The sequence below is a fragment of the Balaenoptera musculus genome, chromosome 6 (assembly GCF_009873245.2).
Source record: "Balaenoptera musculus isolate JJ_BM4_2016_0621 chromosome 6, mBalMus1.pri.v3, whole genome shotgun sequence".
NCBI lineage: Eukaryota > Metazoa > Chordata > Mammalia > Artiodactyla > Balaenopteridae > Balaenoptera > Balaenoptera musculus.
This window is the reverse complement of record NC_045790.1, coordinates 14,908,499-14,961,443: the sequence shown is the minus strand read 5'-3', so window position 1 is coordinate 14,961,443 and position 52,945 is coordinate 14,908,499. Positions and strand designations below refer to the sequence as shown.

Sequence of the window (52,945 nt, the reverse complement as noted above, 5' to 3'; positions counted from 1 at the left end):
GTGAGAGTGAGGGGTGAGTCTGCCCTGCTAGACCTCAGCTCTCCAGGCCTCAGGCCACCCTCTGCTCTGGCGAGCGGGCAGTGGAGACGCCCAGAGGTGGGGCCCGGGAGGCACAGGTGTGTCCTCCAGGGAGCACCTCTGGTTTCCCACTAACAGTGGACTTAGGTCTCTCTCACTTTGTACAGTTCACATGACATTTCTGGACTTACACTGATAAAATGACTCCTTTTAGCTTGTGATTCTGTTGCAAAGGATACATTGCTTCTTCAGACGGGCAGTTCAGGTCCTGAGAGAGCAAAAAGAGAGAGAGAGAGCGAGAGAGAGCGAGAGAGAGCGAGAGAGAGAGAGAGAGAGATGAGGGTTAGAGCATCCACCAGGTGGCGACATCTCTTTCCACAGCGGGACAGCAGGTGGACTTCAGCTCCTGCTGGGGCGGGGGGGGGGGGGGTATGCCCCAGACCTGCCAGTGGGGCCCCTGATCGAGCTCTCAGGGGAAGCTATCGAGATAGGATGACCGAGGCTGCGCCTGGAAACTTATATCCAAGAAAAATGATGAGTCTGATACTTGACTGGTGAATATTATATGGAGAGAGAGGGTGATAAGAAAGAAGTCTAGACTGCCACGCAGGGTTCTGGTCTGAGTTACCAGGTAGTGCTCAGAGGAAGGAGGTCTGGGGGAGGATGCTATGGGGCATCTAAGTAGCAGCTGCTAGGACGCGGAAATGATGGTAACTCTCGAGCGGAAGATACTGTTCTCCATAGTGGCTGCACCAACTTACATTCCCACCAACAGTGTAGGAGGGTCCCCTTTTCTCCACACCCTCTCCAGCATTTATTATTTGTAGACTTTTTGATGATGGCCATTCTGACAGGTGTGAGGTGATACTTCATTGTAGTTTTGATTTGCATTTGTCTAATAATTAGCGATATTGAGCATCTTTTCATGTGCCTCTTGGCCATCTGTATGTCTTCTTTGGAAAAATGTCTATTTAGGTCTTCTGCCCGTTATTGATTTTTTTAACTTTTTATTTTATATTGGAGTATTGTTGCTTAAAATGATGTGTTAGTTTCAGGTGCATAGCAAAGTGATTCAGTTATACATATGTATGTATCTATTCTTTTTCAAATTCTTTTCCCATTTAGGTTGTTACAGAATATTGAGCAGAGTTCCCTGTGCTATACAGTAGGTCCCTGTTGGTTATCCATTTTAAATATAGCAGTGTGTGCATGTCAATCCCAAACTCCCTAACTATCCCTCCCCTCCACCCTTCCCCCTGGTAACCATTGTTTGATTGGGTTGTTTGTGTTTTTTTTGATATTGAGCCACATGAGCTGTTTGTAAATTTGGGGGATTAATCAGTCTCATCGTTTGCAAATATTTTCTCCCATTCTGTGGGTTGTCTTCTAGTTTTGTTTATGGTTTCCTTTGCTGTGCAAAAGTTTTTGAGTTTAATTAGGTACCATTTGTTTATTTTTGTTTTAATTTCCATTACTCTAGGAGATGGATCGAAAAAGATATTGCTGCAATTTATGTCAAAGAGTGTTCTGCCTATGTTTTCCTCTAAGAGTTTTTATAGTATCCGGTTTTACATTTAGGTCTTTAATCCATCTTGATTTTATTTTTGTGTATGGTGTTAAAGAATGTTCTAATTTCATTTTTTTAACATGTAGCTGTCCAGTTTTCCCAGCACCATTTATTGGAGAGACAGTCTTTCCTCCATTGTATAGTCTTGCCTCACAAGGAGACCAGTTTTATCTGCTGTCCTCCTTTCGTAGCCCATCTGTGTCCCCCATCACATCCATTTCAATGTATAATAGTCGAAACATGCACACCCTCGTAAGACATATAGTGTTGTGGGCCTCCCATTTCCGTAAATGGCGTTATGCTACCAATCTCGTATCTTTCTTCAGTATTCAGCACTGTCTTTAAGATCCATCCACCCTGCTGTACTTACCTCGAGTTGTTTCTAACGCTGCACAGTGCTCACAGCACACACCTGCCACCTTGTACTTAAATAACACTGCTGAGAGCGTCCTCCTGGAGTTCCCTCATGGACCCAGGTAGAAATGTCTCTGGGGAACGCTGGGTCTTGGACGTGTGCACAGCTAACTTTAAAGTGCTGCCACCTTGCTTCCCAGAGCGCCTGAAGTAGTTTCCACCACTACCAGCAATACTGAAGCGACTGTCCCCACGTCACTGCCGACACTTGAAGTTTGTCAATTCCAGGGGCGCAAGGTAGCAGCTCTTTATTTCCATTTGCACATCTCTGGCTCCTTCAGTTTCTTCCTTCTTGTTAGTCATTCAGGCTCACCCTTCTGTAGATCACCCATAAACCATTTTTCTTTTTTTTTTTTTGGCTGTACCACTTGGCTTGCGGGATCTTAGTTCCCTGACCAGGGATTGATTGAACCTGGGGCCCCGGCAGTGAAAGAGCTGAGTCCTAACCACTGGGCCGCCAGGGAACTCCCCCCATAGCCCATTTTTCTTTTGGATTTCCTTTTTCTTGCTGATTTACAAGAAACCTTGCATAACATATATTAATCCCTTTTCAATTTTAGTCACTGCAAATACCGTCTTGGTTTGCCACCTGTTAGCTTTGACTGTGATGGCTGTTAACAGAAATTGTTACTTTTGATGCAGCTAAATCCATCCTTCCCCTCTCCTTGCATTTGGTGCTTTTGGGGCTGGGGTTTAAAAGGTGACTAACTTTAGGACAATTTAGAAGGAAATTCTGAAGCTATGCTTAGAATAAAATCATATACAGAGATTATTTCCTCCAAGCTGGGCTTGGAGAAAATCCCCATCTTGTTTTGCCTCTACACATCAATACCTAATTTGGGGGGTTCTTTTTCCTTTTTTTCCCCCAGACTAAATGGTTAAGAAGTACAGAAACCACTTGAAGTAAATTTGGTTCTCCTAAGTTTTTCTACATAAAGCTTTAAAATGCTTCACTCCCTTAACAAACTTTACGGTGAGAGGGAAGAGAGAGAGAGGCCTGGGATTCCACCTCACCCTTCACACCACACTGCACGTGGTTTTAAATCTGCACAAAGCTCTGCCATGTGGAAAGAAGAAAGAAGATTGAGAATAAAAGATTTGTAAAATATGTGTTTCCCAAACCCTCGGGACCTAAAGAGTTAGTGACTTGACAAAGCAACTAGCTTTTTTTTTATTACACTACAGATATTTATGAAACACTGGGCGCTATGTGGTGTTTTCTTTGTTGGATTAGTTATAAATGTCGTGATCCATGTTCAAAGGGATTCAGGGATGGAACAGACAGACCGATGGACAACAGGGCCACAGAAGGTTGAAGAGGATTTTAAAATTTAATTTGAACGTTATGGAGAACGGTCAGGAGCTTCCAGAAAATTCTGTTTCGCTGCCATGACCCAAATAAAGAACTTTACAAGGCTGGGTGGAGCCCATTGAACGTTGAAGTGACTCAATCTTTTTGAATCTAAAATCTAGGTAATAAATCAAGCTTGTGCCAGGTGGAGAAGATGGACTTTTAGGAGGAGAAAGTGCTTGAGTCTGGTTCCTGGAGTTTAAGTCATGTGCAATCACAGGCAAGAAGAGGATGATTAATCCTTCCAAAATGGCCCACTTCAAACTCTGATTGTCAGGAAAAGGGTGGAAGGTGGTATCAAAATTATCAATTATAAACCTGGGAAGACAGCGAGAAGATCCAGCCTGGGACTTTTACAGAAATAATACAGTGAAAGAGTACGTCCCACACTGGGAATTAGGAATGCACTCTGTCTTCTGGTGACCTGGCCACAGAGCAACTTTTCCCCCTTCTCCTTTTTTCAGGAGAAAAAAAAAAAAATCTCCTTTTCCCTCCCTCGAGTTGAGTTTCTGTGTTTATACAAGAAGCCCGTCTTCTGTGCTCATCACCACCACGTTCTGTGAGAAGCTTTCAGCAGTTTTCTCAGGGTGGAAATCTTAAGGCCGGCCTTTCTTGTTTGGGCTTCTTGTTTGGGTCTCTGACACACAACGGGGCTGTTGACAGAACTGGTTAAGTGGCCGTGAAGTCTGGAGCCCAGATGCAATCCACCTGCCAAACAGGATCAAGGGTGATGGCGGAGATGGAAGGCCAAGCAAGCTCTTCGGCCTCAATGGAAGTGTTAACAGAAAGCAGGAGGGGGAGCTAAGCTTGCTGAGGACAAAGGAAAACGCAACAGATCAATCAACTCTCCTTTGTTAAGAGGCAGCAGATCACAGGCTGAGGCCATCAGGCTCCCAGACGAGACGGGGCTGGGAGGACCCTTCGGGGTGTAGCGTTTCCTCGGGTGGGACGCGCAGCTCCAGGCAAATCCCCAACCTGCACGTTGGGCTTTGTAAAGGGTGCTCCTGTGTCTTTGATGACTTTCCATGAGAAGTCAGTCTGTCTCGGCCAGAGACGACGTTCACTTCCCTGCTCCCAGGCCAGTGAGAGCACCGCAAACCCCTCTGTGCAAACTATTAGCATTTCGGGATCTCAGGAAAAAAAAAAAAAAAAAAGATCCACTTGTGCATTCCAGACTCATGGCGCAAATGGAAACAGATGAAAAACAAACCAAAACCCAGAACTGCTGCCTTGCGGATCTGTTAACAGGGGCAACCACTGAAAGCAGGTACTTAACTTCTTCTCTAAGAAATGGAATAAAATGTAGACATCTTTAGATGCCTTTGGTATATTTTAATGTATTTACCCTTAGACACAGAGGCCTATATATTTATTGCATTGCCTCAAAAATTATTTAAGCAGGTTTTCTTTTAACATTATTATTCTTTCCTTCCCGTGGTCACAGGCTGGGGCTCCGCGCTCCTGCGCTCACCACACACCCACATTCCCATTTGGTTCTGCCTCCCCCGAACCTCCCCTGCTTTTATTTTTGTTGTTCTTAACAGCCAGTCCCCTTCGCTTTCCATCTGTCTCTATCATCTATTTTCAGGTTATGGCTCAGGCCCTTCCTCCTGCAGGAAAAGCTCTATTTATATATTCTCAAATAGCTGAAGAAGAGGGGCAGCGTCTAACAGTTGCTAGCAACACAAACAACGGGATTCACGTTTCTCTAGAAATAAGCCAACGGCTTTAAGCTTAGATCTAATTGCAAAACTGGCAGCAATGATTTTACTATTTATAAGACAAAATACATAAGGTTGGATAATTTCTTTTCTTTTCCTTGTACGTATATATATAGTTAACGGGTACTTTAAAATGATAACCTTATAAACAATAGTCTCAGAATGCCCTTTATTGTTGATGAAGGGGTTGCTATTACACCATGGTATATATTTCTCCTTGTGAGATACTTGGTTTCCCTGCTGCAGGACGCCTGGACCCCTCCTTCCGCCCCACACACAGCAGAGTTTCACTACACACACGCCAGATACAGCAAAGGCATGGAGTGCGCAGACTCAGACAATTTATTTGACTGAATGTAGATTCAAGTTCAACTAAGCATTCTAACAGGTAACACGATTCAAACATCAGAGAAAAATCTCTTTAAATCCCAAGAAAGCGAGCTCACACAGAGTCTGTGGGCCACCGAATGAATTTTTTATTCTCGACACTCATCCGTGTGGAGTGTGGCAATGTGAGGTTGCCAAATATAGAAAGTGATAGACACCACAACCATCTCCCGAAGACAATTATTCTTTGAATGGAAAACATCATTTAAATAAAAAACATTTAAAGATGCTCCCTTAGTTTGTATAATTCCTAAACGCAAAATATAATCTCAGTAACAGAACAAAGAATTCTCCTTGGTCACATCATTCATTACGCAAGGGGAAAATCAATAAAAATCATAAAAAACAAAACCCTGAAATAGAAATAAATAACTAAATAATTTACTCCTAGGTAGTTTTGCTGCATTGCACGTTACCACACAAAATTCTAAAGCTGATTTTTATTAAAAGCTTGGAAAACACATTTGCCTGTTGGAGTTTCTTGCTAAGTGGTGCATGCTTCTCAGAAGGAAAAGTATCCTATGTAGGCCTGAGTTTCAAATTTAAACACTGGTTAATCTAGAGCTTGCCTTCCTGGGTGCACAGCTGTGATAATGGGAGAGCAAGCGTCTCCCCAGCCCCTGAGGTGGGGAGTGCTGCAGAAAGCCGGCAGTTTAGGGTGAAAATGGGCAGAAACCACCGGTACAGATCAGTCTGTTTGTACTTTTAAATGGATTGTAAAATCTTCGAGAACGTCCTCTGGAGGTTCAGAAAGGAGCAGCACAGATCTGACGATGGAACAGAAGCGTTTACTGGAGGAGTCTTGCCACCAAGAATTAACACAGAACACTGTTCTTTGCGAGGCTTTTAGCAAGTTCCCACCAGTCCAATTTCTCTTGCTTTCTGTTGCTAAAAGTGTTCAGAGTTTACCACCTTCTTGGCCAGCCCTTAATTGATATTCTTTGGTTCCTGAGCTAAGCCCCTCTGGTGCTTGCCTCTCACCCCAGCCTGCGCCTGCATCGCTGAGAGAAAGTTCCTGGCCGTCTTCTCGGCCCTGGTGCAGGGCGGGGAGAAGCTACTGAGCCCTCCTCAGGACTGCAGACATCTCAGCACAACACTGGGAGCCCTCCTGAACAGCATGTTTTAAACTTGGGCGGGGGGAAGGAGAAGTATGTTACCTGGTTTATTAGAAAATCGATCTTGGAAAGAATCTAGAGGAAAAGATAAGCGAAATTCTGGTGCATAAACAGCTATTTTGAGATTGAAGTTTGGTCACTTCTCTTGCCCCTCTTTTCATGCTCACGGGCGGTAACTACCTTCCTGAATGAAGAGGACGGGGCTGTATATCTGTTCTTGAACGGGACTCTCCATGCAGGGTCAGCAGATGTCTTCTGTAAAGGGACACCTAGTAAATATTTGAGGCTCTACAGGCCACATGCAGTCTCTGTTGTGTATCCGTCACTTTTTTTTCTTTAATGGCCCTTTAAAAATTGAAAAACCATTCTTAGCTTGAGTGTCTCCTAGATTTTCCCTGTGGGCAAGTTTGCCAGGCCTGCTCCGGGAGTTCTTTGGCAGGGGACATGGCACCGAACTGTGCAAAGTACAAGGCCACTGGGCCTTGGAACCCTAATTTGGGGACTTCTTTTGGAGAGTGAGTTAGGTCCTTGCAGATGGATGCTCCGGCTTGGATCCTCCATGCTGGTCTGTACTGTGCTCCCCAAATGGTACAGAGCTGGACCAGGTTAGCATTCTTTATTTAAAAAGTGGCTATTTATCGTAGGAGGTCTTAATTTAGGCCTATTTAGATCTGTGCCTATGCTAGCTTATCCTTGCCTTGATTTGAAAGGCCAAATCACATATTCTAGGCATTGGAAAATTTTCATTCTGCAGGTTAGGGCCTTACTACTCCAAATGGCTGGCGGTAGAAAAGCTAACATGTAAACTTACTTCTTCTTCACCACTAATGCCACCCACAGTCCACAGGGCAAACCTCCTTTAAGAAGTCAAGGAGAAGCACGCCAGCTCACTATGCCCCTGGGGTACCCATGACACAGCTCGTGTGTGGCTGCGTCTTGAAAAGGAACAGTGTTTACCAGGGACCAAGCATTTAAATAGCTGGAGACCAGCATTTCAGAAGCTGGATTTTTCGAGAGACATCTGTCTCCATCTTCTCTGAAACAAGTCTCTCTACACATCAGATGCTATACCACCATACAGCTCCTCTTTCTTTATATTTGAGAGGCAAACTTTCTACCAATAATTTTTCCGTTGTTAGAATATTCACTTTGAAGAGCAGAATCACAGGATTTGCATTTCTTTCATAAATTTGTAATTTTAAGTCATCAATATACTGTATGCCACGTTTTTAAGTAATAGACGAAATGAAAATCTAAAAATTTTTTCTAAATTAAATAAGGGCTTCAGAACCTGAATTCTTTCTCTCATCACTGATTTTTTAAAAAAGTAGCTGATGATTCTCGAAATATACGTTTGTTACCAACTAGACAAATTTAGCTGTTCTGGAGTTAAGAAACAGCTTGTGTGTGCGCACACACACACACACAAAGAACATCGCCTAAAAAACTATGTATGAGAATTCCCAAAGCTTCTAAACTAAACGAATAGGTGAAAAACCACTAATCTCATACATGCCAATCCAGCTGTCCTTTTTAGGTTTTTGTGTAAAATGTCAAACTTGTTTTCTTCAAAATGTGAGTTGATTTCCTGTGTTCAGTTCTTCCCTTCATTTGGATTTACAGTGGCCCTGCCAGCACCGCCTCAACCGCGACCGTCAAGCTAGGTCTCTGAAATACGAGGGCAGGGGGATACCAGCTTGAAGATGGAAGAAACCGGAGCACGATTAAACAAGCACAAACGAACTACTGAGAAATAAGGATGTGCCTGTTGACAAGCACCAGCTCCAGTTCTAACAACACCGAAACCAGTGAACTATGAATTTTCCAACTCAAAAACGTAGTGTTCTAAGGCCGCTGAAAGATGGCATGAAGAAAGTAACGACCTGTGGTCAGAAGAAGTAACGGTAACGGGGAATGATTTTTCTAAATGAAATGAAACAGTGCATTCTGAAGTGTGTGCTTTTAAAAGTGAAAGCCCTGCACTCCCTCCCTCTCTCCCATCAGTGGTTTTCATACACACACACGCACACGCACTCTCACCCTCACACACACACAGCACTCTGGTCATCATTTCACATTTTTCATGTCTCTTCACTGTCAATTTTAAAAACTGTTACCTCCTGGTGCCTATACCTCTCTATTTTGGATATAAACAGTTTTGATTTTCTAAACCTGCAAAGAAAACAAACAGCAACAGCCCTGAACAATAAATAAAACTAAACATCTCCCTCTTTAGGTTAGCGCTTTCAAGACAGAGAGAAAAAGGGGATGATCAGTCCAGTTGGTATGTGTTCTGGTTCTGTGAAAGCGTCACCCCTCGGTCCCACCTCCCCTGACAGAGAACAGCCTGCCGTTTCCCTCCAATATTAAAGTGCATCTGTTTAAAATCAAATATACCTTAGAGAACAACCAAAAATCTTAGTAATTTTTGGCAGATATCCTATGCAGCAAAAATGAAGTGATGTTCCCTTTTCCCTATTCCGCAACTTAAAGCTGGACACAGAACGGCTAAATGCAATGCTTCTAGGACAGCAGAGTTTACAAACAGTGGATTTTGGTTTTGTTTCAAGGAACAAAAAGGGAAAGGAAAAACAAAACAAATGAGAATGAAGAGGAGAAACCCTGAGGCAAAAATGGCTTTTCCTTTAGAGTCTTTCTGGGGCTCGAACTCCGGTTCATAAAGTACCAGCGATCTTCTGGGACGGAAGGCCATCCTCCAGCCAGACGGCGGTGGCCGAGCCACTGCGCGGGGCCCGCCGGTGGATGCGCCGCAGCCGCAGCAGGTAGAGGAGGATGGCGAGCAGGACCACCAGGAAGCAGCCCGAGAACAGGTAGTGGTTGTACACAAAGGAGAAGCCCCGCCAGTGCGCGTGGCTGGCCCGGAAGGTCTCCTGCTGGATGTCTCTGCCCACACGGGAACAAGAGCAAACGTGAGAACTAGGCAGGCGGGAAGTGTGATGTAATGATGCGCAGGGTCGGGTGGGAGGGACTCAGCTCTGCAGACAGAAGCTGTAACCTCAGTCTCCCAGACTCAGTTTCCCCTCCTCTAAAATGTAGGATAATGTGGCCCAGCAGAGGGTGGTTGTAAGTATGAACATGATAACGTGTGAAAGGGTATTCTTAAGTCTGTAGCTGTTACCAGCATTATAATTTGGGTAACAAAAATCAGAGAAAGTGAGCACTGTGAGTGTTTCACTAATACACAGAAGCTAATGTGGAATCAAAGCACATGTTCATCATCAGTAACACCCACTACTCACAAGTTTTGCAGTTAACCCAGCTAAATGTGCTGCTGGGAGATGCTTAATTAAATGAAGGGAAAAAACAAAAACAAAAACAGCTAATACCTCATTTGTTAGTGAACCAGGGTTCTTATGGGGGGGTCAGCTGACAGCTAAGTCTGTGAACTTGAGTGGGAAAAAAGGCGCATCCTTATGTTACCAATCTCTGGTTGTAATGCAGTATTTTCACTGAACATGAATGCAGACAAAAAAACTATTGCTACTATAGTATCAGCAGAACTAGTGACTCTGCTCCTAGTGAAACTCACAGATCTTTTACATCACATTGTGGTGTTTTGCAGATGCCTCAAAATATCATCAACAGGCATCATTACACTGAACTTACAGGAAGTACGAATTCTGCTGCCAGGTCTTGCTATTTAAGGTGCTAATAAAGAAGAACGTTTATCACTATATCACAAATTTGTCTTCTGTAATATTTTGATAAATGTACTGCAATACAATGGTTTCCTCTATAACCTATGTGTTTATATTATGCATTAAAAACAAGATTTTGAGAAGGGGTCCAAGGCCATAAGGGTTAAGGGCCCTGGAATGGACCCTTCTGTGCAGGGGCTAGGGAACAGGCAGCTGAGAATAAGCACTTCTGTGACGCCTCTGCTGGGATGGTGGGCTGGGAAGGGAGGAGGCTCTGGTGGGGAGACCAAGTCAGACCTCCCCGACTCTCCCATTCCGCCCACGGCCAGCGCTAACAGCGCCCCAAACACCCACCCCCACCGCCCACCATGCCTCGGATGCAGGGAAGCATCTTCTGTTGGATTCTCGTTACCAAATGCCCAGCCATACCTTAAGGGTAAAAAGCGGGTCCTGTAGAGGATTGCTCCAAGGGTCCACTGAACCTCCTTGTCGTAAACTTGCAAAGCTGTCTTTAAATTTTTGTAGTTGACGGGAAATGAGAAGCCCCTGTGGAACACCTCAAACATCCAGGCGGATTTGAAGCACTGATACCTACAAATAGCACAAACGTGTGAGTGGGACTGAGTCACTGGGTGGGTCCAAATGCACGTTCGCGGAGTCGGCCTTGCCCTCTGTGAACAATGGGGGTGCACAGGCTTCATGAGGCCTGCGCTCCAAGGGCGAAACCATCCGTACGCATCTCCAGCTGATGTGCTTGCTTTACGCCCTCTGTCCCACACCATTCACCTGTTAAAATCAATTTGCTCATGAAGCTTGGCCTCCGTGTCATTTAATACGTGGCTGCGGGAGATTTTTCCCCTCAGGCCTTCCATCACTTACTCAATTCAGTTCTGAATAAATACTGAGCAAGTTCCACCTTCTCCGGACCTCAGTTTCTTTATTATAAAATGACAAGATAGGCGGGTCCTTTTCAGCTCTGATAATCTATGATTCTAAATATTTATCAGAGGGTTGCTTTTTGCAAAGCACTGGGCTAAGCAAGTAATAAGACATCATAATAAATAATGAGATAGTCAATGTGCTTAAATGACTTATAATGAAAGAGGATTTTTAAAAAGCTACAAACAACTATAAAGACAGAATATGATAAACGCCGCAAGAGGGACATAATGAGTGCTCTGGAGACTCGCAGAGAGGGATGGAGCCTAGCTAAGTGGACAGAGAAAGACTCGGAAGGGACAGCATCTGACCTCTGATGTCTGGGCAGGACATCAACGAGGAGAGGATGCACAGCGGAATTCCAGGTGGAAGGAAGAGCAAAACTGAGCCCAAAACTGCAAGATACGTTTGAGCACGAGTATTTGCCGTCCATCTGAAAGGAGCCTGGAGGAGATGAGGAGGAGTAGGGACTGATGAGGACGAAAAGGTAGACTGGGGCCATGGTATGGCCAAGACTGGACCCACACTTTCTTCAACACACCCTGGGCTCAGCTGTCTACGACTTACTTGAGCCTGTGGAGGTCGGCGTGAGAAGCATACAGTCCTCGGTCAAAGCGTTCCCGCAAGATCGACCACTTTGTTGCGCAATAATCCTGAAAGAAATTTCACCCCAAATAAATCACTAGGAAAGGTTTATTAAATTTTTTTCATTTTAAAAGTTTTTACCAAATTCATGTTCATAACAAACATATCCTTCCAATTAGGAGACACAAGCTTGCGTCTGTGTCCCATGAGGACGAGACACACAAACACTCTGTGAATGCTTACTGATGAGCTGAGACAATGCTTGTTCTTTGTCTTAAAATTCAGCCAAAGTTATCGTTAAAGAGAATCTCACTGCCCACAACCGACCTCTTCAAAGCTGCTAAGTTTCTCCCCGCCCGTGACTGCATGTGACAGGCACAGACTTTTGGAAAAGTGAAGCGGTCCTTCAGCCAGTTCAGACTGAAAACCTATGTCTGTGGCTATATGGTGCAAGGTTCTGGGAACACAAAGATGATTACGAAAGGCTTTGTCTTTAAGAGAAGGGAAAGAGGTGCCACCTTTTCCTGAAGTTATTTGTAATGTTTATATTAACAGCTAACACTTACTGAACCCTGTGTTGGCACCTTTTCTAAATGTAATGCTTCAAACAACTCCTTGACATAGCTGCTATTCCAACCTCTATTTAAAGGATGAAGAAATTGAGGCTCACAGAGGCAGTGAAACTCACAACAGGGGATACAGAGCATGGCACTCAGCCTGGGGTGAGAGGGTGGGGATGCATGTCAGGCAGAGGAAACACGACGGACGAAGACAAGATGGGAGGGAGTACAGATGGGAGGGAAACGAATAGATGCCTGATACGATTAGAGTATCAAGTGCTAGGTGGGGAGATGAGGCTACAGGGTGGGAAGGACACACTAAGGTGTTTGAAATTCATCCTGGAAGCAAGAGAAAGCCACTGAAGACTTGCAGTAGGAGAGCAGGTGGCTGCACTTGGGTTTCAGACAGGACACCTGGGAGTGGTGCGGAGGATGAACTCCAGAAGGGGGGCCAGACGCAGGAGGACCACTGGGAGGCTCCTGCATAGTGCAGGCGACAGGGAGAGGCCAGCACTGTGGCAGAGAGGGTAGGACAGAAAGTAGGGAGGGCAGGGCTCTGGGAAAATTCATGACATACAATAACATGCTTGATGACTGCTATTATGGGGTGTACAGCGAGGGATGGATGAGTGACAGGGAGAAGTCTGTAACTCCTGGGTTTGGGGGAGGTTTAGTGATGCCATGACCGAGACAACATAGCAGAACAGAACGGGGAGAAAGCGCAGTTGTCTGGAGTCGTGAAATCTAGCAGGCGCTGGGCAGGCAGATGCAGAGCTTCCTCCTGAGAGGCAGCAGCAAACCACGAACACGGATGAGACCATCCAAGAACCTGAAGGTGAGAGGACCAAGGGAGGAAGTCCAGGATCACCAAGGCTGAGAGCCTAGGAGAGTGTCAGGAAGGCAGGGAGAACAAGAGAAAAGGGGTCCTGAAAACAAAGGGTCGGAAGCTGCGAGGAACTGTCAGATCAGAATTACACTCTTACACATAAAAGACTGTCATCTGGGAGGCACTGATGGCCAGTGCAGTCTCACAGGGGACTTTCTGCTTCTGCTGTGACTATTCCTCTGGCCCAACCAAGGGAGCAGGGCTGCCCAGGTGCCGCAAACAGCCTTCGCCCTCCCCCTTGCCCTGCTCTGGACTTGGGCCCGTCGCCATCTACCCTGGCTTCCTGGGTGGTTACCTTCGCAGCTCTCGTAAACGCGGCAGCGCTGTAGTCTCCCCCCATCCGTAGCACATCCTCAGTGCAGTAGTAGAATTCGGAAAAGCCGTAGAATTCACTGTTCTGGAAGTGAATCGGGGGCTGGTAGACCCCATTGAGGGAGGTCTGCGTCTCGTTCGTTTTGTTCATGAAAGGCTGGATGGTCTCTCGGCACAGGTCAAAGTCTCCCGTCCCCCGCAGGTACAGTGTCTGTCCATTCTGCTGGATTTCATCTTTAATGTCCAGGGGTAGGCAGGGGTCCAGGTACGGAGTATCAGGAGTCAGCCCAGTCTGTTTCCCCAGGAGCCTACAGGACAAAGAGAAACTTCGTCATGAGACCAACAGAAAACCGTGTGAAGAAGAAAGTGGCTGCAAGTCAGTGTTTCTCAAACTCTGCCCTATGGAACACAAAAGGGTTCCGGAAAAATTAAGTTGGGAAAACACGGACTCAAGCCCCTCCTGGAGATTCATGATACACACATGCGTACAGCAGACGGCTGAGCGGGGTCCAGTGAAACTATGACTTGGTCAGGTTACTGGCGCTTTCCGCGCCCTGTGACACAGCCCGGTGCCCACGGCTGCTGAGGGTCCACGGTTAATAAGCTCCTGCCGGTCTCCTTCTCACTGCAGCCCAGCGCCACCCACTGTGCTGTCCCCAGCCCCGTTTCTGCCACCAGTGCTGGTGATTTTTATTATATACAGATGAAATGCGACTGTGAAAAGAAGTCACTGGTCCAGTTAAAGCTAAGGTTAGATGGCTTAGAAAAATATGATAAAGGCAGATCGCCAGAAAACCAGTGTCAAATTAGGTGTTAGCAAGAGTAAAAGAAAAAAAAGTTGGGAAAAATTAATAAAAATCTAGACGAAATTGGTATCAAATTGCTTCATAGATGTCTTTAAGGCCTTGGTATCCTTTAAAGAAAGCCAAAATGACATCAAGGTGAGTGGGTACAGTGCCTGCCAGAGAAATAGCCTAAGAAATAGCGTAAGAAAAGCCTTTAGTCCAGAGCAAGAGATTCGCAAATGAATACATAAGTTAAAACAAAAGGCTTGGGGTTGATTCTATTTTTATGATTCTCTGTTTTAACTGAATTTTTAAGTTAACCAACTATTGATCCCAACTGCAGCAAATAACAGTTTCTATTGTACTACAGGCTCTGAGAAGTCCTGTAGAAATCTTAACTTGTTCACTGAAATGCCCTATGCTTACTACCTGCCGATGAAATGTCCAGATCTGTCATCCTACTATGTGTCCTCACCATTAAGCAACTGAGAAGTAGAAAAGAGCATACAACAGCTGGAGTTATGTTACTGTTTGATACCAGGAAATCCCATGGGCCTAAAAGGTGTTTAACTATTAGGAAGGCGCCTGAATTTGATATTCAGTCACTGACATTAAGTCAAGTTTTTACCTGCCACTCAACTGACAAGTTGTTTATTCCTAAGATCAGGGCAACTCAAAATGCACTGAAAATGTTTAAGTAATTAAAAAAAATCAATCATCATTACTAATGGCAAAGGGATAAATATGCATTTCAAGGCTCAATTCATGACATATGTAAAAAGTGATGACTAACATTTATAATTATTATAAAAGTCCAAGATAAGTCAAATGTATACTTCATGTTACAGTTTTTAGTTGCTCTACATCTAAATTAAAAAGTACCACTGCAATGTCCATTATATAACCTTCTTGACATTAAAACCAATTAGTAAAAATCAGGGTTGCAGAAGAAGTTGTTTCTCCAAACTTCTAATTCAAACATCACTTATAAAATATTTCTATTTTAAGACTATTACTAAAAATAATTATACTAAAGTGTGCTATATAACATACTATTTTTAAAAAGAAACGGGGACTAGTTAATCTCTCTTAACTAACGCTACTGAGTTAACGTCTGGAGCAGACAAAGAACAAGTTTTTATTGCTTCTCCTATTCACACGTGTGAGTTTCTGGAAAATGAGGTATTGAATGGCTCTGACTTGGCCTTTCTTAAAGTTCAGGCCTCCACAGGTTTATTAAGATTAAATTGTAGCCATTATTTTATAATAACTATAAATGGAATATAACCTTTAAAAACTGTGAATCACTATGTTGTACACCTGCAAGTTATATAATATTGTACATCAACTATACCTCAACAACAAAAAAGATTAAAATGGATCAAGGAAATACACTATCATTTATTTCTATGAATCAGGATTTTTCTCCTCAAAATTGTTTCGTCAAAACAAAACAAAGGGGCTTCCCTGGTGGCGCAGTGGTTGGGAGCCCGCCTGCCAATGCAGGGGACGCGGGTTCAAGCCCTGGTCCGGGAGGATCCCACGTGCTGCAGAGCAACTGGGCCCGTGTGCCACAACTGCTGAGCCTGCGCTCTGGAGCCCGCGAGCCACAACTACGGAGCCCGCGCGCCTAGAGCCCGTGCTCTGAAGCAAGAGAAGTCACCGCAATGAGAAGACCATGCACCGCAATGAAGAGTAGCCCCCGCTCACTGCAACTAGAGAAAGCCCACGTGCAGCAACAAAGACCCAGCGCAGTCAAAAACAAAACAAAATAAAACAAAGCACAGTAATTAATAACATTTTACAGAACCCCAGATTTCAGATTTTTTATTCATCCATATGGCTTTTCTGTTCTTATGGACTAATTTCAAATAAATAATTGGTATACACTTAAACTTATAAAATAAATTTAAACTGTTAAAGTGTTTTTGCATATTTTCCATACCAGAATTCTTCATGAACTCATTTTTTAAAAGTTTCACTGCTAAAGAGGTTTAAAATCACTAACTTTGACTTCTAGATCATTTCTTTCTCATGAATAACTTCCTTCACTACGGTCTTATTCACTAAATAACTGCGAGGCTGGTTTCCCACGACACCGCCAGGACATCCCGTAACTCAATGCTATCAGCGCTTCCTGGGGGCCTCCAGGACATCTGAGCGGCCCAGGTGCTGAGTTTCCGCAGGACTTTGCAATCTGGAATAGCATCACCCAGGGTTCAAAAGTATTTTAATATCCTGAAAGTGAAACCTCTAATCCAGCAGGGGAGCCATGGGTCTGAGAGAACGAGAGCCTTCTTTGGAGGCTGGTGAGCTTGGGGCCAAAGGCAGGACCCTGCTGCCCTTTCATTTCTTCTTCAGCTCAGCGGGCGGGGCAATAAACAGCTAACCGTGCTGATATGCTTCTGCTGACTGAGGTCTCCCTGCTTGGCCTGGATACGTCCTCTGTGAGGACAAACCGTGGTTTCAAAGCGACGGCCGAGCGATGGAAGGTGCTTTACCTGTTCTTTTGAACTGTGCTGGCAAATATTCTGTCCTCGTATCTCTGTCGAGCAGCATTACCACCAAACCCAAGAAACGTGGCCACGTAGACGCGGTACACGTGCTCAGTTTGGTGAACGTCACATCCCAAGTTAAATTCGGCCAATAAGTTCTTAGCTACTTCTTCCTACAGACGTAAGGATCACAAACTTTAGTATTTTAAGCAATACAAAAACAATTACCTCCTGTTAAAAAGAGGGATCTACAAAAATTTTCATCAAAAAGGAGCAAAAATTTCTGCATCTGCATTTCCCAAGGGTCCTTCTAAGCCTCCCTCCTAATTCAATACGACAATCCTGACTTACGAAATTTCAGATGGGCTGCACATTTGTGATACTGATATGACTTTTTGAAAAGGGACGTTAGCAATGTGGTTTCATATCCTCTGATCTAGTAAATCTACTTATGGAATCCTGTGCTTTGAAAATAATCCTAAACATTGAAAAGTCTCTATACACAAAGATGTCCTTTGCAATTCTGTGACAGAAAAAACTGGATGTCATCTATATATACAATTCCAAGTAGGGGTTAGTTAATAATGGTGATAAAGTTTATGGAGGAATATGCTTATGCACTGCTAAATAAAGGACAAAAACTGTACAAACAGGAAGATTACAACAACCATATTTTTAAACACTATAAACAGATAAAAAAGAATGAAAAGAAATATGCCAAAATGCTAACAATAATTTTTTTGGATGATGCATCCATGGGAAATTTTTATTCCTGATTTTTCAGTATTTTTTTCCAAACTTACTTTTCTATGAGTTTCTTACTTTATTTGAGGGGAAAACATGACTTTGTACAAAGAGTGTAATAGTTTCTAGAGGCATGTCTGGATGGGAAGCAGGAAACACAAATTGTAATACTCGAATTTACAAAGCATTGTCTAAGGAGCTTAATAAATACTTCAATAATGTTTACTGAGCTGACACGAGGTGCCCAGCAGGCCATTAGATATACTATACGCACTACCTCAATCAGCCTTATGCTAACCCTCTGTTAGAGGCACTTGCAGTCACACTTATAGCTGAAGAGGCTTGCTCAAAAAAGCTAAGTGACTTGCATAAGGTCCCAGAACTAGTGAGGGCAGGGTGACGATGCAGCTCAGGCTTGTCCAGCTCCACTCTTTTCTAACCACTCACTCTGCTAGGTATTAATCTAGAGCTGAATGGAAACAGTAATAAAGACACAGAGCAATTCAGGAATGCATCTGGACACCCTCTACAGAAGGCCACCCAGCCTACTGGGCAACTACAGTACCGAAGGGGATATGCAGAAATGACAGAGTAAACCATGAGTTCAGAAACGTGGAAGCAGTGGATACAAACCTCTATCCTTTCCAGAAAAATCAAAAGCTGTCCGAGCCACACACAAGAGTATTTCTCCCAATTATAACTTAAGAAATCTGATACTATTATATTAAGTTTTACAATACCTGTTGAGAAAAGAAGTGACCGGAAACAGAAACAAAAACTCAAGTGTGTGGCTGACATATACACCAAAGGAAAATTCTAGGTAAGTTCAGAAAACAAACCAGCTGACTTCAATGAACAAACACAAACGGCTTAGTGGAGGTTTGCCTTGGTTTCCTCCTGTCTCCTTTCTCCTGGGCTGAGAAGGTGGTACCCTCAGCAAGCACAGTAAAGACGCGTTCAGACTCAGAAAACAAAACAAAAATGGATGGAGACATGTTAAATGAAAATCAAACCAAACAGAAGGAAATTTGTACAGATAATAACCTGCTGTGAGGAGGCAAAGCTTACAGTTTTGGGGACTTCGTATGCTATCTGGGTTGAGACGCCTCCCATGTCGAGAATACCGGCTGTTCTTTTACGGAGAATGGCTTTGCTGCTTTCGCTACCAGGGATGTTAACTTCCACGACTGCCTCATCATCTGGAAAGAACAAGAAACAGCCACTGGAATGGAACAAATGCAGAGAAGCGGGATCTTGTGAAGAGTCACCCTGCTTTGATGGTGGGTTCAAGGGTGTCTAGGCAGACCCAGCTTGCTCCTCCCCACTAAGATCAAGTTTACTGTGTGACACAGCAGCACCTCCCACTCTGCTCCCACACACCCAGCTGTGTCACAACACTCAGTTCCTTTTTTATGCTTTGCATGAAATAGGAAAAGCCATAATTTCCACTTGGATACATTTGTTGGAAACACGATACTTACCATCTTCAATATGCTCGAATCGTCCAAGGACAAAATTAATGCCAATCCAAGCATACACACCTAGAGATGTTATAAGAAGAGTAAAGTTTAAAAACATTCTATATAATCCCGATCATTGCAGTCAGTGCATTTACTTCATTCCCTGATAAGCTGTGAAAACATTATCTGAAAAACTACATTTCTACTGATGTATTACCTTTTCCTAGTGGTTTTCCAAGAACTCTCAGCTTTTAATTTTGTAGTTTCATACCATTTGCGTGGGTTGAAAATATAATTCCCTAGGCACTCCTGTTCCTTTGAAATTTATAGGTTGTTTTGAAATACCGGAGTTTTCACTTTTTATGAGGTTAAACCTATCAAGTACAAGGTTTTAAAGACAGGTGAACTCTCACCCTTCCATTCTTTTATCTCACACTTTCACCCAGTTCCCAAGTCTGATTCTCTTTTTACAACATTTTCTACATCAGATCTTCACCCATTTTCATTACTGTCTTGATTTAAGCTGGTACAGAGATCTAATTGACTTTCCTGCCGCTACTCTCCCACTCCAACCCATGCTATCCTCTGCTGGGCTGATCTACAGAGCAAAGTCCAAACTCCAAAGCCCGACAATTTAAGACCTGTCCAACTTGTTTTTAATTGAATAAATTTGGCATGTAACATTGTGTAAATTAAGGGGTACAGTGTGTTACTTTGATACGTTTATATATCGTAATATGATTGCCCTTGTAGCGATATTATTATCACATTACATCATTATAGTACAGTATTATTGTCTGTATTCACTACGCTGTGCATTAACTCTCTATGGCTTATTTACCCACTGTTACAAGTTTCTACCCTTGAACACCATCAATCTTATCTCCTGACCCCATCCCCTAGTAACCAACATTTTACTGTCTTTTTACACGTTGGACTTTTTCAGATTCCACAAATAAGTGATATCATACAGTACTTGTCTTTCTCTGACTTATCTCGCTCAGCATAATGTGCTCAAGGTCCATCCATGTTGTCAAAAATAGCAGGATATCCTTCCTCCTTTCTCATGGTTGAATAAGATTCCATTGTGTATATCTACCACATCTTTTTTTATCCATCTGTCTGTTGATGAACATTTGGGTTGTTTCCGTATCTTGGCTATTGTGAATAATGCTTCAATAAACATGGGAGTACATGCATCTTGTCAAAATTCTATTTTCATTCGCTTTGGGCATATACCCAGAAATGAAATTGCTGGATCGTATGGTAGCCCTATTTTTATTGAGAACTTATTTTATTGAGGAACCTCCATACTGTTTTCCATAGTGTTGGACAAATTTTCATTCCCACCAAAAATGTATAAGGTTCCCTTTTCATCACATTCTCACCAGCACCTGTTGTCTCTTATCTTCTTAAGGATAGCCATTCTAACAGGTGTGAGCTGATAGCTCACTGTGGTTTTGATTTGTGTTTCCCTGATGATTAGTGATGTTGAGCATCTTTTCATGTGCCTGTTGGCCATTTTGACATCCTCTTTTGAAAATGTCTTAGCTCTTCTGCCCATTTTTAAATCAGATTTTTTGGGTTGTTGTTATTAAATTGTATAAGTTCTCTATATATTTTGGATATTAACCACTTACATGATAGATGGTTTGCAAAAAGCTTCTCCTATTCTGTAGGTTGCCTTTTCATTTTGTTAATTATTTCTTTTGCTGTACAGAAATTTGAGTTTGATGTAGCCCATTTGTTGATTTTTGCTTTTGTTGTTTGTGCTTTTGGTGTCATATCCAAAAAAACATTGCCATGACCAATTGATGAGCTTCCTCCTTTCTTATTGAAGTTGTATGGTATTGAGTCTTATGTTTAAGTCTTTGATCCATTTTGGGTTAATTTTTGTGAATGTTGTGAGACAGGGGTCCAATTTCATTGCTCTGCATGTGTTTCTCCAGTTTTCCCAGCATCATCTGTTGAAGAGACTGTCTTTTATCCATTGAGCTTTATTGGCTCCCTTGTCAAATATTAGTTGACCATATATGCCAGAATTTAATTCCAGGCTCTGTACTGTTCCATTGGTTGCTATGTCTATTTTTGTGCCAGCACCATACTATTTTTATTACTATGGCTTTGTAGTATAGTTTGAAACCCAGATGCCTCATCGGCTTTGTTCTTTTTTCTCAGGATTGCTTTGGCTATTCGGGGTCCTTTGTGGTTCCACACAAATTTTAGGATTGTTTCTTCTATTTCTGTGAAGAATGTCTTTGGTATTTTCATGGGGATTGCACTCAATCTGTAGACGGCTTTGAGTAGTATGGCCGTTTTAACAATATCAATTCTTCTGATCCATGAACACGGGACATCTTTCCATTTGTTTATGGCTTTGATTTCTTTCAGCAAAGTCTTGTAGTTTTCATTGTACAGATCTTTCACTTCCTTGGTTAAATTTATTCCTAAGTATTTTACATTTTTAGTGCTTCTGTGAGTGCAATCATCTTCTAGATTTCTTTTTTAGATGTTTCATCACTGGCATAAAGGAATGCAACTAATTTCTGTATGTTGATTTTGCATCCTGCCACTTCACTGAAATAGTTGATTAATGCAACAATTAATCAATATTTTTGACTGAGTCTTTAGGATTTTCTTTATATATGAACATATCATCAGCAAATAGTGACGATTTTACTTCTTTCCTAATTTAGATGTATTTCTTTGCTTTGCCTAACTGCTGTAGCTAGGACTTCCAATATTATATTGAATAGGAGTAATGAGAGTGGGCATCTTTGTCTTATTCCTGATCTTGGAGGAAATACTTTTGGTTTTTCTCCATTGAGTATAATGTTAGCTGTGAGGTTGTCATATATGGCCCTTATTATGTTGAGGTATGTTCCTTCTACACCCAATTTATTAAGGGTTTTTGCTTGTTCGTTTGTTTTACCATGAAAGGATGCTGTATTTTGTCAAATGCTTTTTCTGCATCTGTTGAGATGAAGTGATTTTTATCTTTCATTTTATTGATGTATTAACATTTATTGATTTGCATATGTTGAATCATCCTTGTATCCCAGGGATAAATCCCACTTGGTCGTGGTGTATAATCCTTTTAAGGTGTTCTTGAATTCAGTTTGCTAATATTTTGTTGATTTGTCGAGAATTTTTGCAGCTGTATTTATCAGGATGTTCGTCTATAGTTTTCTTTTCTTGTGGTATCTTTATGTGGTTTTGGTGTCAAGGTAATGCTGGCTTTGTAGAATAAGTTTGGAGTGTTCCCTGCTCCTTTCTGGAAGAGTTTGAGGAGGATTGATGTTTTCTTTAAATGCTTGGTAGAATTCTCCAGTGAAGCCATCTGGTCCTGGAATGTCTCCTCTTCCATTTCTAACTTGGAGTCTTTTTTTTTCTTAGTCTGGCTAAAGGTTTGTCAATTTTGTTTATCTTTTCAAAGAACCAGCTCTTAGTTTCGTTAATCCTTTCTATTGTTTTTCTGGTCTCTGTTTCACTTATTTCTGCTCTAACCTTTATTATTTCTTTCCTTCTGCTAACTTCGGGCTTAATTTGGTCTTCATTTTCTAGTTCCTTAAGGTGCAAAGTTAGGTTGTTTGAACTCTTTCTAATTTCTTAATATATGCATTTATCGCTATAAATTCTCCTCTTAGAACTGCCTTTGCTGTATCCCACAATATTTGATATGTTGTATTTCCATTTTCATTTGTTTTGAGATACAGTAAGTCCCCTACCTACAAACCTTCAAGTTGTGAACTTTCAAAGATGCGAGCATGCATTCGCATGTCCAATCACATAAGTTAATTCACGTGTCTGGCATACACTGCCACGTGTGTGCATCCTTTACAAGTAGCTGTGCTTCTGTGCACTTTACTGTACAGTACTGTATGGAATACAGTAGTACAGTATCTTTATTTCAAGCCCAGAACCTGTTCCATCAACATCAGGCATGAGTGAAATTGCAGCTTGCCCTCCGTCTCCTACTGCTGACGATCCTTCAGCTCTACCATCTCCCACCTCCTCTCCCTCCTCCAGTCAGTAACTCTTCTCTCCTGTTCACTCCATGGCAGCCCCTGTATGCCAGCTGTTGTACCATACTACTGCTTTTCAAGGTACTATATTGTAAGATTAAAAATGTTCTTTATTTTTTGTTTGTTTTTTATGTATTATTTGTGTGAAAAGTATTATAAACCTATTACAGTACAGTACTATATAGCTGATTGTGTTAGTTGGGTACCTGTGCTAACTTCGTTGGACTTATGAACAAACTGGACTTATGAACATGCTCTCGGAATGGAACTCGTTCATATGTAGGGGACTTACTGTAATTTTTAAATTTCTCTTTTGATTTTGATTTCTTCTTTGACACACTGGTTGTTGAGAAGTATGCTGTTTAGTTTTCACGTATTTGTAGATTTTCCAGCTTTCTTCATGTTGCTGATTTTTTGTTTCATACCATTGTGGAAAAGATAGTTGGTATGATTTCAATCTTCTTAAGTTTGCTAACGTTTGTTTTGTGTCCTATCACATGATCTATCCTGGAGAATGTTCCATGTGCACTTGAGAAGAATGTGTATTCGGTTGCTGTTGGATGGATTGTTTTTGTTTTGTGTATGTCTGTTAAGTTTGCTTGTCCTGGTTCAATTCCAATGTTTCCTTGTTGATTTTCTGTGTGGACAATCTATCCACTGATGATAGCGAGGTACTGAAGCCCTTACTACTGTTGTATTTTTGTCGACTTCTCCCCTAAGGCCTGTCAGTATTTGCTTAATATATTTCGGTGCTCAGGTGTTGGGAGCATATACATTTACAACTGTTATATCTCCTTGATGTATTGACTTCTTTGTCATTATACAAGGATCTTCTTTGATACTTGTTATCCTTTTTGTCTAGAAGTCTATTTTGTCTGATATAACTATGCCAGCTTTCTTTTGGTTTCTATTTGCTTGGAATATCATAGTTTATCCTTCCACTTTGAGCCTATGTGTGTCTGTAGAGATGAAATGAGTCTCCTGTAGACACTGTATAGTTGGGTCTTTTTTTTTTTTTTTGATCCATCCAGTCATTCTGTGCCTTTTGATTGGTGAGCCCAATCTATTTACATTTAGAGTAACTACTTATGTGTAAGGATTTACTATTGCCATTTAATCTTTTGCTTTCTGGTTGTCTCTCCATTGTTTCTTTTTCCTTCTGTTTCTGTCTACCTTTGAAAGTTCATGGTTTTCCATGGTGATTTGCTTAGTTTCCCCCTTTTTTATGTTACTTATCTCTGTTCGGATTTTTACTCTGTGGTTACCAAGAGGTTTACATAAAATATCTCACAAATAGTCCTTTTTCTGCTGATAACAATTTATCTTCATTCGCCTGTAAAGGTCCCATCCTTTTACTTTTCCCCTTTTATATTTTTCATGTCACAAATTCTCTCTTTTTATGCTGCAATTTTGTTACCAAGTTGTAGTACCTGTAGTTATTCTTTTTTTTTTTTTTTTTATAAATTTTATTTATTTATTTATTTGGCTGTGTTGGGTCTTCGTTTCTGTGCAAGGGCTTTCTCTAGTTGCGGCGAGCAGGGACCACTCTTCATCGCGGTGCGCGGGCCTCTCACTGTCGCGGCCTCTCTTGTTGCGGAGCACAGGCTCCAGATGCGCAGGCTCAGTAGTTGTGGCTCACGGGCCTAGTTGCTCCACGGCATGTGGGATCTTCCAAGACCGGGGCTCGAACCCGTGTCCCCTGCATTGGCAGGCAGATTCTCAACCACTGCGCCACCAAGGGAGCCCCCTGTAGTTATTCTTAATGCTCTTTTCCTTTAACCTTTATGCTATAATTGTTTAATACACTATTCTAAAAAAGATTTAGTTTTCTAATTCCATTTATCACCTTAATCAGAGTTTTGTGTACTTTCATCTTTTCACTTCAGCTTGAAGAGCTCCTTTCCACATTTTTTGTAGTCTAGTGGTGGTGAACTCCCTCAGCTTTCGTTTATCTGGAAAAGCCTTTACTTCTCCTTCATATCTGAAGGATAACTTTACTGGATAGAGTATTCTTGGTTGGCAATTTTTATCTTTCAATACTTTGAATATGTCATTCCACTCCTGGCCTATGGCGTTTCTCCAGAGAACTCTGGTGATAGCCTAATGGGGTTTTTTTGTAGGTTACTGTCCTTTTTTCCCTGGCTGCATCTAAAATTTTTTCATCACTGACTTTGGCCAGTTTTAATATAATGTGTCTTGGATAAGGTCTTTTGTGTTGAAATAACGAAGTGTTCCATTAGCTTTTGGACTTGTATATCCAGTTCCTTCCTCAGGTTTGGGAAGTTCTCAGCTATTATCTCTCTGAATCCTCTCTGCTCCCTTCTCTCTCTCTTCTTCTTCTAGGATATCCATTCATCTTACATTGGCTTTTCTAATGAAGCCTGATAGTTCTCATAGGGTTTCTCCACTTTTTAAAAATCTTAGTTCTCTCTCCTCTTCCACCGGAAACGTTTCTATATTCCTACCCTTGAGCTCACTTATTCTCTCGTCATCTGATATGCTCTACTTTCAATGCTTTTTAATGCATTCTTCGTCTCATTTATTGAGTTCTTCAGCTCTAGAATTTCTGTTTGGTTCTTTTTTAGAATTTCAATCTCTTTGCTAAATTATTCTGTTTGATAATTTTATTCCTGAGATCACTGTACTGCCTGAGTTTTCTCGTACCTCGTTGAATTTCTTCCTAATAGCTATTTTGAATTCTTTACCAGTTAGATTGCAATATTCCACGTCTTTAAGTTCAGTTGCTAGAAAAGTGTTTTTCTTCTTTTTGTGATACCACACTGCTTTGATTTTTCATAGTGTTTGATGAAAAGTGCCTCTGTCACTGCATTTGAAGTAGCAAATGACCTTCCTATTTAAGTAAAGCTTTGTTTACTATCATTCTAACAATTCAACACACTGGTCACTAGAAGCCTTTGTTTTGTTTTCTAGAAGGTGGCACTACAGCACAAGTTTTTGGTTTTTCTTACCTGAGCTGACTCATCACTAAGGTTGGGAGTATGAACATAAAAAAAGCCAGTGGAAAGGGAAAAAAATGGATGGTGACAGAGGTGGGGAGACGTGTGCTTAGCACCTGGGGCTCTGGGTATGCCATAGCCCAGAAGAGGATCCTTGAGTGGAGCGGGGGGGAGTCCCAGAGGTCTGTGGGCTGTCCTCTTGCTAGAATCCCAGGGCAGACAGCAAGAAACTCATTCCTTCAGCTCTCTCTGCCTTCTTCTCTTTTCTTTCTCTGCTCCCAGTTGCTGTGGTCTCTCCTCACAGAGTCCTCCAGCTGCACTACTCAGCCAGGTAAACTCCCCACCCCAGCTTACCACCTTCACCCTCCACCTCTTCTGCCAGAGGTCGTGCTGGCCCACTGCCACCCCTGCTGCTCCTGGCCTGGCTCTGTAGCCTCCTCTGAGATCCAATCCACCCACTTTCTTGGGCACTGATGAGTTGATCTCTTGGGTGTCCTAGTGTGCTGTGCAGAGGCACTTTTTTTTGGTTATGGATGTCCAATTAGTTGTAAATCAAAGGGGAGAGAGAAAAGGAACCATGCATGCCACCATGATGCTGACATCACCAAGACCTGTCCAACTTTTAATATTACCACAACCTTTTGAAAGGGCCATCATCCCACCAAATTAAAATATTTTTATTCCTCTGTCCATAGTGCAGCTTTTCCGACCTGTGTTGACTCAAATCGTTTCTTCTGCCTAGAATGAGCTTCCTATCCCTCTCTCAGAGTCCTAGCCTTACCATGATTTGGCATGCTGTGTTTATAATTAACCCTTGAGGCCCAGTTCAAACGTCACTTTCACCATGATGCCCCTAGTTAGGAAAAAAAAAAGTCTCCTTCTTTCAAATTTCCATGATAGTTTTTCCTTATCTTCCTTATGGCATCTAAAACTCTGCCTTATATAAGCAGCTAACTGTGTACCTTACTTGTCTATAAACAGCTTGATGGCAATATGTGAATTTCACCCAATTTTTGGCGAAATGATAGATGATTTTGAAATAAATGCTTTTTGGTCTCCATTTCCAGCAAGCTATTCCCCAAATAATTTCAGTGACTTGTCCTTTCATTCTCAAGTAGAATTATTTCTTTGAAAACAGAACATTTCTTCAGTGTATCAAAGTCAAGAATAATTTCCCCTTCCTAACAAGTAAATCAGTAGAAGGTTCCAACAGTTCAGTAATTATCATAATTCCAGAAAGCTGTATAACTTAGGCAAGGAACACAAAGCTTTTCTATCAAAACAAGTCCAAAATATGCTTCCTAAATGTGATGAAGACAAACCAAGTTATTTTTTAATGGCTTAATGTTTGGATTATAAAGACCAGTCATGTAAGAAACTGATTTTTCCATTTAAAAATTATAATATTTGAAGGCATGGTTTCCCAAATTTTAAGATGTTAAGAGTAATTTAATAAAGTGTACATAGGAAGATTGGGAGGACTTAAAGGAATAGCTTCCCAAATTTCAAGTTGAAGACTAACATACCAACCTTCTTGTTTCCCTGAAATTACTTCTGCATGAGAGTCAGAAAACAGAAAGTCGAAGTGCACAGGGATGTCGGTCAGAAGGTCTTCTAGAATGGCTTTCTGTTGACTGTAAGACAATCCAAAAATTTACATATCAATATATTATATCCTGAATTTTTCTGTTTTAGAAAGAAAAAAAAAACCCTATGGCTCTGGTACATCTTAAGTGAAAAAAATAAAATTTAAAACCAAAGCAGTTCATTGAAAAGACTGTTTATTTTAAGAAGGAATTTTCATGTAAAATAGACAGCTAGTGGGAAGCAGCCGCATAGCACAGGCAGATCAGCTCGGTGCTTTGTGACCACCTAGAGGGGTGAGATAGGGAGGGTGGGAGGGAGACGCAAGAGGGAGGAGATATGGGGACATATGTATACATATAGCTGATTCACTTTGTTATACAGCAGAAACTAACACAACATTGTAAAGCAATTATACTCCAATAAAGATGTTAAAAAAAAAAGAAGGAATTTTCAGAAGTTGTGTAAATTATGTGATTCCGAGATGTAAAACTACAACTGCAAACAATTCTTAAACTAATAAAATAGAAAATCAGTTTTTTTTTTTATGACAACTTTACAGTTTCCTATTTATAGTCATAAATAAGTACATTAAAAGATATTTGGTGAGTTCTGACTAAGGGAATAGGTCTGGTACTACTCCAGATTTGAAAAAAGAATTTTTAATGTCTTCCTTTTGATGATGATGATGGCAGAGGAAGACAAGGAGGAGGGAGATGAGGGGGATGAAGAGGGAGAAAACCCACCACAGCCAATACCACCACCAGGCTGGCTGGCCCTGCCCTCGTGGGAAGGATCACCTTTCGGGGAGGATTCTCATTCCAGCTGTGCAGAGAATGTAGAGAGGGGTCTCTTTGTGTTTTGCCCGTGGTACATGTTCTGCAGCGAAGTTCAAGAGCGGAGAAATGTAATCACTGACTTTCTCTGGAGAGGTAGCAAACTCTGAAATGCCTACAGAAAAAGGACACTCATGTTAACAAGTAGATACTTTAGCTTATAAGGTATGCTTCTTCATAAACTCTCACTGTTTGCAGATGACATGATACTACACTTAGAAAATCCTAAAAACGCCACCAAAAAACTACTAGAGCTCATCAATGAATTTGATAAAGTTGCCGGATACAAAATAAACATACAGAAATCTGTTGCATTTCTATACACTAACAACGAACTATCAGGAAGAGAAATTAAGGAAACAATCCCATTTACCATCACATCAAAGAGAACAAAATACCTAGGAATAAACCTACTTAAGGAGGTAAAAGACCTGTATTCTGAAAACTATAAGACACTGATGAAAGAAACTGAAGACAACACAAACAGATGGAAAGATATACTGTGTTCTTGGACTGTAAGAATTAATACTGTTAAAATGACCACACTACCTAAGGCAATCTACAGATTCAATGCAATCCCCATCATTCTTCACAGAACTAGAACAAGTAATTTAAAAATTTGTATGGAAACACAAAAGAATCCGAACAGCCAAAACAAACCTGAGAAAGAAAAGAACTGGTGGTATTATACTCCCTGACTTCAGACTATATTACAAAGCTACAGTAATCAAAACAGTATGGTACCGGCACAAAAAAGGACATATAGATGAATGGAACAGAATAGAGAGCTCAGAAATAAACCCACGCACTTACAGTCACCTAATCTACAACAAAGGAGGCAAGAGTATATAATGGAGAAAAGACAGTCTCGTCAGTGAATGGTGCTGGGAAAACTGGAAAGCTACATGTAAAAGAATGAAATTAGAACATTTTCTCACACCATATACAAAAATAAACTGAAAATTGATTAAAGACCTAAATGTCAGACCAGAAACCATAAAACTCCTAGAGAAAACATAGGCAGAACACTCTCTGATATAAAAAGTAGCAATATTTTTTTTGGATCTGTCTCCTAAGGCAGAGGAAAGGAAAGCAAAAATAAACAAATGCAAACTAATTAAACATAAAAGCTCTTGCACAGAAAAGGAAACCATCAACAAAACAAAAAAGACAACCTACTGAATGGGAGAAAATATTTGCAAGTGATATGACCAAAAAGGAGTTAATATCCAACATATATAAACAGCTCATACAACTCAATATCAGAAAAAGCAAACAACCCGATTAACAAATGGTCAGAAGACCTGAAGAGACATTTTTCCAAAGAAGACATACAGACAGATGGCCAACAGGTACATGAAAAGATGCTCAACATCCCTAATCATCAGGGAAATGCAAATCAAAACCACAATGAGATATCACCTCACACCTGTCAGAATGGACATCATCAAAAAGACCATAAACAAAAAATACTGGCAAGGATTTGGAGATAAGAGAACCCTTGTACACTGTTGGTGGGAATGTAAATTGGTGTCGCCACTGCGGAAAACAGTATGGAGGTTCCTCAAAAAACTAGAAACAGAACTACCATATGATCCAGCAATTCCACTCCTGGGTATGTATCTGAAGGAAACAAAAACACTATTAGAAAAGATACATGCACCCCAATTTTCACAGCAGCATTATTTACAATTGCCAAGATATGGAAGCAACCTAAGTGTCAATCAACAGATAAAGATGTGGTATGTGTATGCAATGGAATACTACTCAGCCAGAAAAAAGAATAAAATTTTGCCATTTGCAACAACATGGGTGCACCTGTAGGGTATCATGCTTAGTGAAATAAGTCAGACAGAGAAAGACAAATACTGTTTATTATCACTTATATGTGGAATCTAAAAAATACAACAAACTAGTGAATATAAAAAAAAGAAACAGACTCACAGATATAGAGAACAAACTAGTGGCTACTAGTGGGGAGAGGGGAGGGGGAGGGGCAAGATAAGGGTAGGGGATTAAGAGGTACAAAAGAAAAAAAAGTTATGCTTCTTTAATGAGGCTAATTTGAGAGCAATTCACACTACACACCATACACTCCTAGTTTTTCCCTATCCCTCTGGTAACTCCTTCCACAGTGTCTCGGCTGTAAGTGATGGTGGTGCTACCTGTTCAGTCCAATGCTCTCTTCTCAGTCATCACAGACCTAATTGAGCAACTACTGTGTGTCAGACACTTGGGGTCAACTGCACATGAGCTCGTCCCTGCCCTTGAGAAACATGCCCCCACTGTCCTCAGCAAGTTCACTCACTCCCATGGCAGCCATCACCATCTATCTATGCCTCAGATCTCCAAATCTTAATCACAGCCATCCAGCTCTCTTCCCCAACCTCCAGATCAGTAGGTAGTAACTGTCCACTGGACACAGCCATGTGCTTGTCCTCACAGCAACATATGCAAACCCAGACTCAGCTTCCACTATGAACCTGGCTCTTACTGCTCGTGACCTACCTTAGCAGCCCCAGCCAGTATCCCAGGTAAAATCCCTCTCCCTCACCCCAGCATGTGTTCTGGGTTTCACTGATCGCCTATCCTTGGTTCTGCTCACATTATTTCACTTCTCATCTCAGCTGGACACCACCAGCCTCTGCCAGCCTGCTGCAGCACATCCTACTCTCCAGTCCTGGCAACCCCCAAGCACTCTCTGTGAAGCGGGTGTCTCTTCCTGGCCTGAGATCCTCTGGTGGCTCCTCAGTGCCCCCGAGATAAAGCTCAGCTCTAGAACAGCATAACGTGCCCTGAGCCCTCACCTATCCCATCTCTTGCCACATGCCTTCCATTTGGCTTCAACTAGACCGCATAAAATTTCTGTAAGGCATCATACTCTGGCCTTAGGGCTCCTGCAGCTCCACCAGGAAGAGGCTTCTCTTTGACTGCCTCCCTCCCCCCACCCCCTTCACCTGGCTGACTCCCACTCACCCACTGAGCTATGCCCTCTCTGGAAGTCCTCCCTAACAGGACCCTGAAGGCGAGCTCTCATTACATTCCATGCTTACCCCTACCTCTCGGTGAAGCACTCATTCCACCTCATCGAAACTACCTATTTACTTGCCTGTCTCATTTCAACTGGAAGTTTCTTGAGGGCACAAATTGTGTCTTGTTCAAATTTATTCTCAGCACCTGACACAGTCTCTTGGCAAATAGCAGGTGCTCAACAAATATTTGTTGAATGAGTACATAAGTGCATAAGTGAATGACTATTTCCAGCTGTCATTTAGCCTACAACATTAAAGCTGAGGGGGATTTTAGAAGTCCAAAATTTATTTCACAGATTAGGAAATTGTGGACTCAGAAAGATTAAGCGATCTGTCAAAGCAATCAGCATCAAGCAAACTAAAAGCCAGATTTTTTGGACTCCACATACAGTGACATTTCAATGGACACCAAGCCCAAAACTATCCAGAATCTATTAAGTAAGGAAATTTCTAGAGCTTTGCTATAATGCTATACACAAGAGCCCATGCTTCAGGACAGAGAAGTACTATAAAAAGGTACCTGAATTTCCACTTCAAACATTTCCTGTAGCATCAAAGAGAATGATATTCAGCCTGATTTTAATGAGATACTGGTGTGTACCCTGGAATGCTGTTGTAGCTGCCCCTTGTTCTCAGGGTACAACTCCAAGGCATGAAAGTTTTCACCTTATTCCATGAGAGCAGGTAATCACTGATGGAACCTGGGATGTGAAGCCAGATGAAATGCAAAGTGCTTTACAGAGTTTTATTTTTTAACTTTCTGGTGAATTTATTTAGTCAATATTACTTTAACCCTGAAAATATTTCTAGATTTAGAGACACATAAAAATGTAAGAAATGGGAAAATAGAAAACTAAAACTTAAAAGTCATTCACTAAGACTTACAGAGAAAATGATCTTCTATGAATAACTTTTAAAAAATGTTCACGGGGGCTTCCCTGGTGGTGCAGCGGTTAAGAATCCGTCTGCCAATGCAGGGGACACAGGTTCAAGCCCTGGTCCCGGAAGATCCCACATGCCACGGAGCAACTAAGCCCGTGCACCACAACTAGTGAGCCTGCGCTCTAGAGCCCGCGCGCCACAACTACTGAAGTCTGCGCACCCTAGAGCCCGTGCTCCGCAACGAGAAGCCACTGCAATGAGAAGCCCGTGCTCGCTGCAACTAGAGAAAGCCTGCACGCATCAACAAAGACCCAACTCAGCCAAATATAAATTAATTAATTAAAAAAAGAATGTTCATGGAAATGCACTCTGGTATCAAAATAATGCTTATACAAGAGACTCAGAGTAAGTTCCCTCTCTTTAACCTGAAAAATGAGGTAGAGATTTTGAATTTTCTGAGCTACATGCTGGTGCCAAGCTGCCCAAACCTCAAAGAACAGTCAACCTGTTGAGTGTTGCCTGAAGAAAGAAGTGGGACTGACTTATTCACTGAAGAATGAGTAGGATGCAAAAGGTCTACAGTCCTGGTAGACTGTTTTATGAGGACAGGTTTTCTTATCAGTTAAAACTAATCTCTTTTTCACTTATATTTTTGAAATGGGAGATAATAAGCTATGACAGCTATTTTTTGTCAACATTCTCTAATATATTCAAAGATAAATTCTTCAGATTTTTTATTTAATATTTTACTATTTAACACGTTAACTAAATGAAATAAAAGTGCTGAAACTCCATTAAGATCTATGGTCCAATCACATCAATGATTACCAACCATCAAGACGTAAGATGCCTATTTCAAGGTACTCCTGAGATCTTCCATTCCTAACACTCCTGACAGAAGGGTGCTGCCCGTGGAAATGATACAGATACAGAAAAAGGTTGAGAACCACTGATTTAAATTGTCTAATGAGGAAGGCAAATCCCAATTTTTACATAACACACTGACTTAGAAATTACAGTATCTTTAAAACTAGACATAGTGATATCAGCTCTTCTTAAATAACCTAGATGATTAGAAATGCACTGGGGTAGCAATTTTTAAAAATAACAAATACATACCAATGTATTCAAGTACAGATATCCATGAGTTATCTGAAATTACTTTGTCATTAAGGATAGAGACCAACGGCTACCAACTAGAAAACAATCCCTCCATAATTAACGTCAACTAGCAAACATTTGAGCAGACACTGTAAGTAAAGGCACTATGGTAAATGCTGCAGGAGACAAAAAAGACAGACAAGGGTTTAGGCTATTTTATGAAGGTATTAGTCAGCTTATGCAAGATGAACAGAAAAGGGAAAACAGAGGGAAACAAGGAGACCAACTGGGTCCTGGTGTGAGCTCTGAATGAGGGTGGTGACTACAGGGAGAGCAGGGGAAAGACGTGAAAGCCAGCACAGAGAACGAAAAGGCAGAACCTGGTTACCAATCAGATACTTATCATTTACATACCGGGTTTTATTTTCATCACCACAGGCTTGCGGTTTTTATCCCGCATCTGCCTGATATCCAGCAGATCATGAGGGTTGCCATTGTGCCTTGGCCAGCAATAGACAAATATCCGAGACCCGCTGCTGCCGCAGTCCACCACGATACCATAGTGCACATTGGGGTTGTTGGTGTCTGTAGCTTCAGTGTCAGTAACGCGTGCCAAGTACCTTGTTTGGAGAAACAAACATATACTTTTAATGAGACAGAGACTATCAATAACGCAGTAAACAAACACCAAATCAGTGATGTCTAAGCTGTGTGCTAGCACCACCGTAACACTTTTACAACTGCCAAATGATTAAAAAGTCAAAAGAAAACAAAAAAGTGATCGTGATAAAATTAATTAATAATAAATGATTAATTAATTAATTAATCTAGAGCAGATACACATTCATCATTCCTTTAAATAAGTTCAAATAAGCTCTGAAAAGCAAAACTCTATTTCCAAACTATCAACATTAACTGAAAAATCAGCTTAAAAGATATCACCGGAGAAGCTTATGCTTAAATCCTCTTATGATGTGGATTTGGTGGCTAATGACTAAACCATTTCAAACAGTTCAATTTTTCATGCTATGCTGTATTCGGTACAAAATCTGTTTCCTCCAGCCACCTGCTCCTTAAATTCCATCCAAATCCCCAAAGTCTGGAAGTCAGAACATGAAGGTATGGCATCCCGTCTAGAAAACAAATGTTTTTTCCTCCTACCTTTGAAACTTCTTATCTCTGGAGAGCCGCCCATACTTATTTCGGATTATGACAACAGAAAAGTATAAAAGTGAAACAGCAGCAGCCAGAATGCTAATGACGATAATTTGGCGTAAGTTGGTGTTCAGAATTCGGGGACACCCCACTGGAGAGATGCTGAAATGCCAGGACGCCGGAAAAAGACAGGAGATGCCGATCCTGAAATTTCAAAAGACAGCTTTAGCTAAAGCAGTCTGCTCCAGAGAGGCCTCCCCTCACCTCCACTGATCTGAAAGTTAAGACATTCAGCTTGAGCTGCCCCTACTTCCCTGCCGGTAGGTTATCGGTATACCGGCATCTTCCACATTGCTATTTTGCTATGTAACTCGTTATTATAAAATTACATGAATGAGAATTAAGCCCTGATGATACTTCTGTGTTCCCCCTTTCTGGAGAGTATTAAGTAGTTTTATTTGTGTCCTGCTTTGTTCCAAAAATAGAATTATAGACAGCTTATAAGAATAAGTTCAATGAGAAAAATAAGTAAATCTATAATGAAACCAGGTTTAAGGATGCTGAATTTAGAGCCCAGAAACACATGTAATAAGGGAAGCCTGCAAAGGTGGCTGAGCATGACCATGACCAAAACCCCGCCTGTTACGGCAGAAACATACAAACAGCCCAGGAGGAATGAGACTTTCTAACACTGAATCCCAAGGCCAACCTCTCCCGTGCTGACTGCGTGAGAAAAAGGGAAAAAACAGTATCTTTAACAACATCCCCGCAACAGTCAATAAATACGTTTTGTATATCCTGTGTTTTTAGAAATATTCCTGAGACATTTTTACAAATAAACTTTCTTCTCAGTCTGTCAGGAATGAGAGACTATTATTAGGCTTAAAAAACAAAACAAACCTTGCTGCCTCTGGGATAAATTCTATTGTTTACTGTTAATTTCTACACTCTTCTCTTTAAAGAGTGTTTCATGGACTAAAACATCTCGCAGAAGGGGGAGGTATCCCGCTAACCCAATGGGATTTTCTATGTAGTTTCTGGTCTCCGTGTGGGTTCTTGGGCCACGCCATGGAGTTTATCACCCCTCCCACACCTCCGAGGCTTACAGACGGTTATCCTGTGCTTAATACAACTCCTCCCAGATTCCAACATGTGTGCCCCTTTCAGTAAACTACATGAACCCCTGTAGAATCCGCCTGGCATTACCACTTTCCTTCTGTGACAGGCACCCCACTGGGGCCCTGGAAGAACAAAGGTGTTAAACAGAAGTGTAGCACAACTTTGAACACTTTTCACTTGGGATTTAGATTCCTCCCCCCTCTCGAGACCCGCTTCTGTGGCACCAAATCTCGGGTTTTACAGTGCCGGTGATTCGGCACCATCACTCACCTCCCCATGCTGGCAGGTCAGAGGTCAGGCGAGGCCCTGGGAGTCAGTCCTCACACACCATTACAGAAGGCCTCCCGGTGCCAGAGCCCTCCTGTTCCAGGAAGCGACAAAAGTCACAAAGACAGCACAAGCCAAGGAGATGCTATGTTCTTTATCAAGTGCCTGCTTAAATCCAAGCACACGTAATCTGGTCTGTGATCCTTGCAGCGGAGCTCTTAGCTCGGTTTATTTTGAGCAACACACTTCAAAGTTAATTTCGTGCTATCAGAGACATAGGCCTAAATCAAAAGAGATAATAACAGTCTGGCATTTTTACCTAAATGCGAATCAGTGACGCCAAAATACAGGTCACCAAATAGGTCTTAACCACCTTGCGGTGCTGAATGTTAAGGAAGATTGGGGGTGGGAGTAGGAGGCAGGCAGAATGAATAACCGCATGGGAATCTGAACTCTCCGTTCATCTGATAAATACCTACTAGACCGCTCTTTTATGTACAAAGTACCATGTAAGGCACCATGTTCCTAGTGAGCTCTGTCACCTTCACCATGGCTGCCACTCCTCCAGCTCCCAGACCTCAAATCACAGGAGAACAGGAGGCCGGGGCCTCCTTCCAACCTGCCGGATCTGAAGGACACGTGATCCTGGGTCTCTTTCTCGGTCTTGTGGCACCGCTGTACCTCTTCCAGGCCTCTCAGAACAGCTGTCTCCCCTAGTCTGCTTCTTAGCTCTTGAGTGATTCCTTCTCAGGACCCTCCACGTCTCGGCGTTTCTGCACATCCTGTCTGCTCTGTTCCCCAGGTTCCCTGTCTTGGCTCCAATCTCTTCTAACTCTAATCTCTGTTCCTGGTCAACTTCACTTACTGCTTCAATGATCCGATAGCTCAGAACTTTCTTTCTCCACCCCAGGCTTCTCCTCTGAGCTACAGACACATATCTCCAAGCACCTACCAACACCCCCATCTGAACATCGCACGGGCCCACGAGAAACACTTCTAAAGCTGAACCCTTCCACTGTAAGCCTCACCCTGCTCCTGCCACGCTCCTCCTCTCAATCTCAATCCCACCGACTGCTCAAGCAGAAACTAGGGAGTCGTGCCTGACCCCTCCCTCCTCTTCATCCTCCCCCTCCCTCCTCTTCATCCTCCAGAGCCAATTTCTTACCGAGTCCTTCCATTTCTTTAACCTCCGTTTCTCTAAAGTCTGTCCCTTTTCTTATCACTTTTGCCTGAGGTGAGCTTCTTATCTCTTACTCTTACCTGGCCTATCAGGACAGCAGCCTAACTCGTCAGTCTCCCACCTGCAGTCTCAACCCAGCGGCTCTCCAGTTCCTCACCCCATAGCTTCAGGCAGATTCTTCAACAGAAACTGACATCCACCCTATCCCTGCTCAGGTCCAGGATCCTGTTAATCTTGTGCTGGAAATCCTCCAACGGCTCCCCTCGCAAGTAAATAAAGGCCAAAGGCTGTACCCTGAACTCCCCGTCCTACGGGATCCGGACACCTGTTACTGCTCTGACCTCACCGTCCCTCTCCCTTTCTCACTTCACTCCAGGCACACTGGTGTCCACACTGTCTTCACACACGCCAGGCACTGTCCGGTCTCAGAGCCTCTGAATGTGCTGCTCCCTCTGCTTGGAAATAATCCACATGGCTTATTTTTTCACTCCCTTCAGATCTTTACTCAATGTCACCTTCTCAGGGAGGCCTGCCCTGGCCACGCAATCTATAACTGCAAGCTCTCCCCTCCATCCAGCTCCCTTCCCTGGGTTATTTCTCCTCCTTAGCATTTACATATTTATTAACTTCTTCTTTTTTTTGCCACACCACATGCATGCAGGTTCCCAGTTCCCCAACCAGGGATCGAACCCATGCCCTCTGCAGTGGAAGCTCGGAGTCTTAACCGCTGGACCACCAGAGAAGTCCCTTTCTGAACTTCTTATATAGTGCTTATTATGTGCCAGGCCCTGCTCAAATGCTTTACAAATACTATTCTATTCCTCCTATCAACCACCAAGGTTGGTACTATTTGCATAATATTTTATAGATGAAGCAGAGAGGCTAAGTAATGTGCCTGAGGTCACACAGCTAATAAAAGGTAACTATAAATAAAAGAGCTGGGATTCAAGCATGTGAATCCATACTCCTATCCTGTCCTCTAACATACTCTGTGTGTGTGTGTGTGTGTGTGTGTGTGTGTGTGTGTGTGTGTGTGTGTTTGCATTTCTCTTGCTCATGTGTCTCCTCCTCCAGAATGCCAGCCCCACAAGGGGCCAGATTTAGGTCTGCTTGGCTGCATTCCCAGCGTGGCAGCCCCTAGGAAAGGGCCTGGCAAGAAGTCAAGTTTCAGAGTTCTGGGACCCAAAAGGGTTACAAACTTATAAACTAGCGTAATCTTTCCAAAACAAACAGTAATCATGACACCTCCCCACCTCCCAATTTTTCTCTCTCACTCAGGAAAAAGTCCTAACTCCTTAGGATGGTAAAGGAGGTTCTTCTTGATCTAGTCTTGTGCTATTCCATACGGTAGCCAATGCCACGTGTGGCTAAAGTAATTAAAATTAAAAATTCAGTTTCTCCAGACTCACAGATATAGAGAACAAACTAAGTGGTTACCAGTGGGGAGAGGAAAGAAGGGAGAGGCAAGTGAGGGGTAGGGGATTAAGAGGTACAAACTAAATATGTATAAATTAGATAAGCTACAAGGATATATTGTACAGCACAAGGAACGTAGCCAATATCTTATAACTATAAATGGAGCGTAATCTTTAGAAACTGTGAATCACTATGTTGCACACCTGAAACTTATATAATTGTAAGTCAACTATACCTCAATAAAAAAAAGAACTGTGTACTGGATAAATAATGATTCTTGTATGTATGTAACAATCTTTATGTATACAGATGTTGTTTTAATGAATGAAATAAAATTTATTTAAAAGGGAGGGAAAAAGTTCAGTCTGTCAGTTGCACAAGCATTTCAACTGCTCCAGGGCCACACGCAGCTTCTGCATCAGACAGGATTGATCTGGCCCCTGTCAATCTTTCTAGTCTTATCCCCTGACAGACAGACTAGACAGGTCTGTACCCTATACCCCAGCCGTACTAAACACGAGCTGCAAGTCACTGGAATGCCCCACATCCCTCCTCATTTGTAGAATGGCTCTCTCACTTGGGTCCATCTGTTGGCGCGCCTATGTGTTCCTCGTGATGCAAGGCCACCATGATCCCTCTGGGAGGACTTCCCTAACCTCATGTCCCCAGAGTATTGGCTCAGCACAGTAGTCGGCTATAGGTTACGCTTGTGCTTGACTTCGTCATTACATGGCAAGCCCCTCACTGGCAGGGGCAGCCTCTTATCCTTCTGTTTCCCCAGTGACCAGTGCCTGTCACACAAGTGACAAGCAGTTATTGTTGGTTTCATGGGTGGCTGGGAACAGGAGATATAAAGATGAGTCAAATATGGACCCAGCCCTTAAAGAATTTACAATGAGGTAGAAGGGACAAAACACACACACACACACACAAAGATGTTATTAAGTAAAAAGGATTAACAATGCCTACCTGACAATGGGGAAAAAAATCGCTGTAATTAGTTCAGGTTTTAATATGGTGCACATATTGTACCATGTACCCCAAACTTAGGACAAACAATATTTGTGATTTAAAAGTTCACACAAAAAGGAAAAAAATGTCAATTACCTAGATGTTTAAATATATTTTAATATGTTTTTATTTCTACCTTTCTTAAGAGAAACACCGGAACAGAGAAATGAGCAAGGATAATTGGAGATTAACAGGGTAAGAAATTCGAATGGCTGATAAAATCTAACTTCACTGGTATTCAGAGAAATATAAATAAAAACAAGACTTCACCACTATCAATTGGCAGAGACTAAAGTCTGACGATACTTTGCTAACCAGTGGGAGGAAAAAGGTCATGAGCACCGCTGGAGAGAATGTAAATATGTACTAACCCTCTGGAGGCATATGGGTAACACATATGAAAATTTTAAACACGCTTACTCTCTGCTCTACCCATCACACTTCCAGCAATTCGTCCTTAGGAAATAATAAGATAAATTCACTAAATCACATATAAAGATGTTCATCATAGTATTATGTATAATAGCAAAACACTGTTCTAAACTAATGTGCCTTATAGGGGGGTGGGTTAAATTAAACATGGTCCATGTATGCAGTGGACTACGGTGTGACTGTTAAAGGTGCTGACACAGATCTACATTTATTGGCATGGAAAGATACTCATGATAGGTTAAGTAAAAAAACTAACATCATGCGTAGAGAGGAGAAAAACCAAAATGTTAACAGTGGTTAGTTATTTCTGAGTAGTGAGATAACGGATCATCTCTATTCTCTTCCCTAGGCTTGCCTAGGTTGCTTAAAGGGCATATATTAATTTTATCATCAGAAGAAACAACAGAACTGTCTTTAACAAGCTACCTTTGATATCTCCAGTTTCCGGCATCCAATCCTCTTCTGGATATATCAAGAAAGCCTATCTTCAAAACCCTTCATGGCACAGGAATTCCAGTCTGAACATTTAAAAAAATCGATAATTATGTGATAGCTGAACTAAGAACAAAAGAAAAGAATGTTTAATTAACAGCTTGAAGTCAAGGTCCTTGGGGGAAGAAAGGCCTTTCATGATTCAACGATTTGTATTACAAAGTGGCATGAAGGGCACAGAGGAGTAATAAGACTGACTCCAATCTCAAGGCTTTTGCAGATTGGTAATGGAGAAAATACCAATACCCAAGAAATAATCAAGAGAGTAACAGAAGGCAATGTTAAATTATCTGGACTCTTGCTGTACCCGTTCAAGGAGCACGGTGAAGGCTACATGTTAACAAAAAGGTTCCTGCAGGTGGGAAGTAGGCTTTGGATGGAGGAGGAGAAAAGAGAGTACCTTTCAAAGAAGAGGCACTGTTGGGGTGCACCATGGCAAACTTAGTAAATGTTATTTAATCTGGTGTTTGTCTTTTTTTTTTTTTTTTTTTGAGATATGAGATGACTTTGACAATGAGGATAAATAGATATTTTTGTAAGTTACAAAATTTGTGTTTAAAGACAGACAGAAGATAGGACAGCTTGTAAGTTGCTAAAATAATTACTTTCATTTAGGACAAAAGTATGGCTGAATATCACCCAGCAGACAACAATACGGTAATTTGATCTTAAAATGTAAACTCCAACTGTATTTGCAGCTGAGAGTCTTGGCACCAGGGTTTAGGGTGGCAAACTCTTAGCAATATTACATAAAACTGCCATGTTGGACTTCCCAGGTGGCGCAGTGGTTAAGAATCTGCCTGCCAATGCAGGGGACATGGGTTCAATCCCCCGTCCGGGAAGATCCCACATGCCGCGGAGCAACTAAGCCCATGCGCCACAACTACTGAGCCTGCGCTCTAAAGCCTGCGAGCCACAACTACTGAGCCCACGTGCCGCAACTACTGAAGCCCGCGCGCCTAGAGCCCGTGCTCCACAACAAGAGAAGCCACCACAATGAGAAGCCCACGCACCACATGAAGAGTAGCCCCCGCTTGTCGCAACTAGAGAAAGCCCACGCGCAGCAACGAAGACCCAACGCAGCCAAAAATAATTTAAAAAAAAAAAAAAACCTGCCATGTTTTTAAAAGGCCTAAGTTGTGTGAGGCCCATCACCAGAGCGATGCATTAACTCGAATTCTTTCAGTTGATGGGGGCCCCCTCAGCTGAACATTCTTTAGTGGAGTGAGGTCCACTGGGTCCTGAGTTAAAGTCTTTTCAGTCAGTTTCTCATTGATAGTCCTAAGGAAAACAGTGAAAACAACACAAGTCAACTGCAAAGTGAAATGGCTCCCACGGTGAAAAATGCAGGATGCAGTGATACAGACATTAGCAAATTCTGAAATTACAGGCAAACAAAATCACAGACAAATGAGACTCTGGAAGGGCTAGACCTGAGTAAGAACAGGTAAGATGCCACGAAGGGTGCTTCAAAAAAGAACAATATGAATATCGAAAGATTACAAGAGAACCTGGAAAAATCAAAAGAAGCCCACAAACAGGCAGAATTCTGTAAGAAATGACCGTCGTGGTGAGAGTGAGAGGCCAAAGTGAAGTGAAGGATGCTGTGTGGCACTCAGTTGTGGGAAAAATACATCAAAACAACTTGATTCGTTTGTTGTTTTAAGAAGAATGCATGGTAACACGTGTTGGCAAGGATGTGGAAAAAGAGGAACCTTGAGCATTGTTGGTGGGAATGTAAACTGGTGCAACCACTAAGGAAAACATTATGGAGGTTCTTCAAAAAATTAAAAATGGATCTACCATATGATCCAGCAATTCCATTTCTGAGTATTTTTCTGAAGAAAACAAAAACATTAATTTGAAGAGATATATGCACCCTTGTGTTCATAGCAGGATTATTTGCAATAGCCAAGATATGGAAGCAACCAAAGTGCCCAACAACAGATGGATAAAAAAATTGTGGTGTATGTATACAATGAAACATTACTCAGCCACAAAAAAAGAATGAAATCTTGCCATTTGTGACAACAAGTATGGGCCTGGAGGGCATTATGCTAAGTGGAATAAGTTGATAGAGAAAGACAAATACTGTATGATTTCATTTATATGTGAAGTCTAAAAAACAAATGAGCAAACATAACAAAACAGAAACAGACACAAACATACAGAGAACAAACTGGTGGTTGCCAGAGGGGTAGGAAATGGGAGGAGGAGAGAAATAGGTGAGAGAGATTAAGAGGTACAAAATTCCAGTTACAAAATAAATGAGTCACAGGGATGAAATTTACATATGGAATATAGTCAATATTGTAATAACTTTGTATGGTGACAGATGGTAACTAGACTTATGGTGGTGATCTTTTTCGTAATGTACAGGATTATCGAATCCCTATGTTGTGCACCTGGAACTAACATAGTGTTGTACGTCAATTACGCGTCAATTTTTTAAAATAAGAGAAAAAAGAAGAATGCAGGTAGTTGCATTTATGATCGACATTTTCTTAATATTTAAATTTTTAAAATTTTATTTATTTATTTATTTAAATTAATTTATTAATTTTTTGGCTGTGTTGGGTCTTCATTGCTGTGTGCGGGCTTTCTCTAGTTGCAGCGAGTGGGGGCTACTCTGTTGTGGTGGCTTCTCTTGTTGCGGAGCACGGGCTCTAGGCACGCGGGCTTCAGTAGCTGTGGCTCGCGGGCTCAGTAGTTGTGGCTCGCGGGCTCTAGAGCACAGGCTCAGCAGTTGTGGCACACAGGCTTAGATGCTCCGCGGCATATGGGATCTTCCCGGACCAGGGCTCGAACCCGTGTCTCCTGCATTGGCAGGCGGATTCTTAACCACTGCGCCACCAGGGAAGTCTCTAAATTTTATTTTTCAATAGCAAGTCCTAATCAAACCTCTTCCCCACCTCTCACTGTTCATTTGCAAACTTTTGGTCCCCATTTTAAATGATCTTTTTCTGGTCACACTTTTCCCTGCATCCCCTCTGTAGTTTCCCAGATCTGCAACTCTGACTTCCCTCAAGTTTCAGTTCCACATCCTGAGCTTACCCAGTTACCACAAGCTCATTTAGTCTAAGATTGGGCTCCCAAATCTTTTGACACAAGCTAATACCACCTTCCAAACTCCCCAGGTCTAAGAGGAGTATCACCACGGACTGGGGTCACCTGGTTCTTAACCTTGATTCCCAATTATCTGTGTGTTGCTACTTTATGTCATTCATCAGGTCCTGTCAATTCTTCCTCAAACAGTCCACACATCTAAAATGACCACAGCAGACATCCTTACCTCAGGATAGGTCTCTAGGCGGGTCACTGACCTTCCGCCTTCACCGTGAACACCATTCTTTGGAAACATTTCTTTGTAAAATGTTACCTTCACAATACAACCAGCTCAAGAAAAAATCTAGAAACAATAAATGCTGGAGAGAGTGTGGAGAAAAGGAAACCCTCTTGCACTGTTGGTGGTAATGTAAATTGATACAGTCACTATGGAGAGCAGTATGGAGGTTCCTTAAAAAACTAAAAATAGAACTACCATATGATCCAGCAATCCCGTTACTGGGCACATACTCTGAGAAAACCATAATTCAAAAAGAGTCATGTACCACAATGTTCATTGCAGCTCTATTTACAATAGTCAGGACATGGAAGCAACCTAAGTGTCCATCGACAGATGAATGGATAAAGAAGACATGGCACATGTATACAATGGAATACTACTCAGCCATACAAAGAAACAAAATTGAGTTATTTGTAGTAAGGTGGATGGACCTAGAGTCTGTCATACAGAGTGAAGTAAGTCAGAAAGAGAAAAACAAATACTGTATGCTAACGCATATATATGGAATCTAAAAAAAAAAAAAAAAGGTACTGATGAAACTAGTGCAGGGCAGGAATAAAGATGTAGACATAGTGAATGGACTTGAGGACACAGGGTGGGAGGTGGAAGCTGGATCGAAGTGAGAGTAGCATCGACATATATACACTACGGAATGTAAAATAGTTAGCTAGTGAGAAGCACCAGCATAGCACAGGGAGATCAGCTCGGTGCTTTGCGTTGACCTAGATGGGGGGATAGGGAGGATGGGAGGAAGGCTCTAGAGGGAGGGGATATGGGGACATATGTATGCACATGGCTGATTCATTTTGTTGTACAACAAAAACTAACACAGTATTGTGAACCAATTATACTCCAATAAAGATCTATTGGGGCTTCCCTGGTGGCGCAGTGGTTAAGAATCCGCCTGCCAACGCAGGGGACACGGGTTCAAGCCCTGGTCTGGGAAGATCCCACATGCCGTGGAGCAACTAAGCCTGTGCGTCACAACTACTGAGCCTGCACTCTAGAGCATGTGAGCCACAACTACTGAGCCCGTGTGCCGCAACTGAAGCCCGCGCACCTAGAGCCTGTGCTCCGCAACAAGAGAAGCCACCGCAATGAGAAGCCCGCGCACCGCAACGAAGAGTAGCCTCCGCTCGCCACAACTAGAGAAAACCCGCGTGCAGCAACGAAGACCCAACACAGCCAAAAAATTAGAAAAAAAAAAAAGATCTATTAAAAAAAAAAAGAACCTTCCAGAGCCTACGGGTCAACAACAGCGTCCCTGTGTGGCATCTGAGACCTTCCATCCGTCAAACGGTCCCATCTTATTTTACTAAACTGTTCTCTGCTCAGCCCCAGGTAACATCTCTCTGCTCTAGTGAGGTGGGTCTCTCCTCTCCCACACAAGCTGTTCTCGTTCTTGTCTTGGGCCATTACTTAAGTCACTTCCTACTAAGTAATATGTCCTGTTCACAATATTACACTTCTTTCAAGGCACAGGTCAATATTTTTCTTTGCCAAGATTTAACTTGTTATATTTCCCAATGTTTCTCCACACTCTGAATCTTCTCTTTATTCATGTGTAGTTGATTTAAAATAAACATGCTGAATAAATATGTAGAGAATATAAATACCTAGATAACTTTCATTTTGTTTCTTCTTTCTAGACTATATACATAAGGGTTGAGATCATGCATTCCTATTAGGCCTGGAAGGATGTAAACCACAGATTCAATATGCAACAAATAAATCAATGTTAAGGTTAACAATGGAATAAACAAACTACTTACACAAATTAATACTCCATTTTATAATTCTGCTAATGTGTCAAACAGAATGAACAGACCTGATACAAAGACACAATAACATCAAATATAACATAATACAAAGAATATAATTCTTTTAGGCCTCTCCAAGGCTGGAAAATTATTTTCATTACATAAAGCGGAACACAGTAAAGGCTGTAATGTGAAATTAAACTAGGGATCTGAGTCTCTAATTTAGAATTCTTTAATAACCTAGTTTATCTTTCAGCATGGAAGCATCTCTTTTCTTTCCTAAACAGTCTACACCAACGTTCGTCTAACTGGGGTCTGAGAACCCCTGCGGGTTCTGAGTCAAATTCCAGAGAATGAGCGAACTGTCCCTTTAAGAGGTGTCCACGCATTACTCGAGTTTGTGAAACACTGCTCTTACCATCACTTTATTGCCCAACTAGCTCTATTTTTCCAATGGAGCTAATCAGATTTAGATTTTAGAGAAACCTAAACCATGAAACTTGGTAAAAGCAGAGTAAAGCAAAAACGATGCTGACTTGTAAATGTCACGACAAGGTGGCAGGTAAGACCCGCAAGGTCCTCGGTGCAGCATCCTTCTCCCCGGCCAGGTCCCTCCCCATGCGGTCCAGACCCGCGCCCACTACGTGTCAGAGGAGAAATCCAATGCGGTCACCGGAGCGGGCGCGACAGCACGACTGCCAGCTTTCTCCCGCCAGGGGCTGGGGGACAGCACCTGCCGCCCGGGGTCACGGGCGCTGACGGCGGGCGCCCGGATGCGGCCACGCGGCCCGGGCGGCGGGGAGGCAACGGCGCGGGAAGGGCCCCCGGGGCAGAGCGGCTCGTCCGCGGCCTCGCTGCGCCGTCGGGCCCCGTCGGGCCCCGCTCCAACCGTCCCCGCTTCGGCCGCCCACCCTCCCCTCGTCCGCGCCGGAAAGGCCGCCTCACCTGCTCGGCAGCGTCCGACTCGGCGGTCGGGATTCCCGGGAGCGGGGACCCGCGAGCGGAGCGCATCACGGCCACCGCGGCGAGGCGGCGCCGGCAACGCAGTCGTGGCTTCCCGGCAGCAGCTTCCCAGTAGCTCCGCTCCTTTCCCGCAGCCGTACCGCCAAAACACCACCCCGTAGCCACCCGCGTCGCGTCACCGGGAGCGGCGGGAGCGCGCACGCCGAGGGGCGGGGCCTGCGCCGCCGTGACTGGCATCAGAGCGCAGCGCTGTACCGCGGAACCACGCGGGTGCAGCTGAGCTCAGTGAATGCCGAAAGTGAAAGTGGCATCACGGAAATAACCAGTACTGTGGCTTGGTTACCGCCGATCCTAGGCTGTCCCGCTGGCAGCGAGGCGCAAAGTGCTTAGGACACCGCAGTTCATCTTTTATTTGTGTTCTTTAGTATTATGGAAAACAGCACCTGAAAACTTAAGAAGAACTAGACATTTTTGCTCGACTCGACATTTCATTTTGCAACTTTGCCAGTAGCTATCCCTATTTTACAAGCGGGGAAACGAAGCTCAAACTCATTCAGTGACTCTCTTAAGGTCCACATAATTAGTAAAAGCCAGGATTTCATTCTTACCAAAAGTTGCATGTTTCAGAGCCTACTCTGGGTTAGAGCACCTCCAACACAGGCAATGGTTATGAGAAGAAATAGTGAGGTGAACAGCACTAGTTCCGGAGAGTGACCCCAAGACCTGATACTTAGCTCAAAGCCCCACTCTAGCTTGACAAAAAAAAGTGCCTTGAGGTCACAGAGCTGGAAGAGATCTTGAGAACCACAGCTTTTTATCCTTTTTTCTTTTCTTTTTTCTTTTTCTAAACAGGTGAATACACTGCTTCCCAGAGATAGAAAGTGACCAGCCAGCCTAGCCAGTTTAAAATATTTTTAAAAATGGGAGTCCTGGAAACGTCTACTCCATTACTTGTGTCAAGTAAAACAAGCTTGGACAAAACTAGTAGTTATAAATTTTATGCAGAATCCTTGGTCCAGCACCAGCTTGGGTTAAATCTCCTTGTGGTAGCATTTCATCCTTGGATTCAGATACTGTTCATGGAAGAAGGCTAGCAGTGACCAAGGAGTCTTGTGCTTTAGAAGTAAATACTGTCTTAACTATTGCTTCATACTAGAATCATAAAGCCACAGAATGTTCGAACAAAGAGACCATAGTTACTATCTAGACCAAACCATGTCCTTTGACTGTTAAGGAACCTGGAACGAGGAGAGACTGACTGTCTTGCCCAAATGCCCTAGAGGCAGAAGGGGAAGCAGAACCTCTGGTTCTGACTCCTACTTGAGTGCCCTTTTATGGCAATCTGTTGCTATTTTTAAAAAATGACCAGTTTGGATAGCTTACACATTAGAAACCTCTGTGACTTATACCTAAGGTTAGCTTTGAGAAGCTGAAGTAGTTGGCCACTGACATGCTATGATTTTTAGGGCCAGGACCCCTCAAAATTACGTGTGTTTCAAGGTCCTTACCATCTGTGATACTGGTTCATATTATGGTAGTCTCTCTCTCAAGGACGCCTCTACCAAAATGCCAGACTAGAATTATCACACCATCAGTGTTTCCTGATAATTCATATACAACAATCTTCTGATAAGAGCTAGGGAAAAAAAGTATAAAGTATGAAAACACGGAATATGCTGCATTAGTTTCCTAGAACTGTCATAACAAATTACCCCAAACTGGGTGGCTTAAAACAACAGAAATTTATTCTTTCACAGAATGGGAGGCTCGAAGTCTGAAATCAAGGTGTTGGCAGGGCCATGCTCTCTCCGAAGAGTCTAGGAGATGATTCTTCCTTGCCTGTCAGTTTCTGGTTGTTGCTGGCAATCTTTGGCATTTCTTGGTTTGTAGATGCATCACTCCAATCTCTGCCTTTGTTGTCACATGGTGTTCTCCTGTGTGTCTCTGTGTCCAAATTCACCTCTTCTTAAAAGGACAGCAGCATATTGGATTTAGCCACACCCCCTCCCCTCCCAACCAATACAATATGATTTCTTCTTAACATGATTATATCTGTAAAGACCCTGTTTCCTAATAAGGTCACATTCACAGGTTCTGGGTGGACATGAATTTTGGGGGGACACTATTCAACCCAGTACATGAGAGGACCAGCCCGGTTTTGGTCATCAGGGAAGGCTTCTCTGAAGAAGTGATGTTTGAGGTCACACCCGCAAGATGAATAGGAATTAACCAGAAGATAGATGAAGTCTGGGCCTATATGAAGGAGTAGCGCTTCAGGCAGTGGAAACAGCAAAGAGGCTCTGAAGTGGGTAGAAACACAACTGTCAGAGTGAGCCATCAACTTATTCTCCCTTATTAACAGGAGAAATTAAAAAACTAAGCTAATAGGAGACAACACTTACTGCATACTTTATGCCAGGCACAGTTCTAAAAGCATTAGAAAACATTTCAAATAGAATGGTAATGAAAATACGTCAAAATTCATGGAATGCAGCCAAAGCGGTACTTACTGAGAAATTTATATCTCTAAAAGCTTATTTTTGTGAAGAAAAAAAGTTTGAAATCAAAGTTTCCACCTTAAGAAGTTAGGATAAGAAAAGAAAATTAAAACCAAAGCAAATGGAAGGAAGTAATTTTTAAAAATAAGTCAGACAAAATTAACAAAACCACAAGTTGGTTCTTTGAAAATATTAATAAAATTGATCAATTCGTAGTGACACTGATCGGGAAAAAAGAAAGAAAACACAAATAATCAAAATCAAGACTAAAGGAAGAACATCCTTACAGATCCTACAAAAATTAAAAAAAATAATAAGAAAACGTAATGAACAACTGTATGCTGGTTTCAACAATTTAGATGAAATGGAAAAATTCTTGGAAAAATACAATATCCCAAAATTGACAGAAGAAAAAATCATCTGAATGGCCCTCTATCTTTTATGGTCCCCAGAAGAAAATTCCAGGCCCAGATGGTTTCACCGGTAAATTTTATCAACTGTTTAAGAAAGAAATCATACCAATCTTATATAAACTCTTTCAAAGAAATAGAGAAGGAGGGAATATTTCCTAGCTCACGAGGTCAGAATAATCCTGATTCCAAGAGATAAAAAAGAAAGAAAATTACATACACATCAATATCCTTTATGAACATAAACACAAAAATTCTAACAAAACATTGGCAATTCAAATCCAGCAATATCTATCTAAAGAGAGTAAGACAGCTTAACCAAATGAGATTTTTTTCAAGAAATGCAAGGTTGGTTCAACATTTTAAAATAATCTGTATTATTCACTACATAAACAGAATAAAGGAGACAATTCATATGATCCCAATCAGTGTAGAAAAAACATTTGACAAAGTTCAACACTCATTCATGATTTAAACCAAAAAGCTTTCATCAACTATAAAGGGAATGATCTTCCTTAGTTTGTTAGCATATTTACAAAAGAACTACAGCTAACATGGTTGCAAGGTCAAAGTACGTTATCGCAAGTCTGTGTTTTGAAAGTATTAAATCATTAGAGAAATGCAGGTCAAAACTACAATGAGGTATCACCTCACACCAGTCAGAATGGTCATTATCAAAAAAATCTACAAACAATAAATGCTGGAGAGGGTGTGGAGAAAAGGGAACCCTCTTGCACTGTTGGTGGGAATGTAAATAGATACAGCCACTATGGAGAACAGTATGGAGGTTCCTTAAAAAACGAAAAATAGAACTACCATACGACCCAGCAATCCCACTACTGGGCATATACCCTGAGAAAACCATAATTCAAAAAGAGTCATGTACCACAATGTTCATTGCAGCACTATTTACAATAGCCAGGACATGGAAGCAACCTAAGTGTCCATCGACAGATGAATGGATAAAGAAGATGTGTCACATATATACGATGGGATATTACTCAGCCAGAAGAAGAAACGAAACTGAGTTATTTGTAGTGAGGTGGATGAACCTAGAGTCTGTTATACAGAGTGAAGTAAGTCAGAAAGAGAAAAACAAATACCGTATGCTAACGCATATATATGGAATCTAAAGAAAAAAAAAAGGTTATGAAGAACCTAGGGACAGGACAGGAATAGAGATGCAGATGTAGAGAATGGACTTGAGGACACAGGGAGGGGGAAGGGTAAGCTGGGAAGAAGTAAGAGAGTGGCATGGACATATATACACTATCAAATGTAAAATAGATAGCTAGTGGGAAGCAGCCACATAGCACAGGCAGATCAGCTCGGGGCTTTGTGACCACCTAGAGGGATGGGATAGGGAGGGTGGGAGGGAGATGCAAGAGGGAGGAGATATGGGGATATATGTATATGTATAGCTGATTCACTTTGTTATAAAGCAGAAACTAACACACCATTGGAAAGCAATTATACTCCAGTAAAGATGTTAAAAAAAAGAAAGTATTAAATCAGAGTTTCAAAAAGGGATGTGATGTCTGGACTGCAGAAGCCATCCTGTAACCATGAGGCAACAGTGATGCAGATAAGAAGCCAATACTAAATATGTTGAAATAGGAAGAGAGACTTGCCTAGGTCCATCATGGCATCACTAAATCACTAAAATAATACTAGCCACTGATGTACATCTTACTCTTTGTTATGAAAGGAGAATAAAGCCTTTGTTTGTTTAAATTACTTCTGGATGGATATTCCATTACTTGCCATTAGGTCTCAGAAGCAACATGACTTGTTCAAGTTCCTAAAACTGGAAGGGACGCAGGATGATTGAATGTGAAGCTAACTAAACTGGAGGGTGGAAACCTGGATCCCAGTCCCTGCTATGCTATTAAATGACTGCATAAGCTTAGAAAAATTTAGTTTACCTCACTGGTTCTCACCATCCATATGTAACTTTAAAAAGGGAGTGGAGAGGTGGCTAGGTTGACCTCTAAGGTCTGAAATCCGTGATTTCTAAGAGGCAAAAGAGGAGATGAGAAACAAGGTCCTCCCTTCCTCCTTCCCCTCTCTCTCTCCTTCTCCACCTCTGCTTCCTCCTTATTATGAAATCTAACATAAGATAGAAGAGCTCTTTCCTTTTTAAATTGAACTCCAGATTCTTTTAAAACTGTGCATGCAGGAATCTTAATGAATGGATTAGGGCCAGTGAAAACCATCAGTATTTAGAACCCAAACAGGATTTCCTTTTAGTTGTCCTTCTGGAAAAACTTCCAACATGGCCATAGCTTAGCATTCTGTTGGCTTTGCTCTCCAGATGTTTTAACCCGTCATTCCAGGGAGACTAAATTGGCAAACGGGCCCTCCTGGCAGTCTGTAAGTGTTGGGATGAGGTGACTGTGAGGCACTGGATGTCATGGAAACAAAGGAATCAAGTGACCCTTGGAAACAATGAGTCCTATTGCCCTTCTCCGTTCCTGTTTGCCTTCCAATGCACGCATGCACAGAGTGGTTTTTGAGCGACTTGGCTAATAATCCTATATATTTATACAGCATTTGTCTTCAAGAAGATCATAGCACTTTACAGACATGACCTCATTTATGAGCCCAGCATTCCTAAGGCAGGGAATGGGCCAGGAGAATTCTTATTTTATGGTGTTTTGTTATGGAGTGAAAGCACTTGAGATTCAGAAAGAGAAAGGGACTTGGTCAAAGCAGCATCAAAATTCACAGGGTTGGGCTTCCCTGGTGGCGCAGTGGTTGAGAGTCTGCCTGCCAATGCAGGGGACACGGGTTCGAGCCCCGGTCTGGGAAGATCCCACATGCCGCGGAGCAACTGAGCCCGTGAGCCACAACTGCTGAGCCTGCGCGTCTGGAGCCTGTGCTCCGCAACGAGAGGCCGCGACAGTGAGAGGCCCGCGCACCGCGATGAAGAGTGGCCCCCGCTCTCCGCAACTAGAGAAAGCCCTCGCACAGAAACGAAGACCCAACACAGCCAAAAATAAATAAATAAATAAATTTAAATTAAAAAAAAAAAAATTCACAGGGTTTCCTTCAAACTTTTCTCATCACAGCATGTGACCAACTGTACCATAAAGGGGTCTAGTGGGATGTGGATCATTACACGTACATAAACATACACACACACAAAACAGGGAGTGGACATGGTTGCTTTTGCTGCCTACAACCATCCTTCTCTTTTTGGTAACAGTACCTTGAATTTCTGAAGCAGTATGCCTGTCTCGCACTCAGTCCATTTGGGTCAGGACATATGACCCTGGCCTGGTTAAGCAGAGTAATTTCATTTCCTGACCCTGTGAGTGACACGTGAGTCATGCTGTTCTGATCAGATATAAGCTACATTCTTCAATATCAGCTTCATCTGCAAAAAGATGATATTTTCATTTTTGTACAGTTTTTGTTTCATTTCTCAAATCGTTCAGACTTGGACAGGAAGCAGCAGGTTATTTACTGGCTCCCTTGA

The 52,945-nt window shown here is 42.2% G+C and overlaps 1 protein-coding gene across 7 annotated transcripts; it reads right to left on the bottom strand.

The window, feature by feature from the left end:
* Positions 1-5,225: 5,225 nt before the first annotated feature.
* On the bottom strand, positions 5,226-46,740 carry ENTPD4 (ectonucleoside triphosphate diphosphohydrolase 4). Of its 7 annotated transcripts, XM_036854926.1 has the most exons (16): positions 46,539-46,740; positions 45,606-45,661; positions 40,422-40,513; positions 39,984-40,019; positions 35,960-36,050; positions 34,577-34,774; positions 33,830-34,035; positions 28,365-28,515; positions 27,511-27,614; positions 19,020-19,079; positions 18,583-18,737; positions 16,801-16,967; positions 13,498-13,822; positions 11,739-11,824; positions 10,662-10,823; positions 5,226-9,477 (listed from the first exon to the last, which is right to left on the bottom strand). In XM_036854926.1, the coding sequence occupies exons 5-16, from the start codon at positions 35,965-35,967 to the stop codon at positions 9,249-9,251; spliced, it is 1,851 nt and encodes a 616-aa protein (XP_036710821.1). In that variant the 5' UTR covers positions 35,968-36,050; positions 39,984-40,019; positions 40,422-40,513; positions 45,606-45,661; positions 46,539-46,740; the 3' UTR covers positions 5,226-9,248. The 7 variants fall into 7 exon arrangements, with proteins under 7 accessions (XP_036710821.1, XP_036710819.1, XP_036710820.1 ...); XM_036854924.1 differs by lacking the exon at positions 45,606-45,661; XM_036854925.1 differs by lacking the exons at positions 39,984-40,019; positions 45,606-45,661.
* Positions 46,741-52,945: the final 6,205 nt, after the last annotated feature.

Bases quoted from the DNA above. Each gene is read 5' to 3' on its own strand.
- ENTPD4 (XM_036854926.1), bottom strand. The intron at 19,080-27,510 runs GTTGGTATGTTA...TAACATCTCTAG, and splicing joins AATTTCAGGGAAACAAGAAG to GTGTGTATGCTTGGATTGGC. The intron at 13,823-16,800 runs GTAAAGCACCTT...TTTGTCCTGTAG, and splicing joins AGCACAGTTCAAAAGAACAG to GCTCCTGGGGAAACAGACTG.